Source organism: Mytilus edulis, chromosome 5 (genome assembly GCF_963676685.1).
Source record: "Mytilus edulis chromosome 5, xbMytEdul2.2, whole genome shotgun sequence".
Taxonomy (NCBI): Eukaryota; Metazoa; Mollusca; class Bivalvia; order Mytilida; family Mytilidae; genus Mytilus; species Mytilus edulis.
The window spans coordinates 26,823,716-26,895,804 of NC_092348.1; the positions used below are offsets into that span (position 1 = coordinate 26,823,716).

General features: G+C 31.6%; 1 protein-coding gene across 1 annotated transcript; it reads left to right on the forward strand.

The window, feature by feature from the left end:
• The first annotated feature begins 45,999 nt into the window (after window positions 1–45,999).
• LOC139523316 (fibrinogen-like protein 1) lies at window positions 46,000–51,433 on the forward strand. The gene is made up of 5 exons (XM_071317189.1): window positions 46,000–46,409; window positions 46,948–47,063; window positions 47,299–47,395; window positions 48,480–48,644; window positions 49,907–51,433. Exons 1-5 carry the CDS (start codon window positions 46,121–46,123, stop codon window positions 50,182–50,184), a joined length of 945 nt encoding a protein of 314 aa, XP_071173290.1. The 5' UTR covers window positions 46,000–46,120; the 3' UTR covers window positions 50,185–51,433.
• The last annotated feature ends 20,656 nt before the right edge of the window (window positions 51,434–72,089 follow it).

Sequence of the window (72,089 nt, forward strand, 5' to 3'; positions counted from 1 at the left end):
TTGTACTGTTACAGCAGTACTGTCCAAGGTAAGGGGATGGTTGGGATCCTGCTAACATGTTTAAGTCCGCCACAATCTGTATGTATGTACCTGTCCCAAGTCAGGAGCCTGTAATTCAGTGGTTGTCGTTTGTTTATGTATTACATATTTGTTTTCATTTTTTGTACATACAAATTAGACCGTTAGTTTTATCGTTTGAATTGTTTTACATTATCATTTCGGAGTCTTTTATAGCTGACTATGCGGTATGTGCTTTGCTCATTGTTGCAGGCCGTACGGTGACCTTTAGTTGTTAATATCTGTGTCATTTTGGTCTCTTGTGAAGAGTTGTCTAATTGACATTCCTTTCACATTTTTTTTCATATATTATATAAACAAAATAATTACTTAACTGATTCTTTCAATTTTATAGGGCATGGTATTTTTATTAATATCTGAGTGGTAAATCTGAGTAACATATTAGTAAAACAACTTTGATTATTTTAAAAGCTTCTTGATTCCTTAGATGAAAAGGATACGGGTCTAGGAATTTCTCTTTTTATACTTTTGTAGTTTACTTTGTTCTTGTTTTACACTTGAATGTGCATTTTGAATTCCGTATTTGATTAAACGTTATGAATAGTAGCAACCAAGTAGAAACATCTAACGGAATTAAGAATCCTTTTCTAGAAAAAATTACTTAACGCTAAATCTGGGAACCAGGAAGTAATGGAAAATAAGAATGGATTAACCAGTGTTTTCAGTCGGATTAACTGATATACCATACTTAAAAGATTATAACATAATTGAAAGTAGAAGGTACATAAACAGTTTAAGAAAAACAAATTTCGAAAGTGCAGTTAGACTAAAATAATGACATCGAAGTCACCATATTGCTAGACATTTTTATCACAATCCTGTACATGTAAGCGCTCACTCATTTGTACAACTACTAAGCGTTTTTAAAACGTTAAGGGATAAACATTCGGTACAGAACAGTTCTCCATCTCAACCCAATAATATACATTTATTTCCCGTGCCTGAGGGAGATATGAAGATTTGTTCACTCAAGAATATTCATATTTCACGAGGGCTTTGCCCAATGGAAATATGATTTTTCGAGAGTATGCAAATCTTCATATCTCCCTAGGCCAAGAGAAATGAATGTTTTGTTCCACTGCCTAAGCTTTGTATACTATCTGAAGTTCAAATATTAGTTTGCATACCGGCATTTCTTCCGACTTATCCGCTTGTTTTTATTACTAAACACGACATACATATCAATAAACAGTACGGATAAACAATAATTATTTAATTAGTCTTTTTGTTTTAACATCTGAAATAAATTTGAGCACGATAATGATATTTGCTAAAGCTATTTAGACAATAAGAAGTTTAAGACGTTATGTACATAAACCGCGCGTAACGTCACTGATGAGTCTTTTGTAGACGAAACGCGCGTCTGGCGTATATACTAAATTTAGTCCTGGTATCTATGATGAGTTTATTTACAACCACTGGGTTGATGCCACTGCTGGTGGAGATTTATTTCCCCGAGGGTATCACAAGCCCAGTATTTGCTGACATGAATTGTCATTGATATGGTTATATCTATAAATTTACTGTTTACAAATTTTTGAATTTTTTGAAAAACTAAGGCTGTTCTACCTCAGGCATAGATCACCTTAGCTGTATTTGGCAAAACTTTTAGGAATTTTGGTTCTCAATGCTCTTTAACTTCGTACGCTTTTTGGCCTTTTTAACTTTTTTGGATTCGAGCTAGGTATAAATGACTTTAATTTCTATTTTGAAAAATCTTGATTTTGCCTGGTATATATATTCACTTTCGATTTTACTCGGTAAGTCTCAGGGAGCCTAGCATATTCTATGTACTGACACGAATTATCATTAATTTGGTGAATCCCGTCATTGTGTTATTTTTCTATGATCTTGTTCTGGCTTAAAAAAAAAATCCTGGTATATCTGATGAGTTCGTATAATAAACTTGAAAGTGGGCAATTTTAGCAATGGGGAGATTCTCTACTTTTAATTTTTGCAAATCCCCAATTCCATCACAAAGTTCCGATAGAACGCCAGTTATCAGTCGTATATTTATACATGAGGCGATTTGGGTGTTTTGACTGATTTTCCCTTTTGCTTAAACTTTCTACTTAAGTCTTGTGTTAATTATCAGTGTTAATGGACTACAAGAAATGGAGGTTATAACGACCTTGACTAGCTACACTGACAAAGTCCCTTGCATCTTTAATTTAGAGTCATTACTTTTGTTTGTCTATTCTTTTGAAATATGTTTGTGTTAAATGCAATTGTTACTTTGTAAACGTAGAATCAAACGGATCATGCTCAATGATACTTCATATAATGTGAATTCGAATTAAAATGTGTTTGTTGAATTTTAGATTTTATATCTACTCCAGATGATGATAGGATGAGTAATAGATTTCATTGGAGGTTCTTCTATGTGCTTGGAATAGATCGATTAATGGGGTTTTTCTTCATCTTTTTATTTTTCAAATCATATTTACATATTTAAAAAGCACTTGGAACTATATAAGTGTAATACAAATAGTGCTTCTATAGATTTTGTCAAATTCTGATATACTGATTGAACTCTTGCTACAGAAAAAAAAAGAATTTGGAATAACAAAGAAACTAAACCTGTCAAGGTTTATTCTTTATATTCAATTTCAATATAAACTAGCTAGCTTTTAGAAAATCTCTCTAAATGAACATATTGGGAACAATCGGCAATTAACGGTCATCATTAGTTTAACAGACTTCCCATGACAGGAAGCATTTGTGAAATGACCTTTTTGAATTTTGTAGAAGCACTTTCCGGACCTGTTCTATAATTGCCTAGTATTGGAGTGTTTGATGTGTTTGAGGTTTTGATTTTGCCATTTGATAAGGGACACACCCAATCCGACACAAGAACACGAAAACATTCGCATATTTATTCTTTCAGACCTTTACAAACCACTAAATATTCATACAAATACTCATTTTATCCAAGAACAATTTTACAATGGAACCTTCTTCCAGTAGCTGCAGTTCAGTGTACTACTTTTAATAAACACCTCAACATTTAAATAAATTCTACAATGTATAGTTTAAACCAAAATGTAGAGTACAAAAAAGAAAAAAAAGAAATTACGTTGAATTTTTTATTTTTATTTTTATTTTTTTATATTATTAACTGTAAATAAAATTTAGGTCCCACGCACGCGGGGCATAGTAAAATAAGTGCCCGCCACGTTATCGTTAGTATGATGATTGATTGCTGAATTATAAAAAAGAAGAACAACAACAACAAGAAGAAGGTACTTTCCATTTTGAATTTTCCTCGAAGTGCAGTATTTCTTTTTGCTCTCGAATATGCTGCTTTGACCAATATCACACAAATCATTTACTGCTTTAAATTTATTTCAACCTACTGAAGATTTCTTGCTATGCCAGCCATGTCTTTTTTTATATCTTTTTCTTGTTATGATGGCAACAGTGTTGCAAAAATAATCTGCGTCATTTTAAAAAGTTTTTCAGTTTCTCTGTTATTGAATTTTGCTCAGAGTTTTATCGAAATGTATTAAATGTGATTTCCGTCTTGTTTTAAACTAGATTGATATAAGGATTGACTGTTCTGGTTGTTGAAAAATGGTATCGCTTTTGCCTTTTTACTGTTAAGTTGCGTTTGTAACAACGGTTGATTATAACGATATTCTACCATCAATAGAAAATTCAGTACTTGATGTATATTCCTTCCTATTGGGTTATCTCACATCACTTAGGCAAGAGCCTGAATGGGACATTAAAAACGTGGTAACAGTGTAGACTGACTGAATTTTCGTAAATGAGAGCACCGTCGATACTTGTACATTTTAGTTTCGATCTATATTTAGGATCATAAAACCATATCCGTTTATACTGCAAAAAGTATAGATAAGGATGATAAACTCAAAATCTGGCCTTTCAAATATGTCGTTTTGCCATAATATACTTTTAATATATATTTTGCATATACTGTTTTTAAAATCATTGTGTCGTGTCTGTCAATCATTATGTTCAGTTGGGTTTTTTTTTATCATTAAACTTGTGTATACTAGTATGTCTGCCATATACGTCGGAGAAGATTTTGTCTGTCTGTGTTGTTTATATTTCGGCTTAACTTGAATATTTGGGTTTTCGGGGTTAAAATCCAGATAATTTGACAAAGTTCACTAACCATTAACATAAAACCTTTCGTAGATTTAACATACAACCTTTCGTAGATTTAACATAAAACCTTTCGTAGATTTAACATAAAACCTTTCGTAGATGTAACATAAAATCTTAGTAGATTTTATACAAAAACCAGTATGCTGAAATGTTCTTTTACTTTAAAATTTCGACCCGTTTTTGTTTCCTCATTCATGTCATTGTTATGTTTTTTCATCACCATGGTTACAAAATCATCTGATTCAAATGAGATAACTAACAAACTCCTTGTTACAAAAACGTTAACCGTTTTTATGGAGTCAAACTCATTATTTGTGTTGCTAACTTTTTGGAGTTTAACAAATAAATATTATTACAGTAAGCCCGTGGGTATATCATCCGAATACTAGTATATGTTGCACGAATCAGCATTTACTTTTCTAGTAGTTCATATATACAATAATTTTAATTCTACGAGGACAATAAGCTGTGCAATAAATAAAAAAAAAATCATAGTATTTTTTTCAATGAAATGAACAAAAAATGAAATATTAATTAAATGAAAAGTGTTTTTAAATCGATATTCCTTCATCCTAGATTTTCCCATTTCTTTTTCAACATTGTATTCAAAACCATTTAGGGGGGAATATAAGTCGTTGTGTATTAACGGATATCTTGAAGGTGAATTATGTGTATTATGTGTGGGGTTCTGTAAATACTTATGAGGCCGATACTTGTGTATAATGTATCGATGAAATAACAGTTTCTTCTTAGTACAATACACATTGTTTAAGTACAAAGCTAGATTTGTGTTTTACTAGAGACATAATTGATATTTTGTAATCGTTAATAAAGTATCATCGCATGGAAAATAATAAGGTACTGTTAAAACAATCTTCCGATCTTAATGGCTCGCCTCTTAATTAGCGATGTAACTAGAATTAAAACATGTTTTGAATTCAGAAAAACTCATGAGGTAAAGTTAACACAAAGATGGCATTTCCAAAGTAAGTTCCAAATTTTAACAAATCAAAAGTATAACCATCACCATGGTAACACAATCATTTGATTAAAATGAGATTACTGACATAATCCTTATTAATAATACGTTAACCGTTTTATGAGGTCAAACTCATAGTGTGTTGCTAATTTTTGGGGTTTAACACATAGCATAGATAACAAGACGGCTATCAAATATTTGAAAGAAAGCATTGCTCCTCTATATCATATAACTTACATGCATCATTGCACATTATATATTAAGAAACTCGCGTAATTAATTTCAAAGAAATAATCAACATAATTAGTTACAAAATTTTACATCAGATGTAAAGTACAACCATATGACTTCGATTATGTTTCGAAAATTATTTTTTTTCTTTATTTTTCTCATTAACAATGATTATAAAAATGTTAAAAAAAAATTACAGTGGTTTGACAAAGCATCCGTATAGGTTGCACTTTGTCAATATAGCCGTTTCTCAAACCACGCCTCTTTTTGGGAGATATATAATATTCATAGATAATTAATTTTTTGTTTACATAATGGTTCCCAGTTACGATTTCTATGTTGCATCTCATAGATACATAACTTGTGAATGTTACCAGTAAATATACATGTGTTTATTGTTTATATTGAAATTTGTGGTAACCCTAAAGTCGAGGTAGGGGTAGGTAAGAAAATTAATGTTAGTGTAAACTCTTAGAAGTTCGGGGCATATAACGTTGACAATATGCCACACAGTCCTATAATTTGACCTTTGAAAAAAATAGTAGTGCATATGTACTTTCCATTCTACGGTTTTTTTTCAAAACTTCATAGTAAAAGTGGTACAGTTTAAGCCGTAAAAGGAGTTCCTGTGGGAAATTGCATTGTCAATATTTACAGAAATGCAACCTTTAGGTTAGTTTGCTCGATTTGGTATTATTTTGTTGTTGAAATTGAACTGGTCATGGCCAGATTGATGATCGCTGATTACGCCATTTTGGCAAAATTAAAAATCTTTTATTAAGTATTTGAATGTTTAACGTTTGATATAAATTGCGTTGTTCTAGAAGTTTCTTGCAAATTAGTCGTTGATTATTTATGATGTGTCAATATATCGTTAACAACCACTAGACGATTTGAGCGTGTCTATTTTAGACTATTTAAATCAAAGTACTATGGTTTGTTTAAGATAAATCGAACAAGTATTGCTGATATAATTATCTTTCAATATTCCGGTATTCAAGACTGGACTTTAAAAACTATTGACACGGATGTGAAGTTTAGAATAGACTTTTTTGGTAAAAATGATGCACAAAAAGCATATTATATCATATCGATTTCCGATCCCACGAACAATGATTCTTGAGTATCCTTATCAAGGCCACGCACACATTTTTTTGAACTATATAAGTACAAACAAATGTCTCCTAGTTAGTACCGGAACTCCCATGCTAAGTGGGAAAATAATTTTCACGAAGCCAATTTTGCTTATTATGTTTTTACTTTTTTTTACACCAGACGGGGAAGAAATGCTTAAATACAAATAAATTTGAGAATTAATTCATAATCAGTATCTTTTTCGAAGTTTATTTGTTTTCGATCAAAACATTCAGCTACATGAAAAGCATTGCAGGCATTTTGAAGATTGCTTTTTCGTCAATATAAGTTTACTTTGAGAAATATAATACCATTTCATTTTTTTCTCTGATTTTTCTTTATTTAAGTTGTAGATAATCTAACTGACAAACAATTTTGTTAAAGTCAGTCAGTTATTTGACTGTTAAAATAATTTTCATGTGGTCAATCTGAAAAAAACTTATGAAATTACTATTAGTTATCTCTACTAACCAATTTGGATATCTCGATTATTATTGCTGTTAAATCAATCTTTTACCTACAATATCTTTCATTAAAAGTAATTTGTTTGTAAGCATACATTATTCATGAAGTAAAACTATTTTGGTAAAGTTATTATAAACTTTATTCATTTCACTTACATCATACAAAGATACAGTGGTAGAATATCAATTTAAATATCTATATTGAAAAACGTTTACTGGTACTTCTATTAGATACATTATTCACAGCGTCAGAGTCTAGTGCATTCTGGCTAATATGTGCAACAATACAATGTGATTGATTACAAACTTTCAATAAACTACAGTTAATAAGAATAATTTATTACGTAGTATGCAACCTTGATTTAATTTTTGTTACAACAACAATGAAACGAAATCAACACTGTGGTCAGCTTCTATCTCCTTCATCATGCGATATTTGGTTGTCAAAAAGAAGAATATGATCAAAAGATTTCCATTGTTGAAGATCATGTGGCGAAGATAACGTATGTGTCAGCACTCAATCAACCCTTACAAATAGAACTACAAAGATGGTACATTTGAGATCAGATTTTAATTTTATGGAAAGGCGAGTTATGTCAATATATAATATCAAACAGTTAGAAATCCTTTGTACGTTTCATTCTGTTCATCTGGTGCAGACAATTGATACCGTTAACGTCATTTCTTCCACTAAGTCGATACCTTTGCTGTTTGACTGTAAGTCCCCGATGGTATCACCAGTCCAGTAACCAGTAGTTTTTCTTGTTGGCATGGTTTTACACTTGTCATTTATGGGGCCTTTTATAGCTTGCTGTCAGGTGTGAGGCAAGGATCTGTGTAAAAGAACAAACTTTGACATATAATGGTTTACTTTTCAAATTATAACTTGGATATAGTGTTGTCTCATTGGCACTCACATCACAGCTTCTAAAAAATCTAATAAATACGGACTTTGTGTCATTAGAATTTGCTGTTGTGCATCTGGTGCAAACAAATAAGTTACATTAATATTATTATAGAGACCCAACATTTGCATAATTTGTTTATTTGTGTTTAAAAATAATAATACTAACTGTAAGAACATTTCTGTCCTTTATCAGTTTCGGAAATAAAAATTAAGCGCTTAAAGAAGATTTGCATGTCAATGTTTTGTGTAAAGATTGTATTTAAAAATTTGCTTCGCTTACTCAATTGAATACTCTACAGAATCATTGAAATTTGCATTTTTTCACAACACAATCTATATGCTATTCAAGTACAGACTATTGTACGATAGAAGATCAACTTGTATGTTTGTTAACCTCCAAGGATTTTAATTACAAGTACAGATATGGCTATGGATGTGATCTGAAATCCTTCTTATTATGCTTTGTCTAAATTGTATGTAGTGAAAATGATAGCTCGCTTTATAAAGCTGCTTGTAATACATAACTTATAATATAACAAACTTGCATATTTATGAAAATATTCAATGTTGGCTTATTTTGAGAATTAAAAATGAAATATAATAACATTATTTGTCAATCGCAAGTTTTTAGTAAACTATTTGAACATTGAAAATGAAATACAATAACAATGTCAGTCCATCTTAAGTTTTTAGTAAAACTTTTTTTATTTTGTGTTTTTATGTTTTCATCGGTTTATTTTTTTTGTTTTTTTTTTTGGCTATGGTGTTAGGTTATGTTTTATTGGTCGCCTGTGATTGTCTATCTTGGGATTTTCTGTCCTCTTCTACAACATAATGGAATAAATAGATACGAATTTGACATTTCGAATATCTGTATGATTGATACATATATAACATTTATAGCCTAACAAAGTGACAGCAAAGAAGAGTGATCGTTATAATAACTTTGTATAAAACCACCATTATAATTTAAATGCTGATAATTATACATGTAAATGTGTACAGTTACTATAAAGTTGACAATGATGCATAAAATAAAACAAAGAAAACCAGACATCTTCTAACATCTAGATAAATTCCGTTATCACTGATGTAGACGTAACGAGCGTCTGTCGTACAAACAAATTAAACCTGGTATAAATGACGAATTTATTTACAACCACTGGGTCGATGCCAATGCCAATGGAGGTTTCCTCTCGGATGGTATCACAAGCCCAGTAGTCTGCCCTTCTGTGTTGACATAATCATTATGAAAAATTCAGAACGTAGAGTTCCTTATCAAATGACAAAATCAAAAGCTCAAACACATCATACGATTGGACAACAAAAACACATATTGGAATGAATGCGTTATTGACAAAGTTAGATATTGCATGACTGAATGAGAATCATTTTTAACATATTGAAAACATTCTCTTTTTTATTGTAGTTTAACTTCTGTCTCATCGCTAGTCTTGTAAATAAAATTGTATTATATTTGTTTTATTTCAAGGAGCAAAACCAAGGTATCTAGTATTTTGCATCGTCTCCGGTTTTTTTGGGTTTTTTTTATGGGCAATTTTTTCCTTTCTGTAGAAGGTGTAAAAAATAAACAAACACCTTAATTGCTTTGATACTGTCCAATCAGATAAACTCTTTAACTCACCTATAGTTGTGAAGATACCTATTGTCCAATGTCAATGTAAATTATCATATAGATAATAAAGAAATTTCAGTAAATATTATTCAAGAAATTGTAAATTAAGATGGCATACTGAACGTACAAATATAACTGTTACTAGTTAACAGCATGTACAAAATTGAGTTTGCAGTTAATTGTTATCATTGGGTCATGCAATATCTAACTTAAAATTGTAAAAATACCGCACTGATTCCGTTAACAAATTCTCTAAGGTTGATATTATCAAAATGTTAGACATTTTTTAATACAATATTGTAACGAAATGGGGGTTCCTTGAAATGGAACTTGTTTTCCCTAAAAATTGTGTGATGGTGTTGTTAAAACCTTACCGTTAATTGACTGTTTTTATTATATATTTCTTGCACAACTATGTTTGTTAACTTTTTATTATTCTTGTCCATGTTTGTACAAACGGAACAGCTGTGAATTGTTTACTTTAAAGGACGTTCAACACAATGACGTCATAACCTATTTTTGTTATGACGTCGGCTCTGGCTTTGGTAATTTCGGTAAATGGTAAGCCGAAATGGTAAATGGTAAACCATTTCGGTAGATTGGTTTACCTAAGTATAAATACGGTGGAGAAAACGGATAAGACTTCAGTACGACTTTACCCTGGGCAAGTAACACACGCTAATTCCAAGTGATTTAAATATACATGTACCGAAACCAGTTACCAGACTAAGTAATAACCAGACTATTTCCGTATAATGTGGGCTTGTTAGTTCCATAACAAGTTGTATTTAGAGAATAACTTCTCGAGAGAAACGTTGCCTTTTAACATTAAATTTGACTTACCATTTGCCGATTACCAAACTATAGTTTATAGACTTTCGTGTAATATTTTCGCTATCCATTTTCTTTGCGATATTCTAATAAAGTGTGGTATTTATTTGTTAGACTAGAATACTGTGAAGTTATTTAATATGTGTACGCATTGTTGATATTTAATACATCTTAAAGTAAATACAAGTTGATTTTTATTTAACGAGTCTGTTATTCTTACAAAAACCTAAACGGAACCAAACTAAGATCTATCAGAATACCACAACGTACCACAAAACCTATACAGAACCAACTGTAGATCTACCGGAATACCACAAAGTACCACGATACTAGAGAACCACGCTACCAAAGAAGGGTCGCCAGTTATAACTTTGGTTCATATATACTATTCTTATAGCAACACACTAAGGGTTACACATTTATAGTTTAACATCAAAGCCTGACCGCTCGGTTTTCGTTACAATATGTTTGAGTTTGGTAGATTGATATTTCATCGGACAGTCTAATTGATAATAATTGTTGATTCTTGCTGCCTCACAATTCTTTAAATTCATAATCATAAAATTGAGAAAGGAAATGGTGAATATGTCAAAGCGACAACCACCCGACCATAGAGCAAACAACAGCCGAAGGCAACCAATGGGTCTTCAATGTAGCGAGAATTCCCGCACCCGTAGGTGTCCTTCAGCTGGCCCCTAAAATATGCATAATAGTACAGTGATAATGGACGTCATACTAAACTCCGAATTATACACAAGAAACTAAAATTTAAAATCATACAAGACTAACAAAGGCCAGAGGCTCCTGACTTGGGACAGGCGCAAAATTGCGGCGGGGTTAAACATGTTTATGAGATCTCAACCCTCCCCCTATACCTCTAGCCAATGTAGAAAAGTAAAACAATACAATACGCACATTAAAATTCAGTTCAAGAGAAGTCCGAGTCTGATGTCAAAAGATGTAACAAAAGAAAATAAATAAAATGACAATAATACATAAATAACAACAGACTACTAGCAGTTAACTGACATGCCAGCTCCAGACAGTATACATATAAAGACTTGAATGAATAAAGAGCCAATTGATGATGCTCTGTTAATTTATAACCGACATTCAAAAAGACAAAGAGATAAATGGTACTTTCCAAATTTAAATTTCTGCTTCATATAAAAGAGAGACGAAAGAAACCGGAGGGACAGTCAAAATTATAGATAAAAAATAATCTGACAATGCCATGACTAAAAAAGATAAAGACAAATAGACAAATAATAGACACAACATAGAAATCTAAAGGCTAAGCAACACGAAGCCCACCAAAAACTGGGGGTAATCTCAGGTGTTCTTGAAGTGTAAGCAGATCCTACTCTACATGTGTAGCCCGTCGTGTTGCTCATTTTATTACAAACTCATATATTGATCTTATTCTCGATATTGACACATATTGGTAAATAAAATTGAGAATGGAAATGGGGAATGTGTCAAAGAGACAACAACCCGCCCAAATAAAAAACAACAGCAGAGGGTCACCAACAGGTCTTCAATGTAGCGAGAAATTCCCGCACCCGTAGGCGTCCTTTAGCTGGTGACTGCTTTGAGTCTTTGACAAACGTGACGATTCCAGCTATCCAATCGTCACTTCCAATTTATCAGCAATGCGATGCCCGCTGTCACATCAAATGGCATTGATATAGATCAATTGATAAGTTATGCTCGTGCATGGTAAAACGGACGCTTATGCCGGAAGTATGTAGTAGCTGCTACCTTAGTTTAAGCATATTAGATAATTTCATAGGCTTGCAATTATCAAACACAGGCATTTTTAAAATCATGCCAGTACCGACGAATTAAGTGCAGAAATGTTACAATTTAAATTTTATTTGAATACTTAAGGTAGCACAATACAAAGATTTCATAACTCCAACTCCAAAGTTTTGAAATGCTGTAACTTTCTTAATAATGCTAACAGATTAATCTTTCAAATTAATGCAATGTTAGTATTATGCAACAATTATGTAACCAATTATAATGTTAACTGTGTCTAAAATATTTTTCACCAAATTTCCACTTTCAAATGAAATTAGCTTCTGCATAGGTATTACTAGAGGGTTGGTTTTATTATATGTTGTTCCTATGGCCATTATCTACAAAAGGGTGTCTCAGATTTCAGATAGAATATATAAAACAAATTTTACACCTAATTAAACATTATCTTCTTTTATGTGGTTAGGATGTTTACACTAATTACAGATTTATGAGAGATTGGAATCCCATAGGGACAATTTGAGACACCCTTTTGAAGCCCATGATGTGTTGATTAAGATTGCGTTAACATTTTCTGTATAGTTAAAGAGATGATAGAGCTAAATTCATTTAAGTGAACTGACCGAGATTTTTCCAATAATTACATAATAATTCATTACATAATGATTGCATAATAAAAATATTGCATTCATATAAAAGATTAATCTTTTATCTATCTATGTATACCTCTTTTATTATTTTTTATACATTCATAAGAAAGTTACAGCATTGTAAAGGTTAGTGATTGGAAGTAAAAAATCTTTGTATTGTGCTACCTTAAATACAACTGTGTCGGCACATTTGCTGGTATTCTGTAAGTCCCCAAATCTTGTCTCGATCAGGTAGGCGGTGTGTTGCTTGTAAACGATTTAAAGTGTGCATATTGTCTGTGCAGTTTCCAGTCAAAGCATTATGTAATTTTAAAATTCCTCAGTACTGATTGAAGGTTAAAGGGAAAATTCGCGATTTTTTACTTATGGTTTAAATATGTTCATTATGACAAAATATATATATTCACAAAGTTTTATCGCTATATGTCCAGTAATAAAGGAGAAATTCAACAATTAATGAAATTTTTTTAACTACTTCCTGTAGGTCGTGACGTTTTCTCCTGGTTTTTGCATGCCGGGATTTAAAATACAATCAGTAAAAGTCTTGGTTTTTAATGATATTTAAACGTAATCGTAAGCGCGCCGATGACTTATGGTTTATCTAATAAACATCCGATAATAAGAAGATAAGACGCACAGACGTGCAATTGTACACATTCATGAGATAAATTTTCTATGTTAAACGTATATATTCGAATTATTTTAGTAGACAACCAAAAAAGTTATAAATTTATTAATTAATGCATTTTCGGACTGATATATGAGGTGAACAAATTAAAGTACAATAATCTGTAAAGACAATATGTTGGTGTACTCTTATTGACCTTTTACTATCTCTGCTTTGACTAGATTTATACGATGTGTGTATTCACGGTTCTGTGGCAAATTGAATACTCTTAGATGCTCTTGTTGAAAGGTAAATTGTTATTTGCACTTCGGTATTTAACCACGCCTCTAGGGCACACCTTGCCAGGTGTGACTGTCTATTCGGATCAGTGGATTATAAAACAAGGGAGCATTCAATATACACATCTATAATACTAATTCAAGTTTCAAGTTTGTTACAAATAAAAATAGATCGCCGTGGAATTATTTAATTATATTTGCTGTATCATTTATTTCAATTCAAATAAATTAATTAACTAAGTAATAAAATTTAAACAATTTTCGGTTAAGACGGGAAACTTAATTCATGTGTCAGAATGAAATGATATACACCTCTTGTCCTTGATGTATGTCTCATTAAAAAGGGGGAATTAGAAATAGCTTTACCAAAGCATTTTGATTTTCTTTATTAGGCAAAAAATGTACGAGAACACTTACATTTAGACTTTTGAAAGCCATGTATTAATGTATATCTGAAACTATCTGAAGATAAGTAGATAAATCTACTGAAGCGGAGTATAATATGTACGAACAAAGAAAAATACTTTTGTTTTTAAATCTTTGCACATTCATGATTAATTATTGTTATCTATTACTCATTCAATTACTTAATTGGTACCTAAAATATGTCTACCGCTTGGCATTAAAACTCGGTGTAGTAGGAAGGGTTTTATTACATATACTAGATTATATTATTTGGATGAGGATTTGAGCTATCCTATAAAACACATTTATTAGTTAACTACATTCGAGCCCAAAGGATATTAACTTAAATGATTCAATTAACTTTACTCACATATTACTTATATTTCTATCTTATGATTTTTGCGTGCTTGTTTTTATAGAACAGTTTATATATGGTCCAAAAATTTATCATAAAATCATAAATAAAAATATCTTGTTCGGAGAATGATAGTACTATAACAGTGGTTCCAGTCAGTCAAAAGAGTCAGATTTTGACGAGTATGGTCATATTGGGTACGCACTAGAGCCAGGGTATACCGAAGAAGAGCTCCATAAAATGGAAGCTGCAGAAAGTTCCCGAAATCAAGATATCCTTAGCAACCATCGCTAGTTTTTAAAACACAGATTGGTGTTCGTGTACTTACTGCATACTTATGCCGTTATTAACGGAATGTCTATGTTGCCACTAATTTACTCTCTTTGATCGTAATATTGAATTGGGTGAATGCATAAGTAACAGCATCGATTTCATAACAGTTTGTCTGAACCCGGTTGTTCTTGAAACTAACTATATAAGTTTTTTTTAAGTACAATCGTATTCATATTATACATGTTAAATGAATGAACAAATATTAAACCTATCTGTTTATTGTTTTCCGTCTATGTCTGCTCATCGCCAGAAATAAAGTTTGTCGCACGAAAAAATGGTGTTAATTCCAGAGTCAAAATTAAAAGAACTTATTTTCCATGTTTTCTGGTATTGTTCGAAAGAGAATTGACCTAACAGAAGAATTACTATCTTAGGCTGTCAGTGACACACGTAGAGTAGTGGGTCGTTGTTGGACATGCAAATCTTATAAAGTGTATCATCTGTTAAATTTGCAGGTCACTGAAAGGGGAAGTTCCATACGGAAGTAGGTTTTGAGATTGATTTTTTTTTTATATCCAGTGACACATTTTACATGCGTATTCTTGAACGTTTGATACATCATTTACTCTCAAATTGCAAAAAACGAAAACTTCCACTTGTATTTATAGTATTTGTTGAAATAGTCCTCGTCTCACAACGTATAATACTCTATCTATTTGACCAACGATGTTCAAAAACAAAAGACAGCGAATTTTATGTCATCTTTCCCTATTTTTGAATGAAACTTATAAGGCTGTTCAACTGGCAAGAATACCGCCAGAGACATATATACATGTCTCTGATACCGCTAAAGCGAACAAGCAGTTTATTCTTTAAATTGCTATCATATCACGGCAAGAAAGAAAATAAATCCCGAAATTGATTTGAAACTTTAATACTCAATAGTTTTCCTAGAAAATACTCACACCCCTTTGGGATTATTAGTGTACGTCCAGTTGCATATATTTTACATGAATGTCGGAACAATTGTGATGATGACGAATTTCTTCCTTTATTCGAGAACAATCTAATTGATACATACAACTGGGATTTTACTATGTTCATAACTTCGATGAACCAAAGCAAGATATATATCGACCTGTATTTAAATCAAACTGGTTCTCTTCTTCTTCTTCTTCTTCTTCTTCTTCTTTTGGTATACAATATAGTCTGATACATGTATATATTTTAAATTGCACTATAGTTCCGTAACTTTCTATCCAGGCGTATAAGCCAACATCGACAAGTGCGTACATTTTTTAAATCAATATTTTTGGTATGTACCAGTCTGTCCTTTACTATAATTGACAAATTACATTTTCCCAAATTAACCCTCGGAAAAAATATGTATATAGATTTTTATTTCTTCAAATCTTTTTGTTTTGTTTGTGGTATTTTTTATATTTTCATAAATAATATTCTTTACACCAGAAATGTTATTTATAAACAAGCGTACGAGTTAAATTATTGGCATCATATCACTTTCGGACACACAAGACAGAGATGTGTATTATACACCTGATAGTTCAAAATGAAAAGTTATAAGTCTGCCGTGTACACTGATCAATACCTACAGAAGTGAAACGATGCATGAACTTGCAAGCCCGACAGGAAATCGCTTGAATACCCGGACGTGTCACCTGAGTCCTCACACCCCTCACAATACCTTTGGGAGTAATACCTTTAGCCATGCTGGTGATCAGATGAGGAAAGATCCGAATTTATTTGAATAAAGTTTATTACTTTAAAGAATTATGAACGAATTAGATTTTTGAAAACAATTTTCACGGAACACTTATTTATTATTTGAACTGTGACTCTTTAACTAATTCCAATATTAATAGTTTAAAAATAACAGATATATAATAATGGTCATTTAAAAAAAAATAAGAACATTTTCCGTATCAAGTTTATAGTTAGTCAGATAAAGCAATCGTACGATTGACAAGATATCGACACGTAATTACGACTACATCGGTTACTGTAGTTTTGGTCCTTTGTGTTTTATAGACATATCGTGATTATAATCGTAGAAGAAGACAAGATGGCGGAGCGTAGAAAATTGATACTCAAATTTTAAAATCGATGTTGATCTCTTATCTAGCGGAATAAAACTTTAATATCTATAAATTTGAGCCTTTTTATACAGAATGGACATAATATCAATTTTTGATTTTTTTGCGAAGTTTCCCTTTAATTCATATTTATTCAAACGTGTCAATCGATGTTGGACATTCTGAATATGTAACATCTTTAATCGCGTTTCTTTCCTACTTCCGTCTCGAAAGTTTTAAAAGTGCTGATTTGAATAGATATAAATATTGAAAAAGTTAACACTACAACCTATGGTCGATTTATTTTTATTTAAATGAAGTCTTTTGAAATGCACGATCCGTTGAAGACACTTTCAATTTTTATTTTTTTTATTAATTGCAAATATTATAACCTAAAGTTCTTAATGTGAAAGGTATTATTACAACATCCTCGAACGACTTGTCATTTTAGTATAGATTTATCTCATATCATTATTTTATTTCATTTGCGAATTCTATGCCTTTAATTTCATTTTATAACGAGTAGGAAATTTGATGCAACCACATACAAGTGCGACTTAAACCAAATAAAAACCAAATAAAAACAAGAGAGTTAATTGGTGCACGCACCAAATTTTTGGGCCGGAAATCTGGATGTTTTTGGTGTAAAAAAAAGGTGCAAAGTATTGTATAAACAATCCTTATATTGAGATGACTTCAATCTTAAAGTGCCAGAAATATTCCAATCCAATAAGTTATGATAATGCTATAAAATATAACTTAATTGTGCAGAAATCGATTATTTTAAAGTGCAATTGATGAAATGGAGTGTCATCTAATTCATTTCAAGACCAGATTTTGAAACACTTGACTATCAAAGTTGCATCTACTGACAAATTATGTGTATTCCTCATCTCAGATATTGACTTAAACGCAGCCTTTCACCTCATTTACTCGTCCATGAATTCAATGTCATGATGACATATTTTTTAGAACCCTCGATTCTGACTATTACAGACGCATCTACTACAAAATATTATTTCTCTACGCGTTGTATCTCAGATACATGTATAGACTCTAACGCAAACTTTAATCAGTATATCATTTGTGAAATGTAGGTCAAGATTACTTTATTTTTATCAGGTCCGTTTGGTTATTCAAGATGCATCTATGAACAAAATATCAGGAACTATGACTTATAAATACTTTGTTTCGTCTACACAAGACTCATCAGTGGCGCTCATATCAAAGTAGTTATAAAGCCAAACATGTACAAAGTTGAAGAGCATTGAGGATCCAAAATTCCAAAAAGTTGTGCCAAATACGGCTAAGGTAATCTATGCCTGGTAAAAAATGTAGCGGATCATGCTCAATTTTACTTTATAAAGTGTAAACCGAGTTTAAATATGTTTGTTGAATTGTACATTTTAGATTTTAGATTTTAGATCTAATCCAGGTGATGGTAAGATTATTTATAGGTTTTATCGGAGGTTCGTCTATGTACTTGGCATTGATCGAATATCTAAAGGTGTTTTTTTCTCAACCTTTTATTTTTCAAATACTGAAGGCTCTTTTCATGTTTAGAATGCACTTGTACTATAAACATGTAACGCAAATAGTGCTCTATAGGTTATGTCTATTATAAATTGATTGAACTCTTGCTACCAACAAAAAAAGAATTTGGAATAACAAGGAAACTAAACTTCGAGGTTCATTTCTAATATTCAATTTCAATACAAACTAGCTAGTTTTTAGAAAATCTCTTTAAATGAACCTATTGGGAACAATCGGCAATTAACAGTCATCCCTTCGTGCATGTTAAACAAACTTTCCATAACAGGAAGCCGAAGGGAAACGTCCTTTTTTAATTTTGTAGATGCACTTTGCAGACCTTTTCTGAGATTCCTTAACACTGCTCTCGATATGCTTTTTTGATCAATATTGCACAACATAATTACTACTTTCTGAAGATTTGTTGCTTTTCAAGTCATGCATATTTCCTTTTAAATAACAACGGCGATAATGTTGTACAAATAAGCATTGTCATCTTAAAAAGTTTTCAGTTTCTCTGTTCTTGAGTTTTTTCTTAATTTTTTTTTAAATATTTAAATGTATTGAACATGTTGAATGCAATTTCCGTCTTGTTTTAAACTAGATTGATATACCGATTGACTTTTACTGGTTGTTCAAAAACATTCGCATATATTGTTATCAGTGATATGTTTTTGTCACTAACCATTAACATTAATCTTTCGTAGATTTAACCTAAAATCTTGGCAGATTTTATACAAAAACCAGTATGCGGAAAAGTTCTCTAACTTAAAAATCGGGAACCGATATTTTGTTTCCTCATTCATGTCATTACTATGTTTTTTTCTCTCTCTCATTTAGATCTACATTCAATTACTGTAAGCCCGTGGATATATAGTCCGAATAATAGTAAATGTGGCACGATTCAGCATTTGTTTTAGTAATTCATATATACAATAATGTGAATTCTACAAAAAACAATTAGCTATGCACATGATGCAATGATTCAAAAACTCCAAGTGTTAAATTTTTAAAAGAAAAGTATATCTTTAAATTTATATTCCATTATCATAGATTATCACGTTTCTATATCTACATTGTATTTAGAACCAGTTTGTAAAAACAATTTAATATAAGTTGTTGAGTGTAACGGATATCTTGAGGGTGTATTATGTGTATTATGTATGGGGTTCTGTAAATGCTTATAAGGCCGATACCTGTATAGTATGTATCGATGTAATAACAGTTTCATCTAAGTGCAAAACGTTCTGTATTTATAAAATTCACAGTAGGTTGCATTGATTTAGTGCAATAACTAGATTTTTGTTGGATTCAAGTAATAATTGATATTTATTAGTCGTGACTAAAGTATCATTTCATGGAAAGTAATAAGGTGATGCAAAGAGACCTACACATCGTCATGACTCGCCTCTTTATTATCGCTGTAAATAGAATTAAAACATGTTTAGAATTAAGAAAAAACCTCAGGAGATAAAATTAAAACAAAGATAGAATCTCCAAAGATAGTTGCAGTCTTTAACAAGTCAAAAGTATAACCAATTGCATCACCATGGTTACAAAATCATCTGATTAAAATGAGATAACTGACATAATCCTTATTACTAATACGTTAACCATTTTTATGAGGTCAAGCCCATATTGTGTTGCTAATTTTTGGGGTTTAACACATAGCATAGATAACAAGACGGCTATCAAATATTTGAAAGAAAGCATTGCTCCTTTTATATCATAAAACTTACATTCAGCATTGCACATTATATATTAAGAAACTCGCGTCATTGATGTCAGATAAATAATCAACATAATTAGTTACAAAATTAAACATCAGATGTAAAGTACAACCAGAAGACTTCGATCATGTTTCAAAATTACTTTTTTTCTTTATTTTTCTAATCAAGTCTACTGCACAATAAAATGTAAACAAAATATTTATTACAGAGGTTTGACATCGCATCCCTATAGGTTGCACTTTGTAAATATAGCTGTTTCTCAAACCATGCCTCTTTTGGGGAGATATAAAATATTCCTAGATAATTAATTTTGTTTACATACTGGTTCCCAGTTATGATCTCTATGTTGACTTGAGTTATCATTGATATGTTCATAATTGTAAATTAACTGTTAACAAAACTTTGCATTTTTTAAAAACTAAGGCTTTTCTACCTCAGGAATTGATTACCCTAGCTGTATTTGGCAAAACTTTTAGGAATTGTTGGTCCCACATGCTCTTCAACTTTGTACTCTATTTGGCTTTTTAAACATTTTTTGATTGGAGCGTTACTCATGAGTCTTTTTTTTTACTAAACGCGCGTCTGGCGTTTATATAAAATGTTGATCCTGGTATCTATGATGAGTTTATTTGCACCTCGTAGAGACATAACTTGGGAATGTTACCAGTAAATATACATGTGTATATTGTTTATATTAAATATGTGGTAACCCTACAGTCGAGGTAGGGGTAGTTAAGAAAATTAGTGTTAGTGTAAACTCTTAAAAGTTGGGGGCAGATAAACGTTGAAAATATGCCGCACAGCCCTATATTTTGACATTTGAATAAAATAGAAGGGCAATAGAAATTTCCATTCTATGATATGCTTTTTTCAAAACTTCATAGTATAAAAGTGGTACATTTTTAGCCGTAAAAGGAGTTCCTATGGGAAATTGCATCAATTTGGTATTATTTTTTGTTGGGGTTGAACTGGTCATTCCCAGATTGACGATCGATGATCACGCCATTTTGTCAAAATTAAGAATCTTTTTTTAAATATTTGATTGTTTAATGTTCGATATAAATTGAGTTGTTCTATACATTTCTTGCACATTAGTCGGTGATTATTTATGATGTGTCAATATATCATTAACAACCACTAGATGATTTGAGCGTGTCTATTTTAGACTATTCAAATCATAGTACTATGGTTTGTTTTAAGATAAATCGACCAAGTATTGTTGATATAATTATCTTCCAATATTCGTATTCAAGACTGGACTTTGAAATCTATTGACACGGAAGTGTTGTGTAGAATAGACTTTTGTTTGTAAAAAAAGATGCACAAAAACCATATTTTATCATATTGATTTCCGATCGCACGAACAATGATTCTTTAGTAACCCCATCAAGAAGACCCGAGGCCACGTACACATTTTCTGACCTATATAAGTACAAACAGATGTTTCCTAGTCAGTACCGGATCTTCCATGCTCAGTGGTGATTTTTTTTTTTCACGAAGCTAATTTTGTTTATTTTGTTTTAACATTTTTTACACCAGACGGTGAGGAAATGCTTCAATGCAATTCAATCTGAGAATTTTTATTCATAATTAGTCTCTATTTCGTAGTTTATATGCTTTCTATCAAGACATTCAAATGCATGAAAAGTCAGGCATTTTAAAGATTGCATTTTCGTCAATATAAATGATGCTTTGAGAAATGTAATTCCACAATTTTTTTAATTTTTTTTTAGGTTATTCTTCATTTAGGTTGTAGATAGTCAAACTGGCAATAAATTTTGTAAAAGTCATTTAGTTATTTGTAATGGAAGTATTTGACTGTTCAAAGATTTGCATGTGGTCAATCTGAAAAAGCTTATGAAATAACTTTTAGTTATCTGTACTTACCAATTTGGATATTTGGAGTATCTACAAAAGACTCATCCGTGACGCTCGAATTCAAAAAAGTTAAAAAGGCCAAATAAAGTACGAAGTTGAAGAGCATTAAGGACCAAAATTCCTAAAAGTTATGCGAAATACAGCTAAGGTAATCTATGCCTGAGGTAGAAAAGCCTTAGTTTTTCCAAAAACCAGTCGCTATAAAAATCAGCTTGGTCGTCTTAATGGGTCAGCTGTATAAATAGATTAATAGATAACGAACCTATTAAAAGTTATATAGTTTAAACGGGGTGAATAGTATGTTTTGTCACGGTAAAATGTAGTTCCTTTTCACTTATGATTTTGTGTTGTATAATGAAAAATCATGTGTGAATTTATTCTCGTTTACCTGCGTGTGTTGTGACAAATATAAGATCTTGTATGATTGCAAACGAAATGACAATGGTTTTTGTTTTCATTTTAAAACTATTGATGCACACCTCATCGAATTACTAAATAGTGATTTTCATCAAGATAAATTTGATATTATATTTTTAGAACCATTCAGATGTGTAATATCCGTTTTATTATTAATCAGTATTTAGTTGCACTGTAGTTCTGTCATGTCATTTTTTTTTTCATTTTAGTTTTATATTTTACATTGCCAATAAAGTGCGAGGTTTAGCTAGCCGCAAAACCAGGTTCATTTGGTCTTAAAATGTCTTGTACCAAGTCAAGACAATTGCAGCTGTTATCTTATAGTTCGTTTTAGTGTGTGTTGCATTGTCGTTTTGGTTCTGTTGTTTCGTTGTTTTCCTCTAATATTTGGTGTGTTTACCTAATTTTTAGTTTGTAACGAGGATTTGTTTTCTCTCAACCGATTTATGACTTTCGAACAGGGGTATACGACTGTTGCCTTTATTTAATACATTCCTGATAAGACTTTACAAACGATAACTGTTTATGTGATAAGAGTATGTTTAACAATAAAATGTTCTTTGATATCTGGTAAGGGAATGTTAATATGTGTATTTCAAATAAACTTAGTTTTTAAAAATCCATATTAAAGAAAGAAAATAAACAATAGAAACGGGAAAATCGTTGTAATCCTGCCATGTATATGAGAATTATTGAGAAATTCTGTAACAATCACTTTTCAAGTTGAAATTTCCAAAGTCTTAGAAACATGTTTTTATTCGCTATTATTGGGTTTGAACTAACTGTCAGTAACTTTGAGAACTCTCAGATATCTTCTTTGTGTCTTTTGTGTTATGATGGATGTATAAATCCCCTGCCACGTCCGGTCTGTTTTTTGTAAGTTGAATCTCTGATTTGTATTGATCCGATGAGTGAAGCACTTTTCAACTGATTTCTTATAGTTAGTTATATAGAACTATTACATTGTATTAGTATAGGAGAGGGTTTCAGACTAATAAAAATGAAAATGGAAATGGGGAATGTGTCAAAGAGTCAACAACCCGACCCGAACAGCTGAAGGTCACTTATAGCATATTTGCCCTGTCATATTATGTATATGCCTGACCCAAGTGGTTCATGTCTGTAATAATGTATTTTGGTAACTCATTTTGTTATGAATTTGGACGTTATGGCCAACTATACGGTATTGGACAATCATATTGAAAGTATGATTACAAGTGTAAAGAAGTACTTAAATGTTTTACGTAAACTTAAATACAGATTATCTCGAAACAATTTAGAAAAATTATACTTAGTTTTTATTCGACCCATTTTTGAATATGCCCCTGAAGTGTGAGAAAGTTGTGGAATAGGCTACAGAAATAAATTAGTAAATTTGCAATTAGAGGCCGCAAGAATAGTAACTACAAAAACTGAAACTTTATATTCTGAGGTTGGTTGGGAATCTCTTTTTGAAAGAAAAAGGAAAAGAAAATTACAAATGTTTTATAACATGAACCAAAAGCATGCACCAGAGTACCTTTGTAATCTTGTACCTTCTTGTGTACAACCAACTATCCGTTGCGAAATGGTGATGCTATTATTGTTCCATTTTGTAGACTTTCCCTTACTACTGAATCATTTATTCCCTCTACAATACGCGAATGGAATAAACTTGATCCAAAAATTCGCAGTGTCGACTCTTAATTTAAGAAAGAATTAAAAAACGAAAGTCTACTAGGTAAAATTGAAACGTTTTACTTGTACAGCCCAAGGAAATTAAATATTATCTTAAAGCAATTGCGATGTACCGCTTCATTCTTAAACAATGACCTATTTAGAGCTAATATTATAAATGAGCCTGCTTGCCATTGTGGGTCCGATATTGAGGATGTCTACCATTACTTCATCGTTTGTCCAAAATACACATTATGTAGAAAAACCTTATTCAATAACTTTAACTGGCTATCTGAAAACTTTGTTTTAGATACAAGTTTTAGATACAAAACTATTAATTTGCGGACACTTGGAACTTTCGAATGAACAAAATATTCAAAGGAGTAGGTTCAGTAAGACCCCTTTTTGGCCCCAAATATGGCAGTTTAACAAAATTGTTTAAATGTAACTTTTTAGTTATTTTATGGAAGGTATAATGCCCTTGCTACATAAATATGGGCTTATTTTGGCATTACAGTGCACATATATCGGGTACTTGCATCATTAAGTCATGCTAAATTACTGAAATCTTCACAATTTCAGCATTTTAGTTAATTTTTAGACGGTTTCCGTCTTAAATGAAAGTGGCCGCATTCGTGTTCATTCTTGATATTGGAATGTAAGTTGTGTTTTATGATAATACATAATATATATAAAGGTCGAGGATGAACACGGATGCGGCCACTTTCATTTTTGAAAAAAACATATGAAAAGTGACAGTTTTTGGCATATTTGATAGATTTTTCATATTTAAGCTTGAATCGGAGCGTTTGTAATGAGTGAATCAGTTAAAATCTTTCAAAAAAATAATTGAATCCATTGAAATAGACATTTAAGTGTTTAAAAAGTGTCCAAAATCTTTCGTCAGATGAACTTGAGATTTGAGGCCAAAACCGGCCCTTACCGGACCTACTCCTTTTCAAACATTTTCAAAATTTTAGAAAAAGGTCAAACAGATTTCTTATAGCGTTGTTATTACTGGCACAGAACTTCATCGTCGTCATCAATACACACGTCATCGTCACAGAATTGTACGACTTTTCAAACTTTCTTTTTCTCTTCTTACTTTCTCTCCTTTTTTACCTATGAAAGCTAGTATTATATTCTATAAACTGTTTGCTTTATATGCATGTTCATTATATTATACTATTATTGTAATTTTATATTGTACTATGGAGAAGACTTCATGGGTATGATTTACATGTGTCTAATCCATTTTGCTTTAGTTCAGCAAATACAATATGTTTAAACTAATTATACGGTATATTTTTTTCTCATTGTGAAAGGCCATACATTTGCATCACAACAGACATGACTATGGGTTTTTTTCAAAATGATGAAAACTAAACCTCATACAGTTCGTGCTTCCTAATCGGTTCATTCGAATGACCTACATAAGGAAAGCTCAAGATCAGCGTTTGGTAAGCATGGGTGCATAAGATACTGATACAATTAATTAGCTTTATGACTGAAAAGGACCTTATATTATAGCCGAATCCATCTGATGCCAACTTCGATTCATAGACTAGTTGAAACCTTAGTTTTATAACAATTTCCCATCGGGAATTTATTGTCAATCAGCATTGGTATCGACCCTGTGTACCATATATCAAGCTAGGTATCTTACTAAGTGTATAAGTTAATTACAGACAGGAACAATCCTTCAGACAATCATCACTATAATGATAATCACTACTAAGGTTTATTACTAAAGAAATGAATAGGACCATGTGGCGGAGATAACGTATGTTTCAGCACTCAACCAACCCTTACAAATAGAACTACAAAGATGGTACATTTGAGATCAGATTTTAATTTCATAGAAAGGCGAATTATTTTAATGTTTGATATCAAAATGTTAGAAATCCTTTGTACGTTCCATTCTGTACATCTGTGCATCTGGTGCAGCCAATTGATACCGCTTACGTTATTTCTTACACTGCTTTGATGCCAAAACTGTTTGCCTATAAGTCCCCGATGGTATCACCAGCCAAGTAACCAGTGGTATTCCTGTTTAAATAGTTTTACACTAATCATGGTTTGGAGGTTTTATAGCTTGCTGTTCGGTGTGAGCCAAGGCTACGTTAAAATAGACCGTAATTTTGACCTCAAATGGTTTATTTTATTAAATTGTTACTTGGATGGAGTTTGTCTCATTGGCACGCTTACCACATCTTCTAATAACTTATAAATACGAACTTTGTGTTATTAAAATTTGCTGTACAAAACATGAGAAGTTTATGAATATATATCTGTCATACACAGCTATGGTTCTTTTTCTAATTTTTCTTATACTTTTCTGTCAGTTTTGGTTTAAAACTCTTCATCTTTTCAATACACTATGGATTTTCAAAATAGTCTGAAGAGACATTTATTGCGTAGCTGGTGCAAGCAAATAAGTAACATTAATCTTAGATCTAGTATTTGCATAATTTGTTTATTTGTGTTTTAAATTAAAAAAAAAATAATACTAACTGTAAGAACATTTCTGTCCTTGATAAGTTTCGGAAATAAAGATTAAGAGCTTAAAGAAGATTTGCATGTCAATTTTCTAAAGATTCTATCTAAAAGTTTGCTTCGCTGAATCAATTGAATGCTCTACGGAATCATTGTAATTTGCATTTTTTCACAACGCTATTTATATGCTATTCAAGTACATACTATTGTACGATAGAAGAACAACTTGTATGTTTGTTTACGTCCAAGGACTTTAATTACAAATACAGATATGGCTATGAATGTGATCTGAAAACCTTCTTATTTTACTTTGTCTAAATGTTATGCAGTGATAATTATAGATCGCCTTACAAAGCTGATTGTAATACATAACTCATAATATAAGATACTTGCATATTTATGAACTTCTCATCGCTAGTCTTGAGAATAAAATTTTATTGTATTTGTTTTATTTCATGGAGCATAACTAAGGTATCTAATATTTTGCATCGTCTCAGGTCTAAATTATCATATAGATAATAAAGAAAGATTAGTAAATATTATTCAAAAATTTGTAAAATTAAGATAGCATACTTAACGTACAAATATAACTGTTACTAGTTAACAGCATGTATAAAATGGAGTTCGCAGCTAATTTTATCATTGGGTCATTCAATATCTAACTTAAAGTTTGTAAAATACTGCACTGATTCCATTAACTAATTCACTAAGGTTGATATTATCTTATATTTGACATTTTGAAAAATAATTTATTTGAGTTTGGTAGATTTATAATTCAATGGACAGTCTTATTTGTCTAATTTATAATAAGTGTGAGCTCTAACAGCCTCACAATTCTTTATTTCATCATCAGATAAATTGATGATGCCCTGTTACTTTATAACCCAAGTTCAGAAAAACAAAGCCAGTTTTCTTATTGAAGGTCGGTGGTTTTTGCCGGGCAGTCCGATCTCCTCCCCCAATAAAAACTAACCGCCACGAAATATTCTAAATGTGGTGCATAAAAGTTGCACTGACCGTGCGAGGACTGTAAAGCCATTCAAGGATGTTTAACACATTCCATCTTCATAAAAGTGTAGTTAAAACATCAAAAATCAAATCAAATCAAATCAGAAAGACAAAGTGATTAATGGTATTTCCGAAATTTAAATTTCTGCTTCATATCTTGATCTTATTCTCAATATTGGCGACTTCTGAGAATCTATGACAAACGAGACGAATACAGCTTTTAAATCGTCACTACCAATTTATCAGCAAAATGTCATTAAGGATTTACTAAGTTGAGGTTTTGGAATTTGTATCAGATTTTCGGACTTTTTGGGGATTTTCCAAATGATACAAGGTAAAATATTTTGCCCCATAACACCAGTGTATCTTTTCATATAAGACTTAATAGTTAATAAAATGTCATTTTGAAAATTTAACCAGAATCTTGATATTCTTTCTTTTGATTTGAGACCCAAATAATACTAATGCAAATATAAGGTAAAAGTCCGAGTCAGTCTTTCCCTCCATATCTTACAAATCAAATATTTCGAAAAGGAGCTCCATGACCTATCAATATGTTTAGCTTATATTGATCCTTAACTTAGACTCTTCCAGCTTACAGTATCAATTTTAAATTCTTGATTCATTTAATTTCACCTAAGATCACCAAAGTACATCCTTAATACAGATCAATTGATAAGTTATGCTTGTGCATGTAAAAACAGACGCTAATGCCGGAAGTATGTAGAACATGAACAACCGTTTAAGAACAACTTAACCTTAAGAAGCTGCAACTTGAGTTTTAGCATCTTAGATAAGAGCATGGGATTGCAATTTTCAAACAAATGCATTTTTAAAATCATGTCATTACCGACGAATTAAGTGTAGAAATAATCAAATTTAAATTTTATTCAGATATTTAAATACAACTGTGTCGGTACTGTTGCTGATATTCTATAAGTCTCCGAATGTTACTTCGATCCGGTAGTCAGTGTTTTGTTTTTGATACGATTTAAATTTCCAGTTAAAGCATTATGTAATCTTAAAATTCATCATTACTGATTGAAGGTTAATTAATTGTTCATTCAAAAGTGTCAATCGATATTGGACATTCTTAATATGTAACATCTTTTATCACGTTTCTTTCCTACTTCCGTCTCGAAAGTTTTAAAAGTGCAGATTTGAATAGATATAGATATTGAAAATGTTAACACGACAATCTTCATTTTCGTATAGATTTCTCTCATATCATTTTTTCATTTCATTTGCGTAATATAATTTCATAACAATTAGGAAATCTGATGCAACCTACAGCAATTTTATAAAAGATGGGACGAAATATACCAAAGGGACAGTCAAACTCATAAATCTAAAACAAACTGACAACGCCATGGCTAAAAATGAAAAAGACAAACAGAAAAACAATAGTACACATGACACAACATAGAAAACTAAGGAATAAACAACACGAACCCCATAAAATTAGGTTTTTAATAAATTGATACAACGTTAGATATAAATAAGTACTCATGAGCATCTCAATATAAAAGTTCGACCTAAACCAAATGAAACAAATAATTAAAGAATCACTTTGGCTTGGTTAGTTTAAGAAACGTTGGCTGAGAAGGTATATCTAAGGAACTTTGACTGTAGAAGTTAGTCTTTGGAGCTTTGATTGAAGAAGTTAGTCTTAGGAGCTTTGACTGAAGAAGTTAGTCTACGGAACTTTGATTGAAGAAGTTAGTCTATGTTTAAATGGTCAGTTTATAGATTTAGAAACTCTACAGAAACTAAGGTTTCCACTCCCTAATCTAAAACTGTTCTTAGATGGATTTTGCTATAAATGTTATGTCCTTCCTGGTTGTATAAATCTTCAACTGTTTCAGTTCCTATATAGCTTTGGCTTCCAAATATTCGGTTTTCAGTCTTCCTGGTAAAGTTAAATCCGGGAGAGTGATCCGGACGCATAGACTTAATAAAGCGTTGTTTTGATTTATTAGTAAGGATAACATTATTTATGCGTAATGAATTTCTTGCAATCAATGCAAGTTTCCTTACCAATTAGAATGAATCATTTAAAAAAATGTAATATAAAGTCATGTTTAAACATAAAAGACACGTGATCATTAACACAATTTGAATAGAACAGTAAGATTCATGGCGTTTTGTAAACTACTTTTTTTAAATCTTGCTTTTTGGCCAATTTCCAAATTACAAAATTCAACTTTTTTTTATACTTACTTTAAATGAGAACTTTAAATTGTGATGCTTTCAAAACGCTTTTCTGTATTTACCAGTAGCTTGAACGCTCAAATAAAACTCAAAGCCATAAAACAAAGTATGTATAATGACTTGAATGAGTAAAGAGCCAAATGAGCATGAGAGGCCTCAAATAATATCCAAACCCATGCATGGTTTCTTTTTATCCAGGGAGATGGACCCTAAGATTTTTTTTAATATATTTCTACCCAAAATTATGATCTCAAAACAGGCAGTCCACCAGAAGCGGTATCAACCCATTGCAAGTAAATAAAAAAAAAATGCACTTTATGAATTTAGTTCGACTAACGGCCTTTTCTAGATTGAATTTCCATCAACAAACCTCAAACCGTCAAAACAGAAATAAACATGAACTTATCAGTACTTCAGAAGATGTATGATCAAAATGGCAAAAAAATAGACAATACCATTTAAGGAAACTTTTACTTCGTGTTTTTGGAACCTAAGTTGTTTGATGAGCTACCAAGAAAGAATGGAAGAGAGATATGTGATGAAATTATGTACCAAAGCACTAACTACTGTGTGAATGATATATACTATGATTTGTCACAGGAATACGGCAATATATCAAATATGTTCAATAAAGGCAACATTTGTATATAAACGCATCATAGATACCAGGATTGAAACTTTGTACAAATGAATGGTCAGAAACGCTCGAATAAAAAAAAGTTATAGAAAAACAAAATTGAAGAGCATTGAGGACCCAAATACCTAACAGTTTTGCTAAATACAGCTAAGTTGATCTATTCTTTTGTTCAAAAGTCATAAATCGATTGAAAGAAAACATATCCGGGTTATAAACTGAACCAAATCTACCTATTTAACATTATTTACTAAATCAATCATTTCCATTAAAGATAAACCTTTTAGATTTAGTATGAAGTCATTAAGTAACACCAAACGGGGCTTACCCGGATATAAACATTTAATATAAACGGATGGAACAATGTATTTGCAATAAACGAGACGACCAGAAAAATATTGTTACAAAAAGTAGATATTTACCGGAATGTCTTTTTTCGTAATCGTACTAGTCCTTCCCTTTCATTATGTTTTGTTTACATAAACCAACAAAGGTTTTATATCGGTATATATAAGAAAATGACAGCAGTGTTTTATTATATTGGTGGTTCCTGTCAAAATTAGTAAACAATTTAATCGAAAAGTTTGTTGTTGAGATTATGTTAGTAAATAAACTCATCATGGATATTACTCAATTTATTTCACTTGACTGGGCAAAGTTTGAACGGATCGCTCATCATAGACCAGTCCATCTTTAGATAGTATTTCGGGATAAACTCATCAATGAAGTGTCCAGTTATGGTCATTGATCCGGTAAAAAAAATGTAAAAACTATACGTGTATTTGCAAAGTAAATAGTGAGACACAGCCGTTCATTTAATTGTTAAACGGAGTTTATAGAAAACATGTTATAATTGTCACATTTCGGAAATTGTGGATATGAAAGTATTACTATGACGACGGAAGTTGCAAAATATGCATATTTCGTAATTCTCTAACGTTTTGATAAACATTTTTGGGATGGGATCGGGGATATGGGATAATTCGCAAATGGTACTTCGACCTGATTGATTTCCTTTATTCTACAACAAGAAGAATTTTCTTTAAAGATTTTTATTAAAGATTTTACTTGATGCATATTAAATGTAACAAAAGGAAATTAAAAGTTTTAAAGTATCAAATCGTGATAAATCATCACCAGAATCATCAGAATATCTTCCGTTCTAAACCATCTTTTATCTGTTGTTGAACGATCTTTTTTTTCTCTTTCTTTATCTAGTTTATTTAAGTGTATGGGGCCGCCGAGTGGGATGATTTCTTCTTTTTCTTTTTGTTTGTTCTATATTTTTAACCTATTTTAATAACAGACGATGTTGTATGCTTGCCAATGAGACAACTCTTCACAAAAGACCAAATGACACAGGCATAAACAATTATAGGTCACTGTACGGCCTTCAACAATGAGCAAAGCCCATACCGCAAATACAGTCAGCTATAAAAAGAGAAAAACAAACATGCAAAACATCAACAAACGATAACCCAAGAATTACATTTAAGACATATAATAACTTAAACTAAATATTTTTATCACAGAACTTAAATGTATCACAGACGTTTGAAAATTATACAACTGAAAGTAAGTTAAACATTGTCATCATTATCACTATCACTGTCACTGCTGTCTACTAGATCAATGATATATTTCTCCATTTGCTCGTCGATTACAATGTCTCTTTTTCTGTATTCCTTTTCTATGTTAGCAACATGACGACAAGTTTTCTCTCACAATTATTTGTGCCACTGCTTAATGCGCAAGTTTCAAAACATCGTATATCCTGTGCATAACGTTTTGAGAGGCGACACTTTGTTTAACTTGGTTCCATATCAGTTCTATTAGAATAAGGTGGGAGGCGTAAAATTAATGTCCTCTCTCTCTTGCAATATTATCTATGACATACTTTTGGGTTTTGTTGTTAGCCTTTGCTAAAGCAAGAAGCTGTGGACGGAGAAGTTTATTTTCAAACTGTATTTCGTGTAATCGAAGATAAGCCTGAATATCTGCTTTCTTTGTTTTTGTTGTAGGACATTTGTTAAACTGTACAGAATGTTTGTGACCATTTCCACTTGAAAACAAGTTCCTTCACAATTTTCAAAAGAAGTGATTTACTTCCGGGGAAATTACGCACATTTAAGCGAATCATTAAGTCTATCAATGGTTGGTAACTGGCCGCGGACTGTATAAAATTCATGAATCTTCTGTCTTATGGCACATTTATCGAAATCATCAACAGTTTTATATGGACCTCTTACCTTCTGCCTTTCTGGTGAAAAAAGTCTTCCTTTTTCGTTTTTCTCTCGTCGAATTCTCCGTACAGTAGCCTCACTAACCAGGGTAGCTTCTGTTGTTCTTTCTTTTATTGGAGTGGCCGTCGGTTGCTGAATTTCTTACCCAAAACAACTTTGATACGTTGTACATGTTGTAGACTATTTATTTTGAATGAGAGATAAGTATTCGATTACGTGGGCCATGATTCGTAATACAGAATGATTTACAAGAACTACAAGAAGTGCTTAAATAGTAAATCTAAGAAGCGGCAAAACATTCACACGTAAATTGAGAATTTCTTTTTCAAAAGCTAGTGTTATGATTATATTCAAGGAAGGACTAATAGGGTGTAAATATCTGCTTTATTGTATATATTTTTATAATATTAATCTTACAATTAGAAATATTTAAACCATAATAATACAATATCAGACACCGTAAAATACTTAGCTATAGCACATATAAATATTCTTTTATTTTAAAATTATTCTATTCCTCCCATATCATACACTCATTCTTTTGTAAATTCGTTTATTAACATTGATAAGTGATTACAAATCAATAATAATTATAACGGCAATCATCCTTATCACACAGATCTTCAAATAGACTGTCCTTATGCAAAATTAAAACGTAAGCTCCGCCCGATCAGTTGAAATAACATTGGTAATACCAGGATTGAAATTTTATATTTAGATTTCCGGAGACTGTTTCTATTCTATGACCATGATGAATATTAGTATACAGATAAAGCTTTTCGATATATATGTGACTAGTACGATTTAGATTTGAATGAAAATCTCTTTGAAAAAAATTTATAATAGATACCAGAATTGAATTTTTATATTTGCTCCAGACGCGCGTTTCGTCTTCAAAAGACTCATTAGGGACACTCGAATAAAAAAATTTAAAAGGCCAAATGAAGTACGAAGTTGAAGAGCATTGAGGACCCAAAATACTTAAATACAGCTAAGGTTATCTTTTCCTGAGGTAGAAAAGTCTTAGTATGTCAAACATTCAAAGTTTTGTTAAGCTGGAGTCACACTTTCACGATTTTTACTGCCGTCCTTGACAGGACCATTCCCGATTAAAATTTGTCAAAAGTCTGATCAAGATCCTGTGAATCGTGGATGGAAATTCGATTTGTATCTTTCGCCAGGTAAAATTCGACCGAGTCTGTCACGACTGCGTCCCGATTCTACCGAATGTAATCCGACAGAGATCAGATAGTGACAAGACAGTCAACCGACGCTGACGGAAGTTATCCGTTCGAAAACTGTCGGCATAATCGGGATGATCAGGTACTGTCGGAACGTAATCCTATCACGGTCCGCTCTATCGCATTGCAAACGGCTTTGTCTGGTCTTAGTCGTATTGTATTCTGTTATTGTCGGGACTTCTCCAGATAATTCCCGTTCCACAGGACACCGTCCCGAATACACAGAACATTGTTAGGAATTCGATCCGATACAGCAGAATCTGTCACGACATAGGCACGATTGTAATCCGACTGGACAAAATTGGTTGAGTTTCCCCGAATGTTACGGGACGCACCTAACTGTCGGGGTGCTTTGCCGAACTATTCGGACCCTTCCCGACCAGTAGGAATCTGTTACGAACTAAAACGACTGCGTTCAGACAATAATAGGACATTCCAGATAATTGAGGATACTTATCCGACTTTTTCACTTTTCGTGTCGTATCGCTGTCTGATCTCAAACGGGAGCAATAATCGGCAATGTGTGAACCCCGCATTAACATTTAATTTATAATTATGAACATATCAATGATAACTCAAGTCAACACAGAAGTGCGGAATACTGGGCTGGCGATACCCTCGGGGGAATTAAAACTCCATTAGCAGTGACATCGAGAACGTTTTGGAGGGTAGTTAATTTAAATTTTTAATTATATTGTATCAAACGAACATATTTAGATACCACATATTCAAAATTGTGGTCTAAGGCATTTCAAATGTGGATTTGTAGTCAAATGTTACATAAAAAAAAATATTAGAAATAAACATTTATGCAAAATAAATTTAGTCATTTTGGGGCTTGCTGTTTGATCCAAGGCTCCTTGTCAAAGACCGTACTTTGACCAATAATGGTTTATTTTTACAAATTGTGACTTTGATGGAGATTTGTTTTTGTCTCATTGTCACTCATACCACATCTCCTTATACATGTATCTATTATAGAATTATAAGTTTTGATTATTTAAGACGTTATTCTCGGAAAATTATTACTTTTGATTTACGGATGCTGTTTACCACTTTAAATAGACGACAGTATACAAAGCAGTTTAACCTTCTTATACTAAATCAATTGCATTATATGTAACTCTTAATACTTATACCAAACCTGAACTTTCTTAAATGTTCTTTTTAATAATATTCGTTTCTATATAGATATTAAGAGAATACGGGTAATTCTAATTTAATAATATTCAAATAAGCGCTGTTGTTGTTATATTGTCAACTGTTTATTATCACCAATGCTCTTTTATATCATTATCCGTATAATGGAAACGTACTTTCAACTATGACAGTGGAGGATTTGATGTTCCTTAATTGTGAAAAATGACTGGAAAACATGTTCTCATCAAGAGATTATTTTATTGTTTATTAACACTTCAAAATAAAGAATTTCTCTAAATAAGTAACAACTGCCCTAGGCATGAAGCACATTTATTACTCGATTTATTTCACTTGACTGGGCGGAGTTTAACCGGTTCGCTCATAATAAACAAGTCCATCTATAGATAGGTGTTTTATCACTATAATAAACTCATCAATGAAATGTCCAATCATTGTTTTGTAAATTCCTTTGATGACACTGTAATAATTATAACGGCAATCATCCTTATCACACACATCTTCAAATAGACTGTCCTTATGCAAATTAAAACGTAAGCTCCACCCGATCAGTTGAAATAACATTGGTAATATCAGCAGCTTAACCCAATGCAATACAATTTGAACTTAAAATGCATAAAACATTTCCAAAATACTTATCAAATCTCATACTACTGGGTTCGACTTTGGTAAGAAATAAACTCATCATAGATACCAGGACTAAATTTTATATATACGCCAGACGCGCGTTTCGTCTACAAAAGACTCGTCAGTGACACTCGAATCCAAAAACAAGTTGAGAAAAGCCAAATGAAGTACGAAGTTCAAGAGCATTGAGATCCAAAATTCCTAAAAGTGTTTCCAGATACAGATAAGGTAATCTATGCCTGAGGTAGAAAATCCTTATCGAGAAAATAAGGAGATTGTTCCACATTATTTTAAAGATGAAAATTGTTTTGAATAATGATAACAAAACATATCTTCATGACCAAAATAGTCATTTAAAATAGTCCAATCCAATTAAAACATACAGTTATTATATACGCAACAATATCACTGATCTGATAGACATTGTCGGAGGGCCATGTTCAAATTATTTTAATGCCATACACCGAAAAAACCTAATTTACCCCTTTCTTTTAGTATAAGTGAAAAAGTCCTATCCACATAAACGTAACGTTCAGTATTAAAAATAAAATCAAGATTACGAAAACTCTGCTGGAAGAACATTTACACTATAGAATCATTCAATACATCAAAAAAACGTTGACCTTTCGCTCACAAAATTAAACATTTACCATTGAATTGTTAAAATGAGTTCATATGAACACTACCAGACAGACAGACATACCGTACACTCAGTCTATTAACCAAATATATTTGACTTATTGCCTACGGTATATGAGAAAATGAAAAAACCACAAAGACATAACAGTTAGCAGTTCACTATGAAAAAAAGATTAAGGAAAGACGTCACTTGCCAGACGGACTTTTAAATCATGCAATACACCAAACAAATTAAATGCTGCGTAATGTATCTTAGAAACAGATAAAATCATGGAAACCTAATCATGTTCTTAGACCCATGAGATACATTAAGATTCCGGTCTAGGTTATTGAAATATAAAATCCTGAACAATGATAGGACTTCTTCATGTACTAAGATCTAAGTATGTTTAGAAAAAATAAAGAAACAAATAATTTAAATACATAAAATGATCAAATGTTTTCAAATTAAATTTCAGGGCGTATGTACATACAGACGGACGGACACACGGACAAGAGTAACAAATAATGCCCCCTCTGCAACAGCAGGGGCATAAAAAATTAGATGGAAGATATACCAAGCAAACTTTCAAGATTTATAAGTCGAGAAAACTGAAAACACTATAGGAACTAACGAAAGAGGACGAAGAGAAGAACAAGTCTACAAAACACGACAGATACACATAAAGAAAGAGTACCTAGAACCCTACCAAAAAACAGGAATGATATTTTATAAATGTCTTATTAGATATCACTAAGCAAAAAAGAACAAACAAAATGACAAAAAAGTCATATATTATCTAGTTGAGTGTTTCGAAAACTATATCATTTCATTTTTTTCTTTTATCGAGAAAATAAGGAGATTGTTCCACATTATTTTAAAGATGAAAATTGTTTTGAATAATGATAACAAAACATATTTTCATGACCAAAAATATAAAGCTTTTTTCTATATACTTTTTTCCAGCATAGTCATAGAACTAATACAGTATCTAAACTTATTTTCAACAACAAACCTTTCGATTAAGTTGTTAACAGGAACCGTAATTATGCTTCTGTTGTCATTATTTGAATATAACTACTTAAAACATTGGTTGGTTCATATAAAGAAAATGAAAGAAAAGTACGATTACAAAAAATATATTCCGTTATATATGTCCGGATAAGGCCCGTTTTGATATCACTTTTTGACTTCTTACTCAAACAAAAAGATTTATCTTTGATGTATATGATTGATTTGGCAAATGTGTTTTATAGTTAACAAAATGGAATGAAAGTATTATCACAAAAATGATATTCCGTTAAATTGTTACTTTTTGTATCAATATTTATACTGGTCGTCTCTTTTATTATTTATACTTCTTTTCATCTATTCATAGTAAATGGTTATGTCCGGATAAGGCAAGTGTTAGTATTACTTAGTGACTACTCAAACAAATAGGTTAACTTAATGGAAATAATTGATTTAGTAAATATGTTTTATTGAACATGTTGACCTTCTTTGGGCAGTTTTTATTTAGCATCGTCGATATATTGCCGTCAATACAAATCAACGGTTATATCATTTACTCATTATTGAGTGCTGCGGTACTGATTGAATTCTCTCTTCAATTCTGCCTGTATAGATTTTCATTGCATCAAACAACTTCGGTTCCAAAAACATGAAGCAAAGTTTACTTTGAATGGAATTGGCTATTTATTTGGCTGTTTTGATCATACATCTTCTCAAGACTTTAAGTACAAGTCCCTGTTTATTTATTTTTTAAATGGTTTGAATGTTGATGAAGAAGGTAAATCAAGAAATGTGCGTTGGTCAAACTAGATTTATAAAGTGTATTTTTATCAACACTAGCACTGCGTCGATGCCGGTTCTGATGGACTGCCCGTTTTGAGATTATTATTTTCTCTGAAATAAGTGCTTGTCTGTACCATGTCAGGAATATGACTATTGTTGTCAATTTGATGTGCTTGAGCTTTTAATTTTGCAAATTGATTAGGAATTTCTGTATTTTTGAGATTTTACTCTTTTTTTATACAAATTAATTTTTTAAATTTTCTGTAAAGAAATTTTGAATTAAAACAAAATCTTAGATTCCATGTCCCTTAATCAAAAGAGAAAATAGTTGGGTTTGGTTATTCTTATTAGGCCTCTCTTTTTCATTTGGTTATTTTAGGTTCTTATATATACGTTGCCTTCTGGCTCTTGTTTTGAGCGTCCCAGTTTCAAGTATATACCGAAAAGCATTTGGACGCAACACAATATCAAAAAAGTGTTTTTTTCATTTAAAGTCAGTACAAAAAAAATGTTGAAATGAGGTCTTTTGAAATTTACAAGAATTTAAACTTATGATACAAAAGATCCTTAAGCATACTGTTGTGTTTAAACATGTGTTATCTCATTTCTTGGAGCTGTTTTCAAAGTAAAACAAAATTATTGAAGGGAGCTCATCAAAGTTGCCACGACAATTTAGTACACATGACTCTATTTCGTCTACAAAAGGCTCAACAGAGACGATCAAACAAGAATGGGTTAAATATTCAAATAACTTACGAAGTTAAAGAGGATCTGCATTGTACTGCCTATTATATGATTTGTTTGGTTTTTATTATAATCTATAGGTTCTGATCAATATCGGAGAAAACTGACTAATCAAATAATTAATTTTCAACAGCGTAAATGTTAATGTTATTGTTCCGTATAAAATATATAAAACCTATGTAATACCAAGATTAACATATGGTTTAGAAGTACTACCTTTAACAAAATCAAATATAGAGGAACTAGAGATATTCCATAGGAAAAACTTGAGGCACCTACAGTCACTACCAGAAAGAACATCAAATGCTGTGGTACTACTACTACTTGGAGCATTGCCTATAGAAGCTGAAATACATAAAAGACATTTATCACTTTTATACTCTATATTATCATGTGACAACAGCAAAATTAAAGATGTTATGATTAGACAAATTGCCACTAACTATGACAACAAGAAAAGTTTTTTCAGCAGGATACTGAATATACTTGAGATGTATGACCTTCCTTCCATCAACTATTTGCAGAAAAATCTTCCAAAAAGAGATATATGGAAAGAAGAAATAAAGAAAAAAGTAAACCAATATTGGAATGCTCAATTAAAATCTGAAGCTCGTAATAAAACCAGTCTAAAAAATATGAACATAGAAAATTTAGAAATTGGAAAAACAGCTCAAGTATGGAATCTACAAAATCAACCACGACTTGAATTAAGAAAAGCAATTATAAAAGCCAGAATGATGACGGGAGCATATATCTTACAGTCGGACAAACACAAGTTCACACACTTTGTAGCAGAACCGTTATGTCAGCTGTGCAATACAGAAAATGAAGACATTATTCATATGGTTACCTCTTGTCCAGTGTTAAGTACTATAAGAGAGAAATACTATGTACAGATGAAAATGGAAATATTGGATAATATTGATCCAATTAAATGGAATACTTTCTGCTGTAATAAGATGGAAATAACACAATTGATACTGGATTGTAATAATTTCAAAGAAACACTGAACATAAGTAGTGAACTCATGACCAAGATAGAAGAAAAATGTAGAAATCTATTATTCCAACTTCACGCAAAGAGAATAGAAGTACTGGATGCATTAAACAACAAATAATATGTGCCAATGAATATATACATGTAGTGACAGTTATACGTGTGTAGAGGTTTGAAACAAAAGCCTATATTCAAAGTGAAAAAGGACATTGAAGGATATATTCTGATAATAATATCAACATGAAGGTGAAAATCACCCGTTTGCAAGCACAACAACCATATATAATGATTATGATTTTGTGAAAGTAATTTTAAAACTACAAGTGAAGCAGATAAAGTCTTTACTTTTAACATCACCATCATGGCTTTTAATCTTTTTTGTAATAATTTTAATAGTTTTTTTGTTGTTTTTTTTTTTTTTAATTTCCTTTAGTCAATATTACGTTGTTAATACTTTTATCCATTTTAATTTCCTATTTTTTTTAAGGTAAACTGAATAGGATTTTGTTTTTACAGAATAAACCATTGAAATTTTAAATGGTACAAACATCTTAAAATAAAGCACAAAATAATTATATTAAAATCATAATGTATTTTTAATATGAATTTTGTTTTATCATACTGAGCAAAGTTGGATATCATATCTAGATGAAATGAAAGATATGTTTTAGATTTTAAGCATTGGCTACTATGTTGATATTTTAACAAGTTTTCTTTTTTTCTTTTAACATCATAAACTCCCTATGTAAATTACTCCCATGTAAGCATCTATTATATAGGTAATTTTATTGTCACTTGCATGAATAGGAAAAACACATCATTGACACATGTAAATAAGATAAGCATATGATAATAAACCAGTTAAAAAGCAATATCTGTATATATAACTTTAAAAGACACAACAAAACCAAAAAGTACATATAATAACAAACATACACATAATGTGCTGTACATAGTTGTAAAGAAACAAAAACAAAAAAATTATCCACAAAATTACCCTCATATATACTCTAATATCATTAGAGGTGTTCCTGTCTATAGGAAGCTTATACAAAGAAGAAGAAGTTGTCTTGAAACATTTTAATTTCCGTTTCTATAAAGTCAGTTTTATAGAAAACAATTATTACACAAAAAGTAAAAACACAAAAATACTGAACTCCGAGGAAAATTCAAAAAGGAAAATCAAAAATCAAAAGACAAAATCAAAAGTCCAAACACATCAAACGAATGGATAACAACTCTCATATTCCTGACTTTGTACAGGCATTCTCTAATGTAGAAAATGGTGGATTGAACCTGGTTTTATAGCTAGCCAAACCTCTCACTTGTATGACAGTCGTATCAAATTCCATTACATTGTCAACGATGCATGAACAAAAACATACTCAAAGAGTAAAAAATGTCAAAAATAGGGGTACAGCAGTCAATATTGTGTTATCATCTTAATATCACTATAAAAACAACAAATGTAACGAAGAAGCACAAAAGGGCATACATCAAATTTATATAACATACTCATTTTGTTTTTCTTATACGACTTAATTTATCTGTGTAAAGTCTACCCATAAAGGATAGAAGGTTTTCAGTACTGGTGTAAAATTGCCCGCTTGAAATTCGCACAGGTAGACATAACAATAATTTTGTCGTTCAAAGTATGACGGCATACATAAATGCAGAGTCACGTTCAGTAGATATAACAGAAAACAGATTTAACAGTAAAAGTAATAATAATTAATAAAATAATTGTGTGGTTCAAAGTATGACGGGATACATAAGTACAGTTTCACGTCAAATGTATATCATAAAAAACAGACTTACAGAAAAAGTAGTATTATTGAATAACATAGTTTTGTCATTCATAGTATGTCAAGATCCATCAGTAAAAGTTATATTAATAAATGAAATAATTTTGTCGTTCAAAGTATGATGTTTTACATAACCACAGAGTCATTTCAAAAGAATATCTAAAAAAACTGACTTAAGAGTACAAGTAATATTAATAAAGACAAATAAAATAATACTATTACACATTATTAAGATGATAACCAACGTCAGTACGCAAAATCTATACTTCAAGACCATCTTGTATTATTTGTGAAGTTGATACGGAATATTTATCCACAAGTTCTTGGTATCTTCCGATGAACTTTTTTAGAAATGATGCGATATTGTGTGCATGATAACGCTTATGAAAATTATTTTTAGTATTGGGGAGAAAAGAAACATCTATTCCATACGAATACAACAACAAATTTAATGGTGTAGGAATTTTTAGTTGTATATACAAAGGTTTAATTTTTGAAAACTTCTCTAAGACATGCACAGAAGAAGTCATAATAATATACAGCATAAGCTTTTCTATGAATAGTCATTTATCCCCTGTGTTAAAAGGTAACCAAAACACAACCGCGAAATCGCGGGCATATACAGCTTGCATACTGTTGTGGGATAACGTTTTATAAAATATATTATGTCTGGAGAATTTCATAAAAGGTATCAAAAGCCCTCTCCCGGCTTTTTTTCAAAGTGCGTAATTATTCGTTTCCTTTCTGTTAAAGTCAATTATTTTTCGTGTTTCTGCATGACCTCAGACCACATTATTCTTCCCCTTTGCTACAAAGTCAAATCAAATTAAAAAATTTCACCGCTTCAAACATGAAATAAATGTAACTGCCTATAGACCATTATTAATCTAATAAAATATGCTTCTGGGAAAATCCATCAGCGTTTTTTTTTTCTTTTGAGAGCCCTACTTACATGCCAATGGTAGGATTTGAATTTTGTATAAATGACTAAGGCTTAATTAAGTGGTGATTGGAAGGGGTCCTGATGTTCTGAAAAAGGTCCCTCATTTATTTTGGCTAAATCACAACTTTCACTTTCAACAATGAATTTATATGCCCCATTTATGAACATTATTTGATAGTCTATGCGTCCGTTCTTTTGTCCGTCCGTCTGTCCCGCTTTAGGTTAATGTTTTTGGTCGAGGTAGTTTTTGATGAAGTTGAAGTCCAATCAACTCGAAACTTAGTAAATATGTTCCCTATGATATGATTAGAATTAGAGATCTACCCCATTTTTTACGGTCCACTGAACATATAAAATGATAGTGCCAACCACGTTGACATCCGTGTACTATGGACACATTATTGTTTCCACATGTTATACTTATTTCAATATATATATACAACTGATATGACCCCTTAAATAGTAAACCTTTCAAAGAAAACAGTGGACAGAAAACAAAAAGAATCAGCAATTTTATGAAATAAAAAAAAATACACTCAGCAAAATTCGTTTAATTTTACGCTGGAGTGGTAGTGTTCAGTCACGTGTTAAAACATTGAAACATTTTTGTAGTATAATCGTAGTTTATATGTAGATACACGCAAAAAATAATTGTCCTGTCTAAGGAGGTATAATATTTGTTGTTCTTGCGATTGAAAGACCATGATATGGAGAACGCTCTCATTGGCTTATTTATTTTTCATTTTTGTTATCTATCATATGATTGGTTCTCAATGACATGCACTAAAACCGGAAATCTTATGTACGACTTAAATTCAGTCTGATGTCGGAAACAATATCCGGACATCTTTTTTGTCGTTTTTCTCCCAAAATAACTCAATCTGAATAATCATAAGAATGGATGACAAATGCGACTATGCATGTTACACAAAGGACACAGAGGCATGATGATTTATTTATCACCCGCGAAATCGCGGGCATATACAGCTTGTAAACTTGTGTAGGATTTTTTTGAAAAAGACATTATGTATGGAAAATTTCATAAAAGGTATCAAAAGCCCTCTCCATTTTTTCAAAGTCCGATATTTGTTTCCTTTCTGTTAAATTCAATTATTTTCGTGTTTCTGGCGTCAGACCACAATTATTCTTCTCCTTTGCTAAAATGCATCTTTTGGTAAAAGTCAAATAAAGTTAAAAATTTGCACCGCTTCAAACATGAAATAAATGTAACTGCTTATATACAGACCATTGTTAGTCTAATAAAGTATCTTTCTAGGACAATCCATCTGTGCTTTTTTTCTTTTGAGAGCCTTATTAACATGCCAATGGTAGGATATAAATCTTGTATAAATGACTAAGACCGACTAAGGCTAATTTGAAGGGTGGTCGGTGGGGCCCTGATCCCAAAATCCCGGGCTTAAAAAAATGAAATCTCGAGATGCAGAATTTAAAGAAATTCATATCCCGAAATCCCGAAATCAAAAACATATGTTTGCGGATCCCGTAAGGATCAATCACCAAATCCAGAGCTTACTAACACCCGATCCCGACGTCCCGAAAAAGTTCTGCCTCCCTCTAATCTCTACCCTACTTTCATTTTTGCCAAACCACTACTTTCACTTTAAACAATAAATTTGTATGCCCAGTTTATGGGGATAATGTTTTCTAGTCTGTACGTCCGTCCGTCCGTTCGTCGTACCGTCCGTCCGTCCGTCCGTCTGTCCCGCTTCAGGTTAAAGTTTCTGGTGGAGGTAGTTTTTGATGAAGTGGAAGTCCAATCAACTCGAAACTTAGTAAATATAGTGCCGATGTGGCATCCGTGTACTATGGACACATTCTTATTTCCACATGTTTTACTTATTTTAATATATATGCAACTGGAATGATCCCTTAAATAGTAATCATTTCAAGAAAACAGTAGACAGAATACAGAGAGTCTCTTTAAAGTAGTATAATCGTTGTTTACATGTAGATAAACGCGAAAAATAACTGTCCACTATAAGGAAGTATAATAGTTTCGGTTCTTGTGACCTAAACACCATGATATGGAGAACGTTCTGATTGACTTTTTTATTTTTCAGTTTTGTTATCTATCAGACGATTGGTTATACTTGTTTGCATGTTTCAAACCATAAGTCTTTCCTATGACTTAAAGTCAGTTTGATGACGGAATCAATATCCGGACTCCTTTTTTGTCGTTTTTCTACAAAAATAACTCAATCTGAATAATCATAAGAATGGAATTACAATTGCGACTATGCGTGTTACCTATAGAGCACAGAGACATGATGATTAATTTATCGTGGAAGGAAAAGAAGCGACACACAAAATGAGGTCTTATCGTTTAATAGTATAGATATACTCATTTGAAAATCAAGAACCATTAATACACTATAACCGGAAAAACAATAGAAACAAAAAACATAACTTGTTATTATAGGATGAAGATATGCAACCGCCTCATATCAAATTTCTTTTAAAACAGGATGTAAACACTGATGCATTTAATTAACAAGTGATTACTAGCATAATTCTGTCATTGAATCTAATCAGCATTATTTTTCAATTCCAACTTAATTTAGTGTTAACACAGAGACTGTAGTTATTTATGTCAGAATAGACATTTGTCATTTACAAGGTTATTTACTCATATAGTTTTTTTTCACCCGTACCGTGTTCAATGTTGCAAATAGCTAGTATGATTATATTAATTCGCCTCATGCTTTTTCTCTTATTTACTTAATTATTTTTAACCTTTGCATGATTTAAGTGATCTGTTGGAAATGAATGATTCAATGTTTCTGCCACTTCTCTTTTTTGTCAATTTGTAACAAATCAGAGATATAAAGAAAAACCTGAGTTTTTCGATTGTTTCAACATTTTATAATTGGAAAAATAATTACAGAAAATAACCGAATCGATCAGTGATATTTCATTTCAGCAAGGAATTCTAAAGTCTTGAGTGGTGATACTGTTAGTGACAAAAAAGGACGTCCTCAGACTTATCATTTTGCAGATTATTTTGTAGGCCACATTTTTGCTTTTAACACATTTGGTATGGGGATCAAATGAATGGCAGTTTAAACGTTACGAACGATGATATATTATAGAACTGTTATTGTTCTGTAAATGTATTTTAATTAAAATGGTGGAAGAGACTTTACAAAATAATGATCCCTGGAATTTATTTTAAATAGTTAAATTTCGATTTAAGCAAATGCATTGGTGTCAATTTGCTTCCAGTTGTTTTTTGATAGATTTCTATGTGCACTTTTATAAAAAAAAAATATAATTCACAAAACGTTCGTAAATAGACTAATGCATAGGAATGTGATTAAAGTGATGTGATATACTATTCATAAAATATCTATAATATGCAGCAAGTAACTTTCGATTTGTTTTATTTTTTTATTTAAACAAAAGCTTCACAGTATTGACTTTATTTATTATATGATGCGCTGTCCTGGTTGTTAATTGATTTGTTTGGTAAAATGATATAACTTTGTGCATATACCTTTCATTCTACCTTGACTACCGGTGGGTTAAAGTAGCATGTTTCTTATTATCATTATATATGGCGTTGTAATATATCCAATATGCCATGGAATATCGCAGATAAAGAAAGAAAAATTGTTTACTACAGAAGCGGGAAAAAGAATTGTTTCAAGCCTTTCAACAATAACAACAACTACTGCCTCTTCAACAGCGTGTGCAAGTCTGTGTACCAGCGACAAGGATTGCATGACAGCAAGTTATTTTAATATATCAAAACAGTGTAAATTGGATTCCGACTGTAACCCAACGACAGAAAATTGGCAAAATGGAATTTTAATTCGATTAAGTGAGTAAACTAACTATTTTGTTTTTAGCTATCATGCTGAATTATAAAGATATGTTTTTGTTTCAATTGTATATGTAAATGTTTCTTTAAATTTTATTACTATTCGAATTAGTTGGATTTGTTACTAGGTGAAATTTCAATTTCATCAAATGCTTTTGACACTTGTTGTTTTTTTTTTTTGTAAGTAGACTTTATGCAGCCGTAAGGCTTCTGTTTTTTTAAAGGGGATGAAGGCGGACAAAACATGTTTAACTTTCAAATTAAGGTCTCTCTTTTTCTTAGTAATATCATACTAATTTTATTCGTCTAAACTAGATAAATACAGTAAAACTTGGCTTATCCGACACCTCAGCATTCCGACATCCTGCTTTAACCGACATATTTTCATGGTCAAAAATATGCATATCCTTGCAGAAAAAAACCTGAGTATTCCGACGCCCTGCTTAATCCGACACAAATGTACGTGCGGTACAATTTATTAGAGTTATTGAAGGCAAAATCTTATTACTGTAATAATAATATTTGTTTTTAATTTTAGAGACTATTCCGTCTGATTGCTCTGAATTTCCGGATGGGACTATCGACGGGGTCTACACTATTTCAATAAACAACGACTGTATAGATGTTTACTGTGATATGGTGGATAAATGGACGGTGAGTTTTTCTTAATGTTTCCTATTTTCCTATTTTCAGACGATGTTTGAATATCTTTGGATAATAGATAAAATTTAGTTCACAATAGAAAAACATATTCGGTAACCTAATTTTCTATTCACACGCGAAAGATGCATTGCCAAACAATTCAATTTGATTGATAAGCGAGCGGTTTTTGCTTTTGTTTGTTTTTGTTTTTGTAGGTGTTTTTTTACCTTTGACAACTGTATTACAGGTGATACAAAGACGACAGGATGGTTCCATAGATTTCTATAGAGACTGGTTGGATTATAAGAATGGGTTCGGTGATCTATCAGGAGAATATTGGCTTGGTAAATTCATGTTTACTTACAACATATTTGTTAAAACAGATTTATTTCGATGTTTATAGTCACTCATCTTCATCGATTTCATTAAGTGCAAGTTCACATAATCAGTGTCACGGTGTGTAAATTTTTTTATGTTAGTGTTAATTGTGTTTCGCACAGATCTTTTGTAATAAACCAAGAGCAACCTATTTCTATAGCTTGCTCTTATATTATGCTGTTACACCACTGTTGCTGGTTATTGGAAAGGGTTGAGCGCTGACAAACATGCTTAACCCCGCCACATTCTTTATGCGCCTGTACTAAGTCAGATGCGTGTAGTACAGCTATTATCGTTGCTTCCTTGTTGGTCAATGTAAATTGAATCAGTAAAAACAAATCAAACATTATTCAAGTATATCAAAGGCATTGGAGTGTAGGATAGTACAAATAAAACATCAAAAAGACAGACAAAACCATGACATAATAAAACAAAACAAAAACTGTAAAACAACACTTAAACGCTAAACGCGTGATTGAGTGATTGAGCAACATGATCCAAGCTAAATCGGATAATCTCTTTTGCGCTAGACGCCAGTCAAAGTTGCAATTTGATATCAGAATTAAAGATAGGTAAACATTTTCGCGACTATGAGAATCGAATACACCGATGGTGATTGGTCATATTTCACACCTATCGACCACTTCAACTTCACGATAAACATTTTATGAAAACAAATATAAATAAACAACGGAAGATTTCAACTCGCAGATATATATTGCATTAGTATGTGCTGCTCGAATGATGTTTCATCAATATGAAAAATTCATAAAGATATCTTACCGTTAGTTAGAATTCACATTGTTACAATTATTAAAGATCAAGAATAAAGCAGATCGAACGAAAACTTTAATATCACATTTTCCAATTTCACCATTTAGAAGTAGAAGTGTTTTTATACAACTTGTTCTTTTTAAAACAATATATACATTTGTATTTGTACCGACCTTTTTTATATCAACAAGTATTAACTAATTTATCGAAGCTGTATATAACAATCTAATTAAAGATGAAAATAGATTAACATTGTATCTTATTTGACATCTGCAGGTAACGACAAAATTTCCAATATATTGAATGGGAAGTCGTACAGTTTAAGGTTTGACTTAGAAGACTGGTATGGAGAGCGGCGCTATGCTCAGTACGAGACGTTTAGTATAGCGGATGAGTCTGCAGAGTACCAATTGACATTGGCAGGGTATAGTGGGGATGCTGGTAAGTTTACAGTTACTATCAGTATGATATGTTTAGTATAGCAAACGAGTCGATAGAATGTTATAATGTTGGCTTTCTGATAAATTTACGAATTGGTAAACCGATATGGAAAATCGGTTTTAAAGATAACGACGGGTATGTTACATTTGGTGTACCCACATTCCGTTTAAAATAAATTTCTGCTTAAATTGGCTTAAATTGGCTTATATAAAGTAGCAAATTTTCATAGAACCATGCATGATAATGGTATCATGGTATAACACACAATTAATTCAGTACTGGCAATTTATTCATGAACTTTTAACATTAAATCAAATGTGGTTTTATTTGAAAGTTGTGTTCTTTCTATGTGTACAAAACAAATAGAGGGTATACCTGTGAAATAAATGCGATTTGTTTTTATTCTGTTATACTTCACAATTGACAATGTTTTTTCGAGGTAACGACCTGCTTTAAAATCCTCTAAACTAAATGTTATCTATATAGTTTAAATGAAGGAGGTTTTAAACTGGAAAACATCGTTTTGCTGGTATCAACTAAAAATTAGAATATATAAATTCGACAGGATAAAGAAATGTGTTCCATATGTCTTATATCAATTAATCATTTTTATTAAAATAGTTCAACTCATTTGTTAGTGGTTATTTAATGTATTTGTGACATTCTTATAAATGCAATAATACGCGAGCAGTGGCGGATCCAGAACTTTTCCTAAGGGGGGCCCGCTGACTGACCTAAGGGGGGGGGAGCTCCAGTCATGCTTCAATGATTCCCTATATAATCAACCAATTTTTTTCCCCGTAAAATGGGGGACCGCCCCCCCCCCCCATGCCCCCCCCTGGATCCGCCTATGCGCGAGGAGTAATATGAAAGACACCTAAAAAGAACAGATCAATGCATTTAAGATAACTTTGACTGATGGAGTTGAAACTAGTTCTAGATTCTAAATTTATCAACGGACTATTACAGATAGCATGTTATCCATTATTTCATTGCCGAATTCGATTCAAGAGTTAGCATACAATTTTCTGACATAAAGGTGGATATTCAAACCTGCTGACATTTTCGTACCATTATAACCTGACGATATGTTATGCATGACATCGTTTAACACAATTGTAAAAACATTTTGTAATTTATTTAGTAATATTTCTTCCTAAAAAAAATGTATGATGTAAATCATTCTAGAAATATGAGTAATTACTAATAAAAGACAACTTCTAAGATTAACAAATAATATAGATTGTCTGTGTTTAATGCAGGTGATTCCATGTTGGATAGTTATCAGCCATTGAATTTAAACGGACAACGATTTTCCACAAAAGATCGCGATAATGATGATGATGATACAGGTGGGCAATGTGCTTTAACACAGAAAGGTGGATGGTGGTACAAATGGTGTACCTATTCCAATCCGAATGGACTTTACTTTCTTGGAACTGAACCTGACCACTCTGGTATATACTGGTACACATGGAATGCCTCAATACCCTTCTATCGCATGAAATCTGTTACAATGAAGATCAAACGTCTACCTTGAGGAAAAGGTTCTGATGCAGCTCATTTGGCTCCATAATGTGTTTAATACTGGAATTTACAAAGTGTACCTTGACCTAAATTAATCAATTTATTCATTTGTGTAATTGAAATTCGGGCAATCTGCATTTTTATTTAGCTTTTGTTCTATTGTAAATTTATTTCATCGGAATTCTTTTTTTATTTGTATATCAAATTATAGAATCTTAATAATAAAACCTGTATTTTCCTATCAAAACCAATTTCAAAAGCCGTTATTTGAAAAAAGGTGAAAGACACAAAGGAGACTTTCAACACGCATAAAGTGGGGTGGGGGGTACAAAGTCGAAAAGAAAAACATGTCATCAAAACATACAAAGTCAGTTGCGTGGGGCTTTTTTTCTGTGACCTCACAATGGAGAAAGAGAGGAGGGGTGCATGTGGTTACATCAAACAAATATTCCGTAACGGTCATACAACTCGTGGTGACGTCAGTTTAACTTTCATAAATAACGTCGGCTTTACTAATTGCAACTCTTGGTTCAATAGCTTCCATGTAAGCAGCAACCCTCTTCTTAAGGAATTATGATAGAAAACGCTAGCGATGGAATATTGTGTCAACATAAATAAAAATAGTCAAAATGCAGGTACTGCTACATAGAAATGGAGACTAAACATTTCAAAAGCTGAAACTGTCCTTCTTGTCTCAATCGAAATCATTATTAATTTCGTGATACAAGTCAAGATACTAGGAACATCAAGTTCGTTGGGTTAGATATATTCAGCTTAGTCACCAAACTTGAAATCATCTAGTGAGGACATCAGCTATAAAACAAACGAGAAGTCAAATGGATATGCTAATTTCTTTTCATTCTTCCTGATATGCTCTACTATGAAGTCTGCCTAGTATAAATAACGTAACAGGGAAATGAAATGAACAAATAAATGTAGATACAACGATCAACAACAAGAATTTTCGCGAAGAGAATAAATGATTTTTTTTACATTTGTATGTTTAGCCTATTATGGCGTGTTTTGCGGTTTATATTTGCTTATTGTTATTGTTGTTTAAGGTCGTGCGGTGACCTAAAGTTGCTTTCTTCTGCGTCATGTGGTATATGGTGAAGAACAAACTGTCTCATTGGCGATCATACATTTTATTTTGATACACATCTTATCAATCCATTGACATATATTTTTATCCTTTCCGAAAATCAAAGTATAACACGAATTCCAGAAAACCAATTTATTTTTTGGTGTATCTTCCCAAGTAATCAGATAAACAAAAACAAATAAAACAATTCTTCAAGAACTTTTCAATTTCTTTTTTAACCGTTTTACCCTTGGGTTGATTTTTGTTACAAAGTATGTTACATGTTCAAATATTGATTGGGTACAAACTGATGCCAATTTCCCTAGGCTTATGAATCAGACCAATCTGTTAACATGACACCATGCCCTGCTGGTGTTGCATATCACCCAGTTAACGTTCACACAACACGTTATAACAAAAACACTGCAAATAACATGCCCCAAAATAGTTTTTTTCTGGATTTACCTTCAAGAACACTTGACCCAAACATTTGCAATGCAAGGATGTATAAATACAACAAATTTGAGATGCTCTATGATCATAACCAAAAGGGATATAAAAAGAAAGTTGAAGGTCATCTAAGGTCAACTTTGCCAGAGGGAATTGGTGAAGTTATGGTTTGTTATGAATCATGTCAGTACCGAAGTAGTAAATACTGAGATGATTGTTCCTTTCGGAACTAGCATTCTACAAGCAGCGATTTCGACCTTTTGCTATATAAAAACGATCCGTCTTCGGTTTTAATACAAATGCAAAATTGAACATATCACTGCTAAGTATATTATTAAGAAACTAATGCGACAGCTGAGATGATATACTTATCCTAGTCTCTGAAGAAAACAGGTACATAGTTGACCTGCAAGTTTAGACCGTGTTTATTTACGCCAAACATTTTTCATTTTAAACTGAAATATAGATTTTGCAAAATACTCTACAAATTTTAAAGTTAATTTGTTTGATAAATGTAACAAAAATTTGATAAAGTCACTTCTTAGAATTCACTTTCGTTATGAAATTTGAAATTTGATATTTTCATGAGATTACATTATTTGATTCCAAGAGGATAATATAAAAAACTTCATCTTATCAACATTTTGAATAAATTAAAACATTTGAATTTGATAGTTTTAGAAAAAAAACAAATTTCAATCTCCTTCTTAAGAACACAATATTGAAATTGCTAACTTAAGCATTTTTCAATTTGCCTTAAAAAATTGAAAAATGAAAATGCTCTAACGTGGAGCATTTTTCAATTTGTCTTTCAAATTTGAAAAATGAAAAATGCTCCAACGTGGAGCAATTTTTAATTTGCCTTGAAATATTGAAAAATGAAAAATGCCCCATATTGGTTAATTTTCATTTTTAGAAAATTTTTCTCAAAAATGAAAATGTTTTTGTGTGTAGCATTTTTCAATTTTTGTAATAGTGTGACAAAATGAAAAATGCTCTAAAAAGGATTAAGAAATTGATATAAAAGATATTGGAAAATAGATAATCAAATTATATTGAAATTGCTAACTTAAGCATTTTTCAATTTGCCTTAAAAAATTGAAAAATGAAAATGCTCTAACGTGGAGCATTTTTCAATTTGTCTTTCAAATTTGAAAAATGAAAAATGCTCCAACGTGGAGCAATTTTTAATTTGCCTTGAAATATTGAAAAATGAAAAATGCCCCATATTGGTTAATTTTCATTTTTAGAAAATTTTTCTCAAAAATGAAAATGTTTTTGTGTGTAGCATTTTTCAATTTTTGTAATAGTGTGACAAAATGAAAAATGCTCTAAAAAGGATTAAGAAATTGATATAAAAGATATTGGAAAATAGATAATCAAATTATTTTTTCATTCATTGTTTACACTTTAGAAATTTTGTTTTTATGCTTTAAATATAATACACATGTGTGTATGTGTGAACCCGTAAATACACATTTATTACCTAACCCCGAAAAGATTGGAGAACAACAACATGAACAACGCACCAGCAAAATTTAGTGATGTGGCGCAGGATTATTATGCAATTGTTATTTTCCTTGTTTAAAACCATGAATTTGATATTTCCCTATTTTTTTATTTACATTCAGGTTAACTAAGTATTTTCTATATATTTGTTAAATGAAACAGATATTGGTATGTTGAATTCATTGATAGAGATATTTATTTTTACTCCCAAGATTAGTATTTGCATCGTTTAAAAAGTTAATGTACATTAATTATATAAGATCCGAGCAACATGCTTCTGTATTGACCAAAGCATAATCATGCCCGTTCTTCATAACACGTATTAGTTGTGGCCTTACAAAGGATTATGCACAGCTGAAAGCAATTACAATATGCCCTATAAAGCACTCAACGACAGAATAGTGTAATCGAAGCCGAGAGAGTTATTCACGAATGAAAAATAAATAAAAAATATTGTAACAGGAAATTTTATTAACATAAAATTTCGTACTTTCATGCACTGGCTACGGGTTTGGTGATACCCTCGTTGACAACCTAGAAAAGGTGTAAATATAAAAACAACATTTAGGAAAGCTGTTCTTTTCCCATTCTCCCTGTATAAGGTTGATGAATATGCCATGTTCCTTCTAAATACGGCTTATTTTGGAAGTCATTGAATGCTCCATTTCTTAACTAGATAAAATAATTTTATATTTTTTAAAGTTTTTTTTGTATTGGTAATTCATAGCTATTTAGATACCAATTGCTTTAACATTTGGCATCCATCGTCTCTGTTTACAACTAGAACAAGCTGTGGTCCACATCTCCGAATCTCAATCAGAATTACCCATGCTAAATATTGGTCCCGCGAGGTTGATGTTGAATTTAACAGCAACTTTTTTTTCTGTTTTTAACTGAAATACATTATTTTGGAAAAACAGAAGCAGACATTTGAGTCAGTGGTTGGTGGAATTAGATACGACTGTCTCTATGAGACAAGTTTTGAAAATTTAAGTGTTTAATTGTTCCTGTGGTTTTTTATTTTTATTGTATGGTTTATTTGGTAAATGTATAGTCAAAATAGGTTTGAGAATGATATGGCTGATCACTTTGTTCATTTTGAGACAGATTTCTCTATTATTTGGAATGAACGTAAGGTGGCATTTCAGTTAAAAATGAACTTCAAATGTGAAGCTTGTTTACGTTTCTCTAGATATAAGAGGATGTGGTATGAATGTCAATGACACAGCTCGCCTTCTTAAATGACTAGTGTAAAACTATTCAAACGGGAACAACAACGGTCTAATCTATATACAGAACGAGAAACGCTAATGAATCACATCAACAAACGACAACAAGGAGCATTAAAAGATAACAAGACCTTTAAACAGACTTATTAAGAAGGGATATAGTTACGATACTGTTGTCAGGTCATTCAAGTTTTCATATTTTGGCTTTAATATTGATTCACTTATAGGGTCTTTACATCGAAATTAAACACATTTATTACAAAACCATTTGTTGGCATGACACGGGTTATGTTTTTCTCTTAAATATTTTATGTTTCTAATACTGAACCCCTAACGGAAGTTGCCTGGTATTCCTATGATAAAGACATACTCTTTCAATCAGTTTAATTGAGGTCTGGAGCTGGCATGTCAGTAACTGCTAGTAAACTGTAGTTATTTATGTATTATTGTCATTTTGTTCATTTTCTTTTGTTACCTCTTCTGACATCGGACTCGGACTTCTCTTGAACTGAATTTTACTGTGCATATGATTATGCGTTTACTTTTCTACATTGGTCAGAGGTATAGGGGGGATTGAGATCTCAAAAACATGTTTAACCCCACCGTATTTTTTCGCCTCTCCCAAGTCAGGAGCCTCTGGCCTTTGTTAGTCTTGAATTATTTTTAATTTTAGTTTTTTGTGTTTAATTTGTTTAGCATGACGTCCATTATCACTAAACTAGTACATATATATTTGTTTAGGGGCAAGCTGAAGGACGCCTCCGGGTGCGGAAGTTTCTCGCTGCATTGAACACCTATTGGCGACCTTCTGATGTTGTCTGTTCTATTGTCGGGTTGTTGTCTCTTTGACACATTCCCCATTTCCATTCTCAATTTTAGAAAAGGGTATTGTCTATTTTAAAAGATAGGAGATACAACATTATTTTGTCTGAAGCTGTCATGGAGAATTATAAAACCCTTGACATAAAATTATCCATATTTTGAGTCAGAGACGGTAGATCTTCCCATAATGCCCGCCCCTTCTCCCCTCCAAAAATCAGTAAACAACACTACAAACTTAGTGACTAGGTGTGCGCCTTTTCTTAAATTCCTTTTTTTGTTTGTTCTCTAGATCCCACCTTTTATGTCCCCTTGATTTCACTACCCCAATTTTTATAATCCTATATCCAACATCCCCTTTTTGTAACCTCAACATCACCCTCTATATATTCCGAGGGCTACTTGCAAGATTCATTTTGATCAAGATGGAATTTATGCCCAAAATTATCAGCATGATATGGAACAGGATTAAAGTTTCGTGATCCATGTAAAAAACAGAACAATTGTGACTTTCTGTTTACATAACGAATATAAAATGGGAGCGGACGAGCTACACAAAAAATAAAAGTATCAACAAAGAGGCAATATCGGTAAATGTTTTAATCAAATTATTTTAAAAATTTCAAATTATGACAAGAGTGCACACGCTGAAGTCTCTCGCCTTCTTTACTAATCATTGATTTTATGTTGAGGGGGTCGGAGGGGTCCTGATTCCGAAATCCCGGGCTTAAAAAACATGAAATCCCGAGGTCCCAAATTAAAAAAAAAATCAATGAACATAATCAATACCGAAGAAACGTTGCAATCTTATTTTTTCTGAGTTTCCCCAATAGCAAGTACAAAAAACACCACCAATTGATACATGTACATTTATAAAAATTCATATATATATATATATATAGCATGTATGGCACATGAAAATATATAAAGCTGCCGCGCGTTCTCCGTTTATTCATTTATTCGATTCGTGAATAGCGTGCTTTGTAACTGAACAACTGAACTGACAAATGCTAGTGTTTGTTTTATTCATATTTTCATAAAAAAAAATGTGGTATGATTGCCACTGACACATTTTTTTTTTCTACAAGACATTAAATGATGATGAAGTAATAAAGTATAATTCATAGTACAGTCTTCAACATTGATTGTAACCAATACCGCACAGGAAGCTACAAAAGATTCCAAAATGAAAAATTTAAAACAAGACAATCCATACGAGAAAAAATAACTTTACGGCGCATATATAGAACTCTTAGGGATTAGATCGTTTTAGGTGCACAACCAAATTCAGAGCGAATAATAACCTATAAACCATCCTGTGTCTGAGCCTACAAAATCAGTCAGTACAATTGCAATCGATTTTAATAAAAAAAAAAATACTGTAATTTTATTACCGATACCTAGGTTACATTAGGATTATGAATCAATTATGTATCAAATATATCGACAGTTAATTTTTTATCAATTTTTTTCTGTAAGTTATTATTCTCAGCAGAATCTCTATTAAAACTATGGCTTTATAATTCTCTTCATACCTTTTCTTCTATTACATCGCAACACGACGATTTGATATATACTGATATAAACAGAAAAAGATGTCGCTAACACAGCATCGAAATAACAACCCAACTAAACACACAACCAAAAGTCCCTTGGAACACTTTTATTGTATTCAAGAGAAGACAGGTGTCTCTATGCATATATAATGTCAACTTCCGAATCGTTTGAAAAGTACGATATACCTTTAGCAACTATCCAGTCACACTGGAAAACTATCAAGTTATTTTTAAAAGTCATACTAGAAGTGCATTCGCTCGCACAAACTACATATACACAAGGTTAAGTACTATAATAGAATAAAAAAGAAGAAACTGGTAGCCTTATAAGTTCGTTTTGTTTGTAAGTTTTTTTTATTTACTTTTATTAATATGTTTCGGAATTTAATGTGACGTCCATTTTCGATGAACTAGTACACATTTGTGTAAAGGGTCCACCATGTTCCCGATTTTCGCGCTCTATTGAAGACCCACTAATGGCCTTGGGCTGCTTTTGCTTTTTGGTCGGGTTGCTGTCTCTTTGTCAAATTCTCGTTCCTATTCTGACAACAGAAAGGAAAGGGTTTTATTTTATTTATAATTCAGGGGGAAGTAAAAAGTATGAAACAGCTTATTTTACCATACAGTGGTTAAAGTTCCACAGCTTTTATATATTGTTACATAAAAAGGAGAAAAATGAAAGCTATGCTACCAAGTTAATCAACGTTCTGCCATTTACATTAAGTTAAACCTTGCACAATCATGTTTCCGTAAGCGTATCACAAAATGATATGAAACAATATTCCAAAACATAGTTCCCTGCAGAGAAATGATCAATATAAAAAAATTTAAAGGACCATTATGTTCATTTGTAACAAATAATTAAGAGCTGGATTGATTGACTGTTTGTTGCTAAACAAAAAATAGGTAGACGAAGCGAAATAAACTAATTATAATTTTTAATTCATTATTATAGGAAATAAGCACGAACAAACCCAAAAATCGAAACAATAAAAAACACGGAAAAAAAAGGATTTTAATAAAACGATGAAAAAATAAGTTATGGATGACAACTAATTGGACAAAGGACCACAACTGTAATACATTCATACAAATATACAAATCAATAGCTTGGGATACTAGTAGGCAGGTACAGAAAAAGAAAGTTACTGTTTTAGAATATTAGTTGGGTTCAAGTCTCTGTCATGCTATTTGGGAGTAGTAAAGAACGCTACCAAGATAATGATATATAAGAAAAAAGCGACATGACTCGATAGAAGACGATTTTTACACACACATACACAAAACTTGTACATTGACAAAAGATTTTATCTATTGGATATTAACTTTTTATTTACCTTTCTTTTGACTAGCAAACAAAAATTAAGGCTATTTAAAAGAGATATTTTATGTCCAAAATGAAACGCAAAATCCATGACCGATCATGGTAACAGTCACGAAAGCAGAAGGAATGTAGGATGAAAAACTTCAATCAAATGGTTTGGGGTGATAGAGGGGAGGGGTTGTAAAATTGCTGCGAGTTTTGTTTATCAAAAATCGATTTTACATATTTCCATATTTTACAATCAATTTTTCTCAAATTAAGTTTAGAAAAAAAGGGGGGTGTCAGTTAAAAAACTATGTTTTTGTTATCCTACATTGAACTTTTGATATCGTCCCTCACTTCTTTTCTTTGTGGAAGCGTCGACCATGTGCATTATACGCTGTCATCATTGCAGAAGTTGAAACACTATGTATTTCTGTTGGTGACCCCCTTTTGTGGGGAAAATTTGGTTAATTATATAGGGAATCACTAAAGCATGACTGGAGTCCTCCCCCCTGTAGGTCAGTCAGCCCCCCCCCCCCCCTCCCTTATGAAAAGTTCTTGACCCGCCACTGCTATTAGCTGTCGCTAATGCTTTACCAACTCTAGCCTCAGATACGTTGATTCCTTTGCTTGATAAATGGCCTGTCATCACTTTCCGACCGTTTGTGGGATAGTCTGAAAATAACACACACTGTGCGCACACCATGTTTTAAATGTAACTACAATGTACTAGAATTTGTTCCATGTACATGATGCATATGGCTTTGAATACGTGTGTGTCGATCAGTGTCGATTTTGTTGTTTTTTTTTACTTTCTTTTATTTCAAAAGAATATTGTTACTGACTGAGACCCATTTTTTGTGTCGACATATTTGTCCTATAATACTCGTTTTGCTTTCACATATTAAAGATGTAAAATCATATTGAATAAAAGGTAATAGAATGTACATAAAACAGAACCTCATAGGAACTGTTTAATGTTTGTTGAAATACTATTCACATAATTATGATATAGTCTTTGCTACATTTTGTTTCGGTAAAAGCAAATATAAAAAGTCATTCATCCTTCGAAATATACATTTACCACACCTACATGCATGCAAGCTAAGTTCATATTTTCTTTTATAAGATACTGCTTTTTTGATTTTCTGCGAGAATTGTGAAGATTATAAGCTTGGGACAAACAAGTTTGTATTAAACAGATTCAAAATTAGGAAATGATGCACAATGCAGAAAAATACAAATTTGAAGACAAATACTAGCGCAGTGATCAGAATAAAATAATATCTACACCCATCCATCCCCACCCGCGAACACTGCTCCTTGAGCATGTACTGAAACTGACATGGACACTATCTAATATTCTAATATTTTCCCTTCTTTCCTAACATGTTTGACACATTCAGCCACGATATGGTTTAATACTCCTTCGTCTACTCCACATCGGCTAGTTATTCCATTTTCAGAACAAAAAACGACTTATTGTTCGCGCTGATGCATGCTTGATTCCTATAGAAGTCAAGTGTTGAGAAATGTCTTTGTGTGTTCTTCCGTCAAGTATCATTTGTTGAATCAAACATCAATGGTATAAAAATTCTACCATTCTTACAACATGTACAGTATGTGAGCAAGATACTTTTTCACTTCGAGAGAACCGAATTAAAGATTTCGACCCCGACAATTCAAAGAAAGAAAAGACAAAGAAAAACAAAATTCAGATAGATAGACAGATAGATATATACAATAATTGACAGATTGATAGATCGAAAGATATATATGAAAATGTAGCTACAAAGACGACTAGGTATATTAATATAAAAGAAAGAATGATTTTTTTGTGGTCATTATCGTACTTGTCAGTGTACCATTCTTGTTCGGAATTTGTTGATACCACACATAGTTCACACACACACAGTGACACACACCTTAAAAAGATCTTCAAGATATATTGACTTAAAACAAGAAAGAAGAGAACGGAAATAGTAAAACATTTAATAAAAAGTGTCAACAATTGAAACATTCGAAACGCCTATAATGAAACAAATTACATTTCGTTCTCATTATTAAACATTTAAATAATGAACATTTTTCAAATTTGAATATTGCACAGTAAAATGAAAAATGAGAAATTGAACAATTTTTCATTTTTCATTTTCAAACGTCAAATTGAAAAATGCTCCGCGTTGGAGCATTTTTCATTTTTCAATATTTGAAATCAAATTGAAAAATGCTTCACGCTAGAGCATTTTTCATTTTTCAATATTGTAAGTCAAATTGAAAAATGCTCCACGCTAGAGCATTTTTCATTTTTCAATATTGTAAGTCAAATTGAAAAATGCTCCACGTTAGAGCATTTTTCATTTTTCAATATTGTAAACTAAATTGAAAAATACTAAAGGTCAGTATTTTCAATATTTGCTTTTAAGAATGAGATTAAAATATGTTTTGTTTGCTAAAGCAAGCAAATGTAAATGTTTAAATATATTAAAACTTTTGACAAAATAAAATCATTTTTAACACAAACTTATTGTTATTTGTTTTAATATCTTCGTAAAATCAAAAATGTAATTTCATGAGAATAACAAATTTCAAATCTTATAGAGAAAATGGTTTTTCGAAAGTGATTTGAATAGATTTTTGTTACATTTTTCTAACCAACTACATTTAAAATTTTCAGAGCAATTTGAAAATTTATTTTTCATTTTAAAATGAAAAATGTTTGGCGTAAATGTACACGGACGAAGTTTTGCAGTGCTCTTTAAATGAATATCAAGGTTATATAAGAGATACAAGCACACACCATAATTAGGTTAACTAAGTGACATGACATTCTAAATATATATCTTAGAATAAATTAAAGAACTTGGCAAAGCGTTTTGTCTTGGAGAAGGTTTTGTATGAACTCTGTTCTAATCAATATACACAAAATAACGGCAAATATAATTTCAAGAAATCAAACAATATATTGTCCATCAAAGCGTCCGTCATTTTACTGTCTATATCATGGAATTTTATGCAAATGTCATACAAGTGAGAGGTTTAGTTAGCTATAAAACAAGGTGTAATCAACCATTTCCTAAAAAGAAAATGTCGGTACCGAGTCAAGGATATGACTTGTTTACCATTCGTAATTTGTATTTAGCTCTCAAAGGGAAATTCAAAACGGAAAGTCACAAGATATATGACAAAATCAAAAGCTCAAACACATCAAACGTATATAAATCAAGTCCTACGCCTGGCTAGGTACAGGTATTTTTTATGTAGAAAATTAACTATATGAAATTGCACTTTTCGTTTTGAATTTTCATTGGAGTTCAGTATTTCTGTTATTTTTCTTATTATGATATCATCTTCGGTGTATTTGTTGGTGTAATCATTGTGGTTCACCATAATGATTTTTGTGACTAATGGAAAAAACGTGTCTCATTTTTCCAATGTAACATAAGAAAATCTAAATTATTTACTTCAACATAATAAATATTACTATGACATGTAAAAAAATAATCATACGTTTTGATATTACTTCAATATTGAAATTATTGCAAAATTAAGTAGTTCTTTAGAATTTTTATAAATAAGAAACCTCAGACAATAGGGCTGATATTGATTATCCAAATCTTATCCCTTCATAAACATGGAGTAATAAACGGAGAGTTATTGTCGCAGCTTTCTTAATTGTTCTTTGGTTTCGGTCTGTTATCTTCAATTTCATTTACTTTGTTCAATGACCACTGAAAAACTATGTTTTTTTAATATCGAGCAACAAAATAATATATAAGGAAATATTTACAGCTTTAAAAAAACTCTTAGAGTATTATTTTTAATTGAATACACCAAATTAATGACCAGAACACATTTTGTTGTGACTTTCTTTTGTTCGTCTCATTTCGTATGTAAATTTCTGATTTTTTAAGATATTCATTTTATCAGTTCAATACTATCCTTCGGAATGTTTAGCATGCATTGTTGCATTTGATGATAATAGTTAGTAGTAAACAAGCAAAATATAAGTTTGGTTAATCAAACTAGTTATTTCAGCATTCAATAAAACGGGTTCATGTTTTAATGAATGAGACACTGCATTAAATAATGTGATGTGAATTAAGATGAATGATAGACTAATTCCCCGACATTTGTAGTAGTGATCTATTGATTTTTGAAAGATCTAGAGTTACGACATGAAAAAAACGGATGTTATTTTATCGAAATTAAATGTGTTGATAATAACTTTTCAAGACCATTTTAAATTGAAGAAGTATTCCCCCCATGTATATCTCCGAAACTGTGTCAGAGTAACATGTTTGATCACTTTTGGTTATGTTTGTTTTAGTGGTCGGACTTTCAAAATGTCTGGCCTCAAGTATCATTGAAGAGTAATTAATTGTTCAAAAATAAACTGGTGCTGTGAAATTGAAACTCTTACTGTAATAATAGATTCCTGACAAATTGAATTGTTACATATTTCATATTGCTTTTAAAGAAAAATATGTTTTTAACGAAAAATACATGCATCCTGGTATCCAAATACAAAACTACACTATCACAATTCCTTTTTACCAAAATCAGGGAAAAAAAAAAAACGTTTATCTACAAAACTAAATAAGAGCTAAAGATACCAAAAGTATATTCAAACAACCCATAATTCCAAAATAAACCGACAACGTCATGGGAAAAATGTTAAGGGCTAAATGAAAAAAATACATTAAAATTGGAAAGATTTAAAATAGTCCAAATAATTATAAAATTTCTTTTCCATACCATCATTGCCATGAAAATTGTTTGGATGATATTCCCGTGCTTTCATTTCCTATCATGATTTTCTTGATAGAGGGTTGCTGCTCACATGGAAGCTATTAAACCTAGAGTTCCAAATGGTGAAGTTGAAATCATCCCTTCGTAAATTTTACGGACGCCATCACGAGTTGGTTGACCGTTATGGAATAATCGTTTCACAAATGATATCGGATATGTTCCTTACGTCGTAACTACAATCCCCTTCCCTTTCGTGAATGTGGCCTACCGAATTAGACTATTTACCGGATTTGTTATAACATAACAACACGACGGGTGCCACATGTGGAGCAGGATCTGCTTACCCTTCCGGAGCACCTGAGATCACCCCTAGTTTTTGATTGGGTTGGTGTTGCTTATTTTTTATTTTTCTATGTTGTATCTTGTGTTCTATTGCTTGTCTGTTTGTCTTCTTTCATTTTTAGTTAGGCGTTGTCTGTTTATTTTCGATTTATGAGTTTGACTGTCCCTCTGGTATCTTTCGTCCCTCTTTTAAGAAAATAATTGTATAAAATTCGAAATTGCAATTTTTTTTATATCCTGTTGATGGAATGTTTATTGTACTGCGGTTTGCATTTTGTGTAGACTACTATACTAATTGTTAGTGCGTTTCTCTGTTGTGAATGTTGTTGGAAGTGTTGGTGCTGTATTTCTGTTATGTAGTGTTTTGGCGATAATTGTTAACATTGTCATAAAGCGGGAGGTTTGGCATGCCATTAAACCAGGTTCAATCCACCATTTTTTCTTAAAATATGTCCTTGTACCCAAGTCAGGAATATGGCAGTTGTTATCAAATAAATCGTTTCTATGTGTGTTGGTGTTTGTTTTTGTTTTCCTCTTATAGTTGATGTGTTTACCTCCGTTTTGGTTTGATTTTGACGACCGTCATCCAGTCTTATATTCAGACAAATTCAATCAACACTAGAAACATTTATCAATCATCCATATTGTTTTCTATTTCCTTGTGATCAGGTGATATCTACCAGAAAACCTAAATCTTGTTTGCACTAAAGAATAAAATGAAAATACATGAGTATTTTGCGAATGTTGGTTGCTGTTTTCAATGATAAATACACAAGATCTTTGATTATTCATATTGTTTGAAATGTTGATAAATTGTAAATAAGTTTTTTTTTGGTTTTTTTTGGCTTAAATTGATGTATGTGAAGTTAGCAGCCGGTTCGTTATTCGTTATTCGATATTCAATATCCAACCGGCTGCTGGCAGTCGATTGGATATTCGAAATTAAGTCGAAAATCATAAAAAAATACTTGATAACATTAAAAGCATTATTTTCATAGTTAAGATCTGATCAGATACGTAGACATCTTCAAGCTGTCGTCAATTCTCGTTGTTCTCGAATATAAAACCTTTTCTAACTTGCATATTTGTCTTTATGTAAAATAGATTGTTGTCAATAAACAAACTTCAAAGATGTACTATTATACATGACTAGAACACACCCGTATATCGCGGGTCCGTGACTGAATTAAAGTATAACTATGCGCAAACCTTATTTTAGTATTAGTATTGTCATCTGATAAAGTCATGCTGATTATAAGTTACACAGTTTTCTCTGCTTTCAAATCTTTCTGTTTGAACCCGTCGAACTGGAACTGATCAATTATTGATAATATTAATTATTTGGAAAACAAAAGGTCCTGGAATGGAGTATTTTTTAATCAACAGCATTGTCCTATATTAGTTATAAATATTGAATACTTTGATTCGCTGTTTTACGTCATGCCCGCTAACAAATTGAAAACTGTACCTATACGCCTTATTTTAATTAGTCCAGATTTTGAGTATTCGTATTGTTATCTTAGAGGGAAAACGGTAGTATTTAATTTTCCCAGCATTAGGTTGGCCTTTTGTGTATTTACATAGAATTTATACTCTCCTGTGTGAAGAATTGTTGACATTCTTGATAATGCATGTAGCAAATATTTCAAAAGTGCTTCATTTTGTAGTTTCTTTCTTTTATTATATCAGACATAAATAATTTTTCATTTCCTACTGTTTGAAAGGACTTTTGTTGGAAATTAATACTCCCAAGGGACATAATTCAGCTTTTTACATTGATTAATACAGGCAACAAAGGCAACTTTACAGCTGAGTAGTTTGCATATTTAAAGTTTAAAGTGTCTAATATCTTTGTTTTCATCATCTCAAGACAGAATAATAGATTTTGTAACAAGCTCTAAAATTTTTAACCACAATATGGCATATACTAAAGCATGGAATGGAGATTAGTATGAAAAATCTTGAATTTGTGTATTTCTTGTAAATTTTTGATAAAATGAATACAAATTGAATGGAACTGTCCATTTTATCTGTTTAAAAGGAACTATTTATCATTCTTTTTAAATAAGATAAGATATGATTGGATACAGGTTGTTTATAAAGGCTTTTCTGAAAGAAGTAGAGAATGAGGTAAACCAGCATGTAGGGGTGGGGACATAAAATGATCTATGTTTCTTTAAGTACTGGGGACATACAAGTATTTATTATAGCCAAGGTTTTCACAATAGCCCAGTATTGCATTAATAATGTCATAGGAATTCTTTATATCTTTATGTCACAGTATAGGGAAAACGGTAGTATTTAATTTTCCCAGCATTAGGTTGGCCTTTTGTGTACCCAAGGCAGGTGAAGGAAGTCAAATTAGGAGCGCTGTGATTGGATGTAAGGGTACAATATATTTTTTATTTATCTATGAATAACTGCAGTGTGTATATTTACAATATGAATTTTAAAACCTATTGAAATATTTTGTAGAGAATTATTCGAAAAGACTTGCAAAATTTCATAAATTTGGTGCAAAATGATGGTGGGCATGGATAACATAAACAAGCTCCGTTGGAAGTTGGTCATGATACTATTTGGCTTTAATTTTTAAAACAGAGTAATAAAGTACTAACACAACATATAACTGTTTTATCCAGGTTTTTATCTTAAAAAGTGGTAAATTTAGAAAATGTTAACATTGTCGCCTATGGCAGAATAAATAGTACCGTTTTCCCTATAAAGTCTAACTGATTAAAATACTACAGTAGGTAACAATTTGACAATTAAGTAGTGTCAACCTTGTGATTATGACCCGTGTAATACTATATAGCATATTAATCCTGAATACACCGTTTGGTGGTGCGCATGTCAGATGCGGAACGTACAGATAAGGTAATCTGTAACAGGTGAATATACTATTGGTATCGGTATCGGACTCGACCCGGAACTTCTTAACTATTGGCAATATTAATTACGTGGAAAACAAAAGGGCCTAGAGTGGTGTAATTTTTAATCTACACCTTTGTACTATATTAGTTATATATAAAGTTGAATTCTTCGATTCGTCGTTTTTACGTGATGACGGCTGACAAATTGGACCTCGTAATTTTAGTATTATAGATATTTCTTAAAACAAAAAGAAAAACCGCTAACTCTAGAAAACATTTACGAACATAAATAGAAATATTTATGGAAAGCCCCAAAAAGCAAATATATAGTGAAAACCTATCTGAGACCGCTTAAATGAGAGTGAGAACCCCTGGTCAATCAATGTCCATAAAAATTAAGTAAATCATAGACTCTGTATATATAAAGGTTGTATTTATAGACGGATTTCCCAGAATAATGTCATATTCGATATATATGGAGGGCTTATATTGTCAATATTCAGCTAAAAAGTATCGATAGTTTAGGACAAAAGGCACAGGGCAATGGTGATAGCCCCCTGATCTCTCAATCTGCCTAATATTAAGCAGACATTTAGTCAATAGGTAGATACAAACGTGACTAATTTTGAATATCCAACTGGCACTTTGGGCGCTCCGTAAACTTGGAAGACAGGAAATGTACCCAAATTCCTTTTAGTCACGTTTGTATCTACCTATTGACCAAATGTCGGTATAATATTAGAAAGATTGAGAGATCAGGGGGCTCTCACCATTGCCCTGTGCCCTTGGTCCTAAAATTTTGACATATTTCTGCTGAAAAGTGACAATCTAAGCCCTCCGTAGATATTGAAAATGACGTTATTGGGGAAAATCCTTCTAATACATTCTGTTTATATACAGAGTCAATGATTTGGTTAAATTTTTATGGACATTGAAAACCGAGGGGGGTCACAACCTCATTTAAGCGGTCTCGGGAAGGTTTTCGCAATATATTTTGAATATCCAACTGGCACTTTGAGCGCTCCGTAAACATGGAAGACAGGAAGTGTACCCAAATTCCTTTTAGTCACGTTTGTATCTACCTATTGACCAAATGTCTGTATAATATTAGAAAGATTGAGAGATCACGGGGCTCTCACCATTGCCCTGTGCCCTTTGTCCTAAAATTTTGACATTTTTTGGATGACAATTTTGTTTTTTTGGCCTTTCCATATATATTTCTTTTTGTCTTAAGAAATATTATATACAAAAGTACGTCTTTGAAGTAGTCTTACTGACAAAAATCTATATTACATAAAGACAAATATGTAACTTAGAAAAGGGTTTATATTTGACATATATATATTTTATATATTACGATATATTTTATATATTACGACAGCTTGAAGAGGTTATTTAACGATTATCTACGTATCTTATTAGTCCTTTAAACTATGAAAAGTATGCTTTTAATGTTATCAAGTATTTTCATTTTCTTATAATTTCCAACTAAATTTTCATTTGAATATCGAATAACGAATCGGCTGCTAACTTCACATACATCTTAAATTGTCATGGGTTAAATTTTTGGTGGATCGTCTTTTTTTATTTATAGTCAGAAGGTTAATATATATTTCTCTTGATTGAATGCAGACTATGGATATCAAAGCAGCTACATGTGGAGTATGTCCGACTGGATCAGCAAGCTATGATACAGTGATTACTTCAATTGTCACTAGAATTTCATTGACCGACAAAAAATTATGTTGCGTGCTGATGTTGTTGTTCGAATTTTAATTTTTGCAATGAAAATTCAATATCCAAACAAAGTTAGTGTTTGTTATTTGTTATTCTGAAATACGAATCAAGCTATCAATGCCAATTGTGTCAGTTTGTTAATTTTGATATTGGATAAAATACATCTAATGAATTACCTTCATCTAGTTATATATTCAATGTTCTTAATTGGATGCATTTGTCCCACTATTTGATTTCATTCCCAATATATTTCTCCTTTAAATAAATTATGAAAACGTTTTTGAAATTTGAAGATAATTTCTCATTACACTTTACATGAATACAATATATATCAATGGGATATTCGATTTTTATGAGCATTTTGGGCCATATAAAAGCTTAAAACGGAATTCTAAATATATTTTCAATATATCATATCCATTCCCATTTAACAAGTGCAAATGCAGATTTGTCTGGACTGATTTACCGACCATTGATTTTGTTAAAGATAAAGGTTTAACTACAAGTATCACATAAACATCACATTTTTAAAGTTTCATGACAATGCGATTATGGTCAGATCTCGAGGGTCAGATAAATCCTATCAGACAGACATGTACAAATACATTTATTCTATACACCAAATATAGTTGACATATTCTTTATATAGGTTGCAGTAAAACCAGGATCATAAATACTGACTATCAGATACATTCCCCTTTAAATGTCCTGTTTATAGTGTTTAAAAGACCAACAGACAAAAACTCTACATTCATTAATGAACCATGAAAATGAGGTTAATGACAATAAACCTTCGATAAGTCTAAGACGATAAACTCGAAACTTTCAGAATTCATCAGGACAAAAGTCACTGCAGAGATGTTCTCAAGCTTAAATTGTTCACATTACAAAGAAATTTAACAGGAAAATAGACAAAGAAAGGTAATAGTAGAGATTCCTTTCGATATTATATTAGAATGAAAGAAACCCTTAGACTGAAATAAACTAGTCTTACTGGATAGAATCCTGACCACGCCAATAAATATTTTTAATCAAATCGATTCAAACCACTGTTTATACAGAAAATGCAAGGATTACAAAGAGTGTGGTTATTTTTAGTCTCACTGCTAAGTTTGATGAATTAAACTCTAGGATATACATTTACTCAAAAATTAATATGATTCTGCAGCAATGATGATAATTAGAGGAATAGGTTTGCAGCAATATACTATAATGTTTATTTCAAACAATTGAAGTTAATAAGCTCTGGTTTTAGTCCTCTTTCAACTTATTTTTAAAAATACACAGCTTGAATGATTGGTGCTTAATAAAAGGGAAACTTCGCAAAAAAATCAAAAATTGATGTTATGTCCATTCTGTATAAAAAGGCTCAAATTTATAGATATTAAAGTTTTATTCCGCTAGATAAGAGATCAACATCGATTTTAAAATTTGAGTATCAATTTTCTACGCTCCGCCATCTTGTCTTCTTCTACGATTATAATCACGATATGTCTATAAAACACAAAGGACCAAAACTACAGTAACCGATGTAGTCGTAATTACGTGTCGATATCTTGTCAATCGTACGATTGCTTTATCTGACTAACTATAAACTTGATACGGAAAATGTTCTTATTTTTTTTTAAATGACCATTATTATATATCTGTTATTTTTAAACTATTAATATTGGAATTAGTTAAAGAGTCACAGTTCAAATAATAAATAAGTGTTCCGTGAAAATTGTTTTCAAAAATCTAATTCGTTCATAATTCTTTAAAGTAATAAACTTTATTCAAATAAATTCGGATCTTTCCTCATCTGATCACCAGCATGGCTAAAGGTATTACTCCCAAAGGTATTGTGAGGGGTGTGAGGACTCAGGTGACACGTCCGGGTATTCAAGCGATTTCCTGTCGGGCTTGCAAGTTCATGCATCGTTTCACTTCTGTAGGTATTGATCAGTGTACACGGCAGACTTATAACTTTTCATTTTGAACTATCAGGTGTATAATACACATCTCTGTCTTGTGTGTCCGAAAGTGATATGATGCCAATAATTTAACTCGTACGCTTGTTTATAAATAACATTTCTGGTGTAAAGAATATTATTTATGAAAATATAAAAAATACCACAAACAAAACAAAAAGATTTGAAGAAATAAAAATCTATATACATATTTTTTCCGAGGGTTAATTTGGGAAAATGTAATTTGTCAATTATAGTAAAGGACAGACTGGTACATACCAAAAATATTGATTTAAAAAATGTACGCACTTGTCGATGTTGGCTTATACGCCTGGATAGAAAGTTACGGAACTATAGTGCAATTTAAAATATATACATGTATCAGACTATATTGTATACCAAAAGAAGAAGAAGAAGAAGAAGAAGAAGAAGAGAACCAGTTTGATTTAAATACAGGTCGATATATATCTTGCTTTGGTTCATCGAAGTTATGAACATAGTAAAATCCCAGTTGTATGTATCAATTAGATTGTTCTCGAATAAAGGAAGAAATTCGTCATCATCACAATTGTTCCGACATTCATGTAAAATATATGCAACTGGACGTACACTAATAATCCCAAAGGGGTGTGAGTATTTTCTAGGAAAACTATTGAGTATTAAAGTTTCAAATCAATTTCGGGATTTATTTTCTTTCTTGCCGTGATATGATAGCAATTTAAAGAATAAACTGCTTGTTCGCTTTAGCGGTATCAGAGACATGTATATATGTCTCTGGCGGTATTCTTGCCAGTTGAACAGCCTTATAAGTTTCATTCAAAAATAGGGAAAGATGACATAAAATTCGCTGTCTTTTGTTTTTGAACATCGTTGGTCAAATAGATAGAGTATTATACGTTGTGAGACGAGGACTATTTCAACAAATACTATAAATACAAGTGGAAGTTTTCGTTTTTTGCAATTTGAGAGTAAATGATGTATCAAACGTTCAAGAATACGCATGTAAAATGTGTCACTGGATATAAAAAAAAAATCAATCTCAAAACCTACTTCCGTATGGAACTTCCCCTTTCAGTGACCTGCAAATTTAACAGATGATACACTTTATAAGATTTGCATGTCCAACAACGACCCACTACTCTACGTGTGTCACTGACAGCCTAAGATAGTAATTCTTCTGTTAGGTCAATTCTCTTTCGAACAATACCAGAAAACATGGAAAATAAGTTCTTTTAATTTTGACTCTGGAATTAACACCATTTTTTCGCGCGACAAACTTTATTTCTGGCGATGAGCAGACATAGACGGAAAACAATAAACAGATAGGTTTAATATTTGTTCATTCATTTAACATGTATAATATGAATACGATTGTACTTAAAAAAAACTTATATAGTTAGTTTCAAGAACAACCGGGTTCAGACAAACTGTTATGAAATCGATGCTGTTACTTATGCATTCACCCAATTCAATATTACGATCAAAGAGAGTAAATTAGTGGCAACATAGACATTCCGTTAATAACGGCATAAGTATGCAGTAAGTACACGAACACCAATCTGTGTTTTAAAAACTAGCGATGGTTGCTAAGGATATCTTGATTTCGGGAACTTTCTGCAGCTTCCATTTTATGGAGCTCTTCTTCGGTATACCCTGGCTCTAGTGCGTACCCAATATGACCATACTCGTCAAAATCTGACTCTTTTGACTGACTGGAACCACTGTTATAGTACTATCATTCTCCGAACAAGATATTTTTATTTATGATTTTATGATAAATTTTTGGACCATATATAAACTGTTCTATAAAAACAAGCACGCAAAAATCATAAGATAGAAATATAAGTAATATGTGAGTAAAGTTAATTGAATCATTTAAGTTAATATCCTTTGGGCTCGAATGTAGTTAACTAATAAATGTGTTTTATAGGATAGCTCAAATCCTCATCCAAATAATATAATCTAGTATATGTAATAAAACCCTTCCTACTACACCGAGTTTTAATGCCAAGCGGTAGACATATTTTAGGTACCAATTAAGTAATTGAATGAGTAATAGATAACAATAATTAATCATGAATGTGCAAAGATTTAAAAACAAAAGTATTTTTCTTTGTTCGTACATATTATACTCCGCTTCAGTAGATTTATCTACTTATCTTCAGATAGTTTCAGATATACATTAATACATGGCTTTCAAAAGTCTAAATGTAAGTGTTCTCGTACATTTTTTGCCTAATAAAGAAAATCAAAATGCTTTGGTAAAGCTATTTCTAATTCCCCCTTTTTAATGAGACATACATCAAGGACAAGAG

Bases quoted from the DNA above. Each gene is read 5' to 3' on its own strand.
- LOC139523316 (XM_071317189.1), top strand. From the start codon at position 46,121: ATGTTTCTTATTATCATTATATATGGCGTTGTAATATATCCAATATGC. The intron at 47,064-47,298 runs GTGAGTTTTTCT...ACTGTATTACAG, and splicing joins ATATGGTGGATAAATGGACG to GTGATACAAAGACGACAGGA. The intron at 47,396-48,479 runs GTAAATTCATGT...TGACATCTGCAG, and splicing joins ATCAGGAGAATATTGGCTTG to GTAACGACAAAATTTCCAAT.